Raw genomic sequence first — 70,492 nt, forward strand, 5'->3', positions numbered from 1 at the left:
CCCCGGCGCACCGGGGAGGAGCCTCGGGGCTGCAGCTGGCCGCGGCGCCGGCCCGGGCGGGCGGGCGGAGGTCCTGGGGAGGCGGCCGCGCCCGAGCCCCCGCCGCCGCCGCCGTCCTCGCTGGGGCCTCCCTTGCTCCGCCGCCCGGGGAGGCGGCGCCCTCTCCTCCGAGGCTGCGGCGGCCTCGCGGGGCGCGGCCGAGGGGAGGAGAAAGCCGAAGGCGAGCGGGCGGCCGGGCCCCGCCGTGCCTCGCGGGGCCGCGGCTCCGCCAATCTGCGGGCGCTGACGCGGGGGGCGGCTCCGCGGCTCTCGGATATCTGCCGGCCGGGCGCGGGGCGCGGGAGCTCGGCAGTGCGGGCGCAGCGCTCCCGGGCCGCCGTGCACCTGCGCGGGCCTCGCCGGCCGCCCCGTGCGCCCCCTCGCGCCCCTTCCCCAGGCGGCGGCTCCCGACTGAGCCGAGCCCCGCGCGCAGGAGCCGCGCGTCCTGGCCCGCCCGGCGCCCGGCGGCGCACGCAGCCCTGGCGGAGGACCGCGCGGGGCGTCGGACGCGTCGCGGCCCGGCCGGGAGGGGCAGCTCGGTCCCGGCCCTGCGCGCCCGATGAGCGCGGCCAGGACCCGGGAGACCCGCGCCGGCCGCTGCGAGCGAGGCGCCTCGCCCGACTGCGCCCCCTGCCACCCGCGCCCCCGGCTCGGAGGAGAAGGGCCGCTGGCCACTCCCGAGAGGCCGAGTGGGAGCTGCCCCGAGATGGCCCGCAGAGCCGGCGCTCCGGCGGCGGATGCCTTCCACGTTGCCTGCGCCCGGGGACAGCCCTGGAGCTGGTAGCTGCTCAGGCTCCGGATGGACCTTGACCCACGGGGCGGCGCCGCGTTCGCGCAGAGCCACGGCTGAGGGACGCGGGCGGAGCGCGCTCCCGGGGTGCGCCCCGAGTCCCGGCCCCTGCTCGCCCGCGAGGCCATGAAGATGATTCTGCTGCGCCGGTTCCGCGTGCTCATCCTGATGGTGTTCCTCTTGGCCTGCGCGCTGCACATCGTGCTGGACCTGCTGCCCAAGCTGGAGCGGCGCGGCGCGCGGCCCTCCGGGGAGCCCGGCTGCAGCTGCGCGCAGTCCGCGGCCGGGGCGGCGGCGCCCGGCTGGGCCCCGGGGCGGGTTCGCCCGGGAGAACCCTCGGCCGCGAACGACGCGGGCTGGCCCAACAAGCACACGCTGCGCATCCTGCAGGACTTTAGCTCGGACCCTGCCTCCAACCTCACATCCCACTCTTTGGAGAAACTGCCGCCCGCCGCCGAGCAGGCGGAGCACGCCTCGCGGGGGCAGGAGCCAGGCGCCCCGCGACCTCGCGACCCCGCACACCGGCCGCTGCTGCGAGACCCCGGGCTGCGGCGCGCTCCACCGCCCCCTGGTCCCAGCGGGGAGGGCTCGCTCTTGGCCAGGCTGTTTGAGCACCCGCTCTACCAGGGGGCTATTCCGCCGCTGACCGAAGACGACGTCCTGTTTAATGTGAACAGCGATATCAGGTTCAACCCCAAAGCAGCGGAGAACCCGGACTGGTGAGCAAACCGGGGCTGGGGGTGACGGGGTGGGGCTGGCAGGACCGACCCCCGAGGGAGCTAGCCGCTCACCCTTTCCGGAATAAAGACGTTTGCCATGAAATGCTGGCTGGCTCTTTGGGCATTGTGTACAGAGTCTGGGAGACCCCATGGAAGAGGCCGGTAGGGCGGCTTGTGGGCGGGGCAGCTGCGGCTTTTGCTGAGGCTGCCTTTGTCTCCACTCCAGAGTGACTTCCTCCCCAAAGAGGGCGGCTGGTGATTTGGGAGATTCCCTGGCCCTGGTGTGGCAGGCAGCCTAGTGCTGCCTGTCCAGGGAAAGAGCGCTGGGCAGCACCAAATGAATGAACGAATGCCCGCCTTGGAACACAATCTAGCCAGTGGATGTGAGCCTCCTTTTTCCTGGGGAAATGCCTGGCTGCAGCTCTCTGGTGATGCTGTTCTGGGTGGGCGCCTTGAAAAGGCCTGAATGTACCCAATGAGTCCTTTAAAATCGGTCGCCGGGGACGAGATTTGCAGAGGACGGTGCCCGCGGGCAACAGCACCGGAGGTCAATCCAGAGGCACTCCCAGCCAGGGTGTGGACGAGCTGGGTCCCCACAGTCAGGAAGCTGCCCCCTGGGGGCATCATTTGGACAGCCTGCCTTGAACCTTTCCCCCAAGGCCTTTTTTTTCCCCCCTTCACCACCCAGATCCAATGAAGCAGATGCTACCGCCCAGAGCAGTGAAATATTAACCACCAGCAAGGCCAGAACAAATAGCTACCTGCAAGGGTTACCCAAGCAACAGCGGAGAGGTCAGGCTTCCAAAACAGCTCAGGAAAATCCTCTCTCGCCTGAAATCCGACCGCGGCCCTTGTGCTTTGTGCTTTCATAGCGCGGGCTGTTTGGTGGGCTCTGAGCTTTGCTGGCCAGGTTCAAGGAAATGCTCTGAAACTCGAGTCAGAAGAGTGACTCCAAGTCTCTGGCTCTCCATAAAGAGAGGGTAGCCCAGAGCCAGTGGTTTGAAGGGAGCCTCTGTCCATCCTCCCTGTCAACTGTAGGGCAGAACTGGGCCCCAAAGGCCTTGTCTATCCATGAGTTAGAGCTAAGAAATTCCCTTTCCCTCCAGCCAGGCAGTCTGTACCTGGAGGATTTGTACCCCTTCCAACATGGGTCCCAAACCAGAACACCCAGGAAAGGGGCAGATCCTCCTTTTGAGCTGGGGATACTGTGAGCTGCTGCCCCTGTGCTCTCACCCTACACCCAAAGCTGCTTTCTTAAAATCAAAGTTAGAGCTGGGTGTGGTGGCACGCCCCTGTAATCCCAGGACTCTAAGGGCTGAGACAGGAGGATTCCAAGTTCAAAGTCAGCCTCAACGATTTAGCAAGATCCTTAGGAGCTTAGTGAGACCTGTTTCAAAATAAGAACAGAGGTAAAAGGTGGAGCTCGGAGGAGGCAGGTCCTTGGGTTCAGTATTTAGTACATATGTATAAAAGAGTGAAAGTTAGTACTTTGCATACGTCTGCCCTTGATTCTTGGGACAAAAGAAGACGCCTGGATGGCTTCTGGATGACTGGGTATACCTTTAACTTTCAGAGGGTCTCGTCAGAGAAGTCTTTCCTCTACTCCCAAGAAGGGCCAGCAGCCCTCTGTATCCCCGGCTGACCTCACTCTGGGGCAGCTTTGGCGACCCCAGGACAGACGCGGCGGGCATAGCGCTGACGCCCTGGGTTTAGTCGTGCTGTAGTTATAGCTGTCTGTGGTGTCTCCAAGGGTAAATAAGAATTACAGGCCGTCAGGTGTGTTATTAGTTGGTAGAACCGCAGCCTGGGAGAAAAAAAATGCAGGCATCGCAGGTCCTCCTGGGGGTGGGGGTGGGGTGGGGGTGAGGAAGGCAGCTTTCAGGAAACCATGTTGCACCCAAAGTCACAACCTCACTTGAACCTCTAGTGCATCAGGGTCCCACCGCTCTCCTTTTTCTGCTGACTCTGGACCGTCTTTGTATCTGCAGGCCACGCGAAGGTGCTGAAGGTGGAGGATTGCTGCCCACGGGGGAGGCCGCAGTAGATTCCTATCCCAACTGGCTCAAATTCCACATCGCCATCAACCGGTACGAGCTGTACTCCCGACACAACCCGGCCATCGAAGCCCTGCTGCAGGACCTCAGCTCTCAGAAGATCACCAGTGTGGGTAGGCGCCCTGTGCTAGCTGGGAGGGTTTCGGGGTGTGTAGAGATGGCTCCCTCCTGGAGATTGGGGAGCCCGGGTGTTCCTGGAGCCTTACTTCCTAAAGGGGGACTCGTGGGAAGCGGCTTTCAAGGCTGAGTTCAAGGCCTGAGAAAGGAAAGGGCTGCCGTGGTGGGTCTCGGCGGTGGAATTGCTTCCATTCTGCATGAAGGTGAACAATTGCAAGAAGCACCCTCACAGCCCTCAGAGAGGGTGACCTCCCCTCCGTGGGTGAGAGGACAGAGGAGCTCCTGCCAGCTGCAGCCTCTCATGCACTCGAGCTGTACCATGCGCTGCTCAGCTGAGAGCCAGGGTCAGCCTCTGATGCTTCTGCGCAAACTCTCCCCACAGAGCTCAGCCGGATGCTCCTGGGATTTTACCTCGCGGGGCAGTGGCCAGGGGACCCGCTCCCTCCAGGAAGGGGCCTGGGTATCTGAGCTAGAGCAGTTTGAAGGCAACATCTCCAAACACTTCACAGCTTGCAGAATCCAACCAAAAAAAAAAAAAAAAAAAAAAAGGCCTCCAGTTTCTGATTTCCAGAAAATGTGCGAAGCAATATAGATAGAGAGTGGAGGTTTGGTGCCATTGTTCTCTCTGGCTGTGGGCGATTGTTGGTGACAGTCTCATTAGTCACCAGTGGTACGAGAGGCAGCGGGGGATGGGCCAAGGACCGGGACTTTGCAGGGACCGGCCCTCTGCACATGGCGGGGGTGTAGGGCAGGCCTCCGCACGTGTTTGGGGCCGCGATTCCAGGCCTGTCTTCATGTGTCTGGAAAGCAGTTTTGCTGAAAGGGCTCCCTCCGGGTATGGGCGTCCGTCCAGTTGCTGACACAGGGCAGTTCAGTGTTACCTACTGGCCTGCAGGTGCCTCTTTAGAGGCTCTATGTCATTCTGCTAACTTTTTTCTGGGCTCCTTCCTGACCTCGGAAGTCGGGACTCGTGGCCTACCCCAGCTCTTGATCTGTCACCTAGTGTACAACTGGCCGAAAGAGTCGGTGGGCTTCCTTCCTCCCAAGTGCTACCCAGGGAGAGTTTGAACATTCCCAGCCCCAGCTTCTCCTTGCCCAAGTCCAGGGGTTTCAGCTGAGCTGGGAACTGTCTTTCTGAAAAAAAAAAAAAAAAAAGGAAAAAAAAATGCCTATCTCACAGTCAGCCACTGTGGGACTGTCACTTTCACTCTGAAGAGTAGGAGCAGCTGTTAAAAGAAATATCCGGTATGAGCTGGGCATGGCGGCACATGCCTGTAATCCCAGTATTTGGGAGGCTGAGACAGGCAGCTTGCAGGTGGGTGGGAGGCCAGCCTCAGCAAGTTAGCAGATCCTCAGCAACTTAGCAAGACCGTGTTTCAAAATAAAAAATGAAAAGGGCTAGAGGGTGTAGCTCAGAGGTAGATTGCCCCTGGTTCAACCCCCCAGTACCCCCCCACCCACCCCCACACACACAAAAGGAAGAAGTATCCAGCGTGTTGACCAACTCAACCTTATCATCCATTCACCAGGTATACTGGGAGCTTCTTTTCTGGCTCAGGTCGTTTTTTTTTGGGAGTTGGAAGTTGGGATAAAGCCCCTCCAGGAGTATTGCCACCTCTATGGACCAGACAGCCCAGGAAGTAGGCAGAGCCACATTTGCACCCTGACAGTGAGGAGGGGTGGGCTCCAGATGTGCAAGGCCAGCCTGGGTGGAGGGCCACTTGCTCTCACTCACTTGGCTGGGCCTGGGAGGCAGCCTGGTGCCCCTCTGTACTGAAGGCTTCCTGAGCAGACCTCTTGGGGCCATCCCCTAGACCACAGTGGCTAAGCCAGTTCTAATCCAGTCTTCCCGGCACTGGGGGCCATCAAGGGCAGGCCGGGCTCATCAGTGTACAGATGCCGTAGAGCTGGAAGGTGGATGGACGGGCAGCCCCATCGTCACTGAGGCAGGATGTGGGACACTACTGGCCAGAGGGTTTGTGCCATCTGGTTCCACCAATCACTAGCCAGGGTGGTTTTAGGCAAACAGGTGAGCCCCCACCCCCAGCGTCCCTGGCCCTCCTCTGGAATATAAATGGTCAAAATCTAGACCCCATACCTGCTGTGTGTGAGTTTGAAACAAACAGGCCTCTTGAGAACAAACCCGACTTGATAGGAAGTTCCTGGGTGAGGGTGCAGAAGCTGAGTGCCAGGTGGTCATAGTAACGACTGCTCCAGAGCAGAGACTCACCTGTCCTCTGAGGGACGACGGATAGGTGTATTCTGTCACCGGATCTACCCCATCTAGCTGGGCCTTGCCTTCCTCATCCGAATCCCCAAATGCCACTGCCCAGAGGTTGCAGAGAAGCATCCTGCCCACCTGCCCTGGGCGACACCTGCTCCCGTGCTGAAAGGCCGCAGCTTGGAAACGTGAGTGAGGAATGCCAAGTGGGCACTGACCAGCAGGATGGGTCTTCATGTGCAAAACAGCGTTTCAGGGCAGGCTGAGCCCAGGAGCCCAGGGGCCCAGGGCCAGCAGGCACCTAGTCTCACCCAGGCCTCGCCCGACCTGCTGTCTCAGGCCTGGAGCTTCAACAAAGCAGGCCACAGTAGTCACCCCAGGGAGCCAAGCCAAGTCCTGCTCTGTAGGGAGTGGCCAAGAGAGGGCCACATGCCCCCTCCCAGAGGTGGCTGACTGTGAGTACCCCCACCCATCCCTGCAGAACTGACCCAGCCTCCATTGCCCCGTGGGAGCCACAGGTGTGGATGGACACTCATCTGTTTGAGATCACTGCCCCAGACAGGACCCTGGTCATGGCAGAACCCCAGAGAACACGGAACTGGAGCTCTGCTCGGAGCTTCTGCTGCCCAGGACCTGATGTTATTGTGACCCAGGGCAGCAAAGCCTTAGAGACCAGGCCTGCCTTCCAACCTGCATTCAGTAACACGAGAGACCCAGACGTCCAGGAGGAGCGGCTCACCCATGGCAAAACCTCCTTCAGTGCTTCCGACCCTGGTTGATTACTTTAACCTTTCTTTATTTTAATTTTTATTTATTTATTTTTGGTACTGGGGATTGAATCCAAGGACTTTCTACGTCCCAGCTACACCCTCAGCCCCTTATTTTTTATTTTAAAACAGGGTTTCACTGAGTTGCTGAGATTGGCTTCTAACCTGCAATCCTCCCAGCTCAGCCTTCCAGGTCCTGGGATGACAAGCAAGATTACTTTAATCTTTAGGTGTTTTTTTTTTTTAATCTCACTATTAAATGCAAACCAGAAATACTGTGGTAACAGAGAGAGAAGCCCAGGAGGTTCCGAGCCCTCCCTCAAAATAGTTCCATTAAATCTCCCCGCTCAGAACCGCCCGATCCAATCCACGCGGCTCCGTGTAGCCCACAGCACAGCTGGCCGTGGCCAACAGAGTTATTTATAGCCAGGCTTCTGGCTGCCAGGGAGCGGCTGCTGCCGCCTTTAAAGAGCCTCGGCCTTATTACCCACCTCTGCCCAGCTTGAGGTCACACGCACAGCGCCTTCGGCTTGGGCTGCGATAATTAAATCGCTGTCACGCACAATTATGGATGCAAAGAATAAATGACACAATTAACTACTCAGTACTTGGAATTACTTTAAAAAAAAAAAAAAGTCGTCTGGCAGGTGAGGATGCGGGCATCCTCTGACCTAAGATACCACTTTCACAATGGATTCATCCAGGTCAGGACAAAGCCCGCGGTTGGGAGACGTGGCCTTACAAAGGCACACGACTCCACGGGACAGAAGTCCTCAGCGCTAATTGATCTGCCAAAGCGGAAGAATGAATCTAGCTGGAATCTGGGATAATTGGCTGGCAAGCTTCAAAGAACAAAGGGCCTTTGGCTGGGGCAGCCCTGTGAGGAGCCGCCGGGGGGTTCGGGAGGGCACAGCTGCCTTGTCTAAGTAGACAGAGGTGGGGACACTTCGGAAGGCAGTGTTGATCCCGGAAAGGCTACAGCCCCCTCCTTCCCGCCCAGGTAGAAATTGGTGCTTCAGGTCACAGTCCCAGGGCCAGGCTCCGCTGGCAGAAAGAGGTGGGGATGCCCAAGGAGTGGGACACCCAAGGCCCAAGTGCTCAAGGGGCCTCAGGGAAAGGACAGGGCCCCCTGCAAGGTTGGCAGCGGGGTGTAGGGAGGAGCCACTAAAAGCTCCACCCCTCCCCAGAGCCCTTCCAGCTGGCATAGCAAGAGGTCAGTGCCCTGGCATAGAACCGTGAGTTCGAAAAGAATTTCCCAGGCTGGGGCATTGTGGTGACTGATGCCTGAAATCCCAGCACTTGGGAGGCGGAGACAGAGGATCAAGGCCAGCAAAGACCTGCAGCAGCTTGGCGACACCGTTTAATGAAGGAAGAAAAAGAATTCCCAAGACAAAGAGGGATGCTCCAGGCAGATTTATTTAGGAGAGCAAGAAGTACACATTAGAGTGAGAATGCGGGCCATCTCCCAAGTGAAAGATGCATCTGGGGTCCATGGCTCCTCTTCTGTAGGAGACTTTCGTGCAGGGTAGGGAAGAGGAGGTGAGTGAAGATGACTTCCGACCAATCATCATAGATGATTCAGGGTGTGTTGCTGATCCCCCAGGTCCTGATGGTGCGTTTAAGGACATGTTAGATCTTGTTTTTTTTTTTTTTTTAATTGAAACACAGCTGGGCTTACGATCAGGGTTGACACATAACAGGTGGGGCTCATAGGGTCTGTGGTCAGAACACTCATTTTTGGGGCTCCCTGAAACCTCTTCTTGGCTGCCTCCCAGGCTTAAGCAAAGCACGGAGGTCAGGAGCAAAAGCCAGTACTGGTTGTTATATTTTGTTGGTTTTTTTTTTTTATGCTGGGGATGGAACTTCAAGGCCAGCCTCAGCCACTTAATAAGTGATACGCTGTTTCAAAACAGAAAAACAAAAAGGGCTGGACATAACTCAGAGGCAGAATGCCCCTGGCTTCAATCCCTAGTAACAAAATAATAACAACTCCAGGCTGGATGGAGGCAGGGCCAGGCAGCCCCCAGGTGTGTGTACCCACCAGTGTTAGACAGCGCTATTGGGGTTGAAGCCTCAGGGGCCTTACAGCGGTTTGTGAGCATGAAGACCCAGGCTAGAGCAGCCATCAGTTCATGCTCGGCTTCCTTAGGCCCTTCACATCGGATGTTGGAGCAGGTACCCACATTTTTAGCCTCCGCAAAGCCAGTTGAGGCAGACACACCCCATGCCCTCTTCCATGGGGGTGGGTATCAAGGGCTCTGCGTGAGTCCCTAGAGTCTGAGTCATGGCAGTGACCTTTCGGGCCTGAGGGTCTGTGGGGCAAGACAGGAAAGAGAAGGATGTCATGTCCTCCAAATATGAGCCCTTCCAATGCAGGCACCTGTCCCCATCAGTCTAACAGCATAAGTCTTCACTGTGCCCCTTAAAACACAGCAGTGGGGTGAAAATCAGTTGAACCACCTTCTTGACTATGACCCCAAGGACAGTTGCTGTCCCTCCTCCCAGATGCAGTGGCCAAGACCAGGCAGCCATGTTGGAGGCCTTACTGGCCACTAGGCAGTGGCTCACATGGGGACATGTTCATGGGGCCCACAGAACTTCTAAAAATGGAATTCATTTAAGCCGGGCTCAGGGATCCCTGAGCCTGTAATCCCAGTATTTGAGAGCTAAGACGGGAAGATCACAGGTTTGAGGCCAGCCTCAGTAACTCAGCAAGACCCTGTTTCAGAATAAAAAATAAAGAGCTGAGGATTTATCTCAGAGGTGGAATGCCCCTGGGTTCAATCCCAAGTACCACAATAAAAATAGGACTCATTTTTATAAAAGGTCACGGCCAGCTGGGCATGGTGGTGCAGATTTATAATCCCAGTACTTGGGAGGCTGAGACGGGAGGATCGTGGTTCGTGGACAGCCTCAGCTACTTAGTGAGGCCTTCTGTAACTTAGTGAGACCCTGTTTCAAAATAAAGAATAAGCTGGGCGTGGTGCCACATGCTTATAATCCCAGCATTTGGGAGGCTGAGACAGTAGGATCGTGATTCGTGGACAGCCTCAGCTACTTAGGCCCTTTACAACTCAGTGAGACCCTGTTTCAGAATAAAGAATTGGGTTGGAATAAAGAATAGGGTTGGGGGTGTAGCTCAGAGGTAGAATGCCCTTGGGTTCCAACCCCAGACCTGCAAAAATATAAAAATAAAGAAAAAACAAAAAACATAGGGCTGAGAGTGTAGCTTGTAGGTAGCCTAGATTCCATCACAAAAAAAGGTCATGGTCCTCAAACAGGAAGACAAACAGTGCTGGCCCTTGTTCCACAGAAAATGTATGACTGAGTGCTGGCTACAACCAGCACCCCACCCTGTCCCCTGTGGGCACTCGGGTGTGGCCAGTGGGATGGACCCATGAGGCGCTGGCTGCAGAGTCTGGCCTGCAGTTTCTGCTTCTTGACTTCCTCTCTCCACAGGGGTTGCTGAGGCCGTAACCATACACCTTTCTCCCCCAAGGCTGTGAATCTGTCCCTCAGAGCTGCCTCCTCCCTCCTCCAGGGAATTCCTAGGGGCTGCCAGAGCTCCCTGGCACAGGGGTCAAAGTGCATCAGTAATTCTGTATTGAGAATCACCATCCTTGTATACAGATTTCACCTTCCTAAGAGGTCTCCTAGGGTTTTGCACTCATTCTTGCCATGCTAGACCCTAGGGAAAGACAATGAGCAAAACCCGGTCGCTGTGGCAGGCACAGGATCCAGTGCTGATGGGCTCCGTGCGTCCAAACGGAGTGCGCTCTGCCAGCGTCTGTTAACATGTGAGCTAACCATGCTCTCCAAAATATGCCATCCAGGCATGGTGGCACATGTCTGTAATCCCAGTACTTGGGAGGCTGAGACAGGAGGATCGCAAGTTCAGGGACACCCTTAGTAATTTAGCAAGGCTTTGGGCAATGTAGCGAGACCCTCTTTCAAAAAAAAAAAAAAAAAAAAAAAAAAGGATCCAGGCATGGTGGTGCATCCTTGTAATTCCATTACCTGGGAGGCTGAGATAGGTGGATATAGATTTGAGACCAACCTCAGCAATTTAGCAGGACTTGCAGAAACTTATCAAGACCCTGTTTCAAAAATAAAAACTAAAATAGGGTTGAGGTATAGTTCAGAGGTAGAATGCCCCTGAGTTCAATCCCCAGTACCAGAAAGAGAGAGAGAGAGAGAGAGAGGAGAGAGAGAGAGAGAGAGAGAGAGAAGAAGAAGAAGAAGAAGAAGAAGAAGAAGAAGAAGAAGAAGAAGAAGAAGAAGAGAGAAGAAGAGAGAAGAGAGAAGAGAGAGAGACGAGAGACCAAATAAAAATAAAAAGGACTGGGGGGTGGTATAGCTCAGAGATCGAACTCCTCTGGGGTTCAATCTCTAGTAACACATGCACATGCAGAGGAAATATAATAATACTAATTAACTAATACTCCTTAGGGAAGCCAGTGAAGATGCAGAGGAGCTGCTGTCTTGGGTCTAGAGGTGCGGGATTACCCAGTGTGGGGCTCAGAGCAGAGGGCGCAGGGCTCGGGCATCTTCTCAGGAACACGAGCTACAGGATAGGTGTCACCAAAAGAGCCTAGCCTATAGACTAGCGGAACCCAGTTGTGTCCTGGTTGCGTGACGGTGGCCTACCTCTGGGTGGTGGCCGCAGGCGGAGGTGGTGAGAGGTGGCAGGTGCATATTTGGTGGATTTGGCACCTGGAGCTCTTTCTGAGTACTTTAGGGAAAGTGTTACAGGTTTTGTGCTGGGACAGCCCCGTCTCCACCTGCCCTCTTGGGCTTGGTAGAATCACTACTTAGTTGGGGCCCTCCTGAGGCTAAAAGTGGGCAAGTTCTTGGCTGGCCTCTGTCCACTGGGAAACAAGCCCAACTGGGAAAGGTGTGTCCACCTGCTCTGTACCTAGGACCAGAGCCTGGGTTTCTCACAGACCCATCTCTATCTACAAGAAAAACAAAACCCAAGCTTGTACCTCCTTCTGGTGGCCTGGTTTGTGTCCCTGTCCCACCGCCTGCTGGCTGTCCCCTCCAACCTGACCATTTCTCTGGTGCACGGTAGGGACAGTCTTAGTGTGCAGGCTGGTGGGGAGTCTCCATCTCTTACCACCCTGGATGGACAGCTTAGCCTGTGCTATGACTCAAGATGGTTGTATATCGGGTTTTGCAGGGTCCAAGTTCAGAGCGGAATTCCCCATCTCCACCATAGACAACCTGGTAGACACTGCGGTGCACCCAGACAGGGGAGAGCTGGGGTATCCCGGAGCCGTGGCCAATGAGAGGCTTAATTCCTAGTCACTTATTTGCCCTGTGGAGGAGGAGGTGGTGATACACAGGGCTGGGGAAACCGCAAGGCAGATGGGACTTGCTTCCCGAGGAAGGATGATTAAACTGGCTAGATTTGCATAATATTTGCTATTTTAAAAACCAGGATTACAAGCCCCAGAAAGGGTTGATGTGCTGTCCTCGATTGGCCCAGGAAGGGATAATTAAATCCAGCGACCCCGGTTATTAACTGGAAATGGGAACAGCAAATGGGGCTTAATCGGGCCACTAATTTTCTAATCATTGCTTCTTTTTTTCGTCTTACGGAAAATGTAGTAAATGTTCATTGTAGGGATCTAGAAAGCGCAGATAAGGAAAAACAGAAAATTAAAATCATCTGCAGTTCAACTCCCAAGAGACAAGCAAGGGCTTGGGTGCCCGTCGCCTGTGAGAACCCCTGCCGGGAGTCCATGTTTTTCAGAAGGAAGTGGTTCAGCCGGGTGTGGTGGAGCACACCTGTGATCCCAGTACGTGGGAAGCTGAAGATTGCAGGTTCGAGGCCAGTCTCAGCAACTTAGACCCTACTTCAAAAAGGGCTGGGAGTGTAGCTCAGTGCTAGAACGCCCCTGGGCTCAGTCCCCAGTAATGCAAAATTTTAAAAAGGAAATGAGGACTTCACAGTGGGAAAGTGCTACGTGGGCACTTGCTCGTAATGAACGGTGGGTAGCCATGGGCAGTATGAAGTTTCCCCAGTCTCTGACTGACAGTGCGCCGGCTCTGTCCAATGCAGCCTGGCAGGACACCTGGCTCTCGGTCACATCTGGGACGTTATGGTGTGGTCAGGGCCCAGCGTGGACACAGGAAGCCTCGGCACACACTTCAGGAGCCCTCATACGCGTGGCCCCAGTCAGTGTTCACTGTGTGATACCCCCCCCCCATTCCCAGCCGTTGCTGTGACCACCCCGGGGCTAGAACCCACCTAATCGCTTCTTTCCTTCTGTTCCATCAGCAGAAAGGAAAATCCTACGTCAGGGAAATGAGTCCTTTGGGGAATTTTTCAGCCTTCTGGGGGTGAGGCACTAGAAATGTGCCTTCTAGAAGCTTCTGGGAATTTCTCTACCCCACGGTGTCCTGATGACAGAGATGCCTCCAGCCTATGGGTGTGAAGGGTCTTTTTAGAGTAATTGTGTCCAGGCTCTCTCCAAATACCAGGAGCTTGCCCTGAAGGGGCCATGCCCTGCCCTAGGCTGCAGTGGGTGTGTAACTGTGTGTGCATGTGTGTAGGTCTGTGTAGACATGTGCATGTATATAAGTGTGCAAGTAAGTACATTGCATAGATGCCTGTATGTGCACAGGTGTGTGCATGTGTGTAGGATGCATAGTTGTATACACGTATATGGGGTGTGTGTAGGTGTATACATGTGTGTATGTGTACACATGTGCATGCACATAGGTGTGTGCATCAAGCTGTATGGGTATGTTGTGCATTGTAATTTATGTGTAGTTATGTATTTGTGTATAGGTCTGTGTGTAGGTGTGTGCGTGAGTGTAGGTGTGTTATGAGTATGTATGCAGGTGTGTGCACATCTGTATAGGAGTGTGCACTGTTTAGGTGTGTATAGGTTTGCGTGTATGTGTGTAGGAGTGCATGTAAAGATGTGTGTAGGTTTGCATTGCATGTGTATATGGGTATAGGTACAGGTGTGCATGTGTGTATGTGTGTAGTGTGGGTGCCTATATGTAGATATGTGTGTATAAGGTTGTGTGAAGGTTTGCCTGTGTGTGTGGGGTGTGCATTGTGTACTGGTGTGTGCACATGGCAGGTGTGTGTGTGTGTGCATACACACCTGTGCCAGCAGGACAGTGTGCCTGGCCGCCCCTCCTGGAGGCCAGGCCACTTGTGGCTCCAACCTGCAGGAGTCTGGGCAGCTCCCACCACTGGATCTGGGTGAGTCTTCCCCAGCCAGGGAGCCCCCCCACCTTGCAGGTGGAATGGGGACCACTCAGCTGCACCCAGAGGACCCTGGCTAACCGGTGGACAGAGCCGGGAACTGGCCCACTCACCTGAACGAGGAAGGCCTGAGGCAGCCAGTGACCTTGTCTCTCTCTCCCTGCAGCCATGAAGTCAGGGGGCACGCAGCTCAAGCTCATCATGACGTTCCAGAATTACGGGCAGGCGCTGTTCAAGCCAATGAAGTAAGTGCCCAGTGCGCTGGGCGGGGTGCGAGGGCGGGGAGCGAGCTGGCTCCAGGCCCGGGGGAGGGGGAGACTGCCTCTCCCACAGAAAAGTCTCTGGATGATGGTGATGGGGGCGGAGTGGCAGCCAGGGCAACCTGCACCCTCACTCCGTCTCTCCGGAGGCTCCCACACTAGGCGGACACCCCTGAAGACCTGCTGGCGGGCAGCTTTCCCCATGAGCGCGAGTGTGCTCTGTGAATAAGACCCAGGCTGTGTGCACCAAAGAAGCCCCCTAAGAGGTGCATGTGTGTGTGTGCTGTCCCCAGGCTCAGGGGCCACGGGCGTCCTGCGGGGCTCTGCAGGACGCTGGTTCATCCGTCTCACACTTGGCCTGATGTTCTGTTCTCTCTGCCATCGACCCAACAACAGAGAGGCTGAGTGCCAAGGAAACTTTACCATAAAACGATATGGTGGCCTGAGTTGACTGGGTGCCCCATTGTAGATAAAATAGAAGCCATGTCACCAAAGCCAATGTCAGGGCTCCAGGTGGTACCCGGAGCGCTCCAGTAAATGCAGGATGGCGTCTATGCTTTGTAATGTCCACTCTGGTCATCATGGGGTTTGGATACCCCAAGGGGTTCAGGTTGCTCTGCATCTTTGGTTAGTTGCAAACAAGGCCATTTTCTGCCCTAGTAGGAGAGATTCTACTGTAGAATCTGTTTAAAGCAGTTCACAACAGGTAGGTCACAGGAGTAAGACAGTGGGGCCGGTCAGGGACTGTGGCAAGCTGCAGGATGTGGGTCCCACCAGAAGGGGCCGGCTCTCGCTTCACTCGCAGATCTCACTGGAACTAATTTCTGATTTTCAAGATAAGGTACCTATAGGTAGTGCATCAGTTGTGTAGCTTTTAAGATAAGCCGGGCCTGGTGGCGCACCCTTGTAATCCCAGTACTTGGGAGGCTGAGACAGGAGGATCTGGGCTCACAGCCAGCCTCAGCTATTTGTTATTTACTTTGCTATTTAGGCCTTCCACAACTTAGTGAGACCCTGTTTCAAAATAAAGAACAGAGCCGGGCATGTTGGCGCACGCTTGTAATCCCAGCATTTGGGAGGCTGAGACCAGAGGATCGTGGTTCGCGGACAGCCTCAGTTACTTATTGAGGCCCTTTGCAACTCAGTTAGACCCTGTTTCAAAATAAAGAATCAAAAATAGGGCTGGGGGTATAGCTCAGAAGTAGAATGCCCCTGGGTTCATTCCCAATACTGCCAAAAAAAAAAAAAAAAAAATTACAATGTTCAGCTGGCCTGCTTGGGAGGCGGAGATAGGAGGATCACACAGGTTCGAAGCCAGCCGCGCTGGCTTAAGAGACCCTGTTTCCAAATAAAAAGTATGAAATAGGTCTGGGAGTGTAGCCCAGAGGTAGAAGGGTTTCTAGGAACCCCAGTACCACCAAAATAAACAAACAAACAAACAAACAATAAGAATTAGGGCTGAGGGTATAGCTCGGAGGTAGAATGCCCCTGGGCTTCATCCCCAATACCACATAATAATAATAATAATAATAATAATAATAATAATAATAATAATATAAAAAATAAAGAACAAAATCAAATCGGTCTGGAGATGTAGCTCCGAGGTAATGTGTTCAATCTCCAGTACCTCAACAACAGCAACAAAAAAGATAAAATAACATTGTTTTTCCTATGTAGTCTTCACATTAAAAAAAAAAAAAAGTTGGCAACTAATTCTGAAGCATTAAGATGTTGTGAGGTTTCTGCGAGTCCCATTTCTCCAGAAAGGTAACCTTGATGGACTCCCAGAAGCGAAGGTGTCCCGCCCTGGGCTTCCTGGAGGATCTGCTTCGGCCTGCCTCAGTCGCAGGGCTGCGGGCGCCCCGGCTGAGCACCACCCACTCCCCAGCACACAGGGCAAGGCAGGCGCACGTGTACCGGGGCCCTAGGGTCCACGGCTTCCTTCCCTGATTCTGCGTGTGGAAGTGGAGCTCAGGACTTCCAGAGCAGGGAGCGTGGGCTGGCCTGAGAGGGAGCGCACCACTGAACTCTGATCCTTAATAACTCGGCAGTGTGGACAGCTAGCTGGCCTGCTCTGCCCCAAGCCCTGTGAGCAAGGCAGGAGATACGCGTGTGGTCTGGGGCCTGGTGGGACCTCCTGGGGCCTCCTGAGTGGAGTATGGTCCAGTTCTGCGGGGACACTGCCTTCTGGGGCTTCTTCTAGCCTCTACCTCTCATTTAGGAGGACGAGCCCTGAGAGAGCATCTCTCCAAGACAGTTATTTTATTTTATTTTTGGTGGTACTGGGGATGGAACCCTTCTACCTCCGGGCTACACTCCCAGACCTATTTTTATATTTTTTATTTGGAAACAGTGTCTCTTAAGCCAGCGAGGCTGGCTTCGAACCTGCGCGATCCTCCTGTCTCCGCCTCCCAAGCGCAGGGATTACAAGCGTGCGCCACCACGCCTGGCCAAGACTGTTATTTTAAGTTCCCCATCCCCATGCTGCTGCTGTGTGGAGCTGCTGAGGGAGCCCGGTGACAAACAGACCTAGAGCCCAGCACCGTGGCACATACCTGTGATCCCAGCTCTTGGGAGGCTGACACAGGAGGACTGCAGGTTGAAAACCAGCCTCAGAGGTAGGATGCCCCTGGGTTCCATCCCTAGTACCACAAAAAGAAATTATTAAAAAAAAAAAAAAAAAGGACTTTCTCCCGTGGGCTCTTCTTTGCTTCTCAAGTTCTCAGGAGAGCATTAGGAATTAATTAGCTGGGCACAGGATTTTTCCTCTAGGTAGTAAATGGAAAGGGGCCGTGCTGGGGGACCCCACCATGTGATCGGGGTGGTATGAGAAGGATCATCTGAAGGATCAATGGTTACACAACACACCTCAGTCCCGAGCTCCTAGATAGTCTTGCTTTAGGGTTAGGTTGAAGTGAGCATTTAATAAACTTAAAAAAAAAAAAAAAGCTTTCTGTGCTATACCACACAGTCCATACAATAAACCCACTTGAAGTGTGCAGGTCAGTAGCCTTTGGTATACGACAGAGTTGTTCACTTTGCCATGATCAGAAACCCCTTAAAATTCTGCCCCCAGCACCTGATGGCCACTAGTCTCCTTTCTGCCTCTCTCTGGATTGACTTTTTCTGGATCCTCATAGCCAGGGGACGGTACACGTGTGGCGCTTTGTGACCGGCTCATCGCATGTGACATAGTGTTTTCATGGTTCAGCCATGCTGTAGTGTGTATCAGCACAGCGTCCCTTTTTCTCGCTGAGTAATATTTCACTTTGCACGGATAGACCACGTTTTCTTAACCATTCATCCACTGACGGGCATTTGGATTGTTGTCACTTTCTGTCTATAGTGAATAATGTTGCTCTGCACGTTCACGTTCAAGCTTTGCATGGACATAACCTTTCAGGTTTCTTGGATATGTAGCTAGGAGCAGCCGTGGAGTCACGTGATAACTGTGTTTAACCACTCGAGTCTGATTTCTACTGTGGCTGTGCCATTTTAACAGCAAGACCCGAGGCTCTGCTTTGCTACATCTTTGCTGGCATGTGTCACTGTCTGCTTGATTTTAGCCACCCTGGCGTGTGTGAAGTGGTATCTCGTGGCAGTTTTAACTTGCACCACATGGAGATGTCTACTTGGAACTGGTGCCCTTTTTCAGTTGGGTTATTTCTTGTTTTTGTTTTTGTTTTTTTGGTGGTACTGGGAGTGGAACCCAGGGGCTTTCTACCTCCAGGCTATACTCCCAGACCTATTTTTATACTTTATTTGGAAACAGGGTATCACTGAGTTGCTGAGAGCCTCACGAAGTAGCTGAGGCTGGCTTCAAACCTGTGTGATCCTTCTGTCTCAGCCTCCCAAGCGCTGGGATTATAAGCGTGCGCCATCACGCCCGGCTCTATTTTTCGTTTTGTTATCAAGTGGTGAGTTACTTTATATACTCTGCAGACAACTCTGAACACATGCATGTATCTGGAAGCACTGCTCAGGTCCTTAGGTGTCAAATTTATTTGTTTTTGTTGCGGCCTGTTCTCTGGGAGCAGCATTTGAGTTTTACGCACAAGACGTAGATGTCAGGAGGATCATGGCGCAGGCCTGGGCAGAGGCTGCAGGACAGCTGGCCTTGGAAACACTAGTTCACCCACAGCTCAACAGCCTGTTCCTGCTGTCCAGCCTCCAGTCAATACTTCCCTCACTGGGGCTCGGTTTACCTATCTGTCCACAAGGCCCCATTAAAAGAGGTGTCAAGTCCCCTGCCAGGTCTCACCCTATGGAAGTGACTTAGGAGACTGGGAATGCACAGAGGATCTGAGCGGATCTGCAGGGTGGGGAATCGGGGAGGCACACTGACAGTATCTTTGCAACAAATCTCTACCTGCTTCGTAGATGGGAACTTCCAAGAGCCTGTGTGATTGAGCATGCCTGTCATTCCAGGACTAGGGAGGCTAGACAGGAGGATCACAGCATTCGAGGACAGCCTCAGCAACTTAGCGAGACCCCGTTTCAAAATTTAAGAATAAAAACACCTTGAGTTCAATCCCTAGTACAAAGAAGGAGGAGGAGGAGGAGGAGGAGGAGGAGGAGGAGGAGGAGGAGGAAAGAGAAGAGAGGAGAGGAGAGGAGAGGAGAAGAGAAGAGAAGAGAAGAGAAGAGAAGAGAAGAGAAGAGAATAGAAGAAGAAAAGAACCTTCCAGGCGTGCCTGCAGCTGCCTATGAAACAACATGACCACCTCCCGGCAGAAATATTCAGCCTGACCCCATGCCGGGTACCGGGAATGCAGACACGACGCAGACACAGGCTTACAGGGAAGCCACAGGGCTCTGACCCCTGGACGTGGGTCCACACCAGCTGCTCCCCACACATTCTTGCTGAGCAGTGGGGGGCAGAGCAAAGCCTGTGCAGCCCGCCCATGCGCCCGCAGCTGCTGCTCCTGGACCTGTGTGGAGGGAACCAGAGCCTGGATGAGGGCTGGCTGGCGGGCCCACTGCACCGCGGAGGAGCGGGGTCTCCAGGGCAGGCTGGGAAGGAAGGATAGCCCGGTGGCTCTGTGGAAAGCAGGCCCCAGCTGAGCCCCAGGAGTCAGTGTGGAGGTCAAGTGAAGGGCAGTTCCCTCTAGACCACGGAAACAGCCAGGCAGAAGCCCAGAACTTTGAGTAACGCCTTCCAGACCAGAGCTGGGGCTTGGGCTGCGTCGTCTATTCTGCAGATGGCTATCTACCCTGAAATCAGCTGTAAGGAGATGGGCATGAGCCTCAGCTCCTGCACCTCTAGATACACTTCAGGCACTCTCTGACCGCCCATGGCTGTGGCCCCACACCGAAGCGCCGGTGCAGAACAAGCCCACTGTCACAGAGCGGTTTGTGTGTGGACTGTGAGCGCAGCAGCCAGAGAGGAGGCAGAGGCCAGACCCTGAGGGCACTTGGGGCCCTACCCCTTGGTCTTTTCCCCAGGGGGAGTGGCCAGCAGGGCCAGGGAGGCCTCCTGCTGCAGTGTAGGACTGCAAAGTGGGCAGGGAAGGGGAGGGATATCAGAGGCACCTGGGAAAGCGCTTCACTGGCATCGTGTCTCAGGACATGGGGCATCGAGAAGGGGACGCTCGCACCCTGGGTGGCTGACAGCTCTCAGAGCCCACTTGGGACGTCTAGGCAGATGCATATGGTCCTAGAGCATAGAGGAACTCTGCTGGGTCAAGCCTTGGATCCGCCGGTCACTGCTTTGCAACCCTTTCGAGCTTGCTGCCTTCTCTGGGCCTGGTTTACTTTACAAGGCTGGCATGTGAGGCAGGTCTGGGGGTCTCCCTGGAACCTGCTCAGAGCTGACACACCATCCATGCTCATGAAGTTCGGGGTTGGAGTGGATGCTTCAGCGAGAAAAGCATCCCGCTACTGAGAGTCACATTCGCTGAGTCCTGCCTGGGATCCAGCCCTGTTTGCAAAAGAGGGAAGAGAAGAACACGCCAGCCAGGCTCAGGGGAGTTGGCAGGTCGCTTCGAGGCTGGTGCTTGGAGTGCTGTGGTCCAAGCCCTGGCACGGAGCCCCTGCGAGCTAAGGGCTGAGGTCACGGGGAATGAGTCCAGGCCGCTCAGGCTCCTGAGTCCAGGCGGATGAGGCACTCAGAGGCAGCTCAAGGCCTCCAAGAGGAGGCTGCCACATGCAGCCTCAGGATGGAGCCAGCTTGGGCAGAGGGAGGGCTGCCATCTCAGATTCTGTGGCTGGCTGCAGGGCATGCGGTGTGGTTGGTGCATTTTTATTCCTCCGTGATCCCCGCGCAGACCACAGAGCAAGCATGGGCCAGAGAATCTGTTCTCGGTTCCTAAATCTATGGCAGCTAAGCCCCCGCACCTCTGTATACGCCCTGGCCCAGCCGCCTGCTGCACCCTTGGTCCAGCACGGTCAGGCTGGCCGCAGAGGAGCAGGGCGGTGGCTTCTCCTCACCAGACTCTCTGCCCCTTCTCTTTGACATTGCAGCATGGCTGTGGAGGGGCCGTCCCTGTGAAGCTGCCACACTAGGCTGTGGTCCTGGGTCTGCCTCTGCTGGCAAAGCAAGGCGCATCCTCCCCACACACACTCCAGGATGCTGTGGGCTCTGCCTCTGGCTGGGGACAGAGCCAGGTGGCTGTGGGTGTTGTGTGGCTATACGCAGTTGTGTAGCTCTATGATGTTGTACAACTACAGGGTATTGTGTGGCTCTAGGATGTTGAGTGGCTGTGGGCAATGTGACTATAAGCAGTCGTGTGGCCCTGTGCAGTTGCATAGCTGTGTGCAGTTGCGTGGTTTGTGCAGTTGTGTGGCCGTGGGCTGTTGTGTGGCTGTGGGCTGTTGTGTGGCCATGGGTTGTTGTGTGGTTGTGGGCTATTGTGTAGCCATGGGCTGTTGTGTGGCCGTGGGCTGTTGTGTGGTTGAAGGCTGTTGTGTTGCAGTGGAATATTGTGTGGTTGTGGGCTGTTGTGTGGTTGTGGGCTTTTGCGTGGCCATGGGCTGTTGCGTGACCCTGTGCAGTTGTGTGGTCGTGGGCTGTTGCGTGGCTGTGGGCTGTTGTATGGCCCTGTGCAGTTGTGTGGCTGTGTGCAGTTGTGTGGCCATGGGCTGTTGTGTGGTCGTGTGCAGTTGTGTGGCCATGGGCTGTTGCGTGACCCTGTGCAGTTGTGTGGTTGTGGGCTATTGTGTGGTTGTGGGCAGTTGTGTGGTCATGGGCTGTTGCGTGGCCATGGGCTGTTGTTTGGCCCTGTGCAACTGTGTGGCTGTGTACAGTTGTGTGGCCATGGGCTGTTGTGTGGTCCTGTGCAGTTGCGTGGCCATGGGCTGTTGCGTGGCTGTGTGCAGTTGTGTGGCCCTGTGCAGTTGTGTGGTCGTGGGCTGTTGTGTGGTTGTGGGCTGTTGCGTGGCTGTGTGCAGTTGCGTGGCTGCATGCAGTTGCGTGGCTGCGTGCAGTTGTGTGGCCATGGGCTGTTGTGTGGTCCTGTGCAGTTGTATGGTCATGGGCTGTTGTGTGGCCATGGGCTGTAGTATGGCCCTGTGCAGTTGCGTGGCTGTGTGCAGTTGTGTGGCCGTGGGCTGTTGCATGGCTGTGTGCAGTTGTGTGGCCGTGGGCTGTTGCGTGGCTGTGTGCAGTTGCGTGCACGTGGGCTGTTGCGTGGCTGTGTGCAGTTGTGTGGTCGTGGGCTGTTGCATGGCCGTGGGCTGTTGTGTGGCTGTGTGCAGTTGTGTGGTTGTGGGCTGTTGCGTGGCTGTGTGCAGTTGTGTGGCCCTGTGCAGTTGTGTGTTTGTGGGCTGTTGTGTGGCAGTGGGCTGTTGCGTGGCCGTGGGCTGTTGTGTGGCTGCGTGCAGTTGCGTGGTCATGGGCTGTTGTGTGGCCGCATGCAGTTGCGTGGCCGTGGGCTGTTGCGTGGCTATGCACTGTTGTGTGGTGTAGGCAATGGCAGAGCTCCCCGGTACGCACCATGTCATCTGACCTTGGCAGCCATAATGTGAAGACGTGGTTCTTTCTGTTAGGAAGTAGAGGCTCAGAGCTGAGGGTGCTCCGTGAGCAGGCGGCAGGCCCAGGCCTGTGTCCAGCGCCCTGGCTCAGCCCTCTGGGCAGCACCACCCTGAGGAGAGGCTGGCTTGGGAGCCAGATCCTCCACACTGGACCAGGAGTCTTTTCTGCAGAGCCTTGACCCCTCTGCTCCTGCCAGGTGGGGCGCCTTGGCGGTGCCGCCTCCTGGTAAACCCTGCTGTTAGGCTGGGCCTGGTCCCCAGGGCAGATTCCCGCCCACTGCGTCCACCTCCCTGGATTTCCGATCCTTGCTGGACTGGGGCTTGGCTGAGCTCTGGGCTCTGACTCAGTCATGGCCCCAAGGGTCGCTGGGAGTCCTCTCCTCTTTCCTTTTGCAAATAGAAACATGTATGTGTGTGTATCTGTCTCCAGAGAAGCCCTCTGAGAACAGCTGTCCAGAGGCTCAGGAATTCCTCGCAGCCAAGACGCATAAACACAGGCAGCTGCAGAGAAACCTGCGGGCTACTGCCGTATTTCATTTCATTTCATTTCTCTTATTTTCTCTCCTCTTTTCCTTTTCTTTCCTTCCTTGCTTCCTCTTTCTTTTCTTTCCTTTCTTTTTTTCTGGTACTAGGAATTGAACCCAGGGGCATTCTACCTCCGAGCAACACTCCCCTAGCTCATTTTAAAAAATATTTTGAAACAGAGTCTAGCTAAGTTGCTGAGAGTCTCATTAAGCTGCTGAAGCTGGCCTCCAACATGATCCTCCTGTTTCAGCCTCCCAGATACTAGGATTAAGGAATGCACCACCATGCCCGGCTCTACCACAGTATAACCAAGCCCTCCTCCTGGGCACCTCAGGGCCTGGTCTCCAGGCAGTAGATGGTGCACAGTGCACGGGCATGAGAGTCAGGGGAGCCAGGCCTGCTCTGAACAGCCGCTTCCTCCCGACTGACCCCTCACAGCCTGGGCTGTAGCAAGGTGTTTCCCCAGCAAGCCAGAGACCCAGGGGCTGGCTGTCCTCTGTGGACTTGGCAGATGCAGCTCAAACTTGGGGGGCCTGGTACCATGGGCCTTCTACCCACCGACTGTGCAGGTAGCGGTTGTGGCCAGGACCACAGCCTTGTGCCTGTGATGACTCCTGTATAACTCGGGGCTGCTGTCCAGTTGGGGTATCATTTGGGTCAGAGGCTCAGACAGGCCCCTCTCGGGGTCATCGTCCCTGTGTCCAGTCTCTTCTCTAAGGCTGGGATTACAGCGGCCCACATGCTGGTTCTCTGAAACCTCGAGCCCCTCCGTGGTATCCCTTTCTCCGTGAAAGCTCGTCTGTCTACTGAGTAGTGAGTAGTGAGGGGTACGGTGTGTTGGGCCAGAAGCACCGATGCTTCCAGGCATGTGCTACTTTGGAGCCATGGGCGGGCACATCTGAACTGACGCCCGTTCGCTCATCCTGGGTCATGTTTGTCCCTGGGGCGGTTGTGGCCATAGGCGGCTTTGGGAGGGACCTACTTTCCTGATGCCAACCCCTCTTGGCTGAGCTGCTACCCCCTGTTCCCTCGCGGCCCCACAGTAGGGTGGGTTCTTGGAAGGATGCACTTGTCAAGTATTAATAAGGGAGAGTTTTAGCAGGCATGGTGATGCCTGCCTCTACTTGGGAGGCTGAGACAGGAAGATTGCAGGTTGAAGGCCAGTCTCAGCAACTTAGACCTTGTTTCAAATTAAAAAGGGCTGGGGTGGGGCTCAGAGGTAGAATGCCCCTGGGTGCAAGCCCCAGTACCAAAAGCAAAAAAACAAAGAAGGAGCAAAACAAAGAGGAGAAGCCTGTGCAGCAGAGGCCCAGGGTCTCTGCACTGTGACACGCAGTGCAGCCTCCCCGAGTCCCGGCCCCTCTGACACTCCTCAGTGGCTGCTCTGCTCCTAGAAACAAGCTAGAGACAAGGGACTCCAGACGCCAAGCCTGGTCCCCAGGGAAAGATGGTGAGGCTAAGCAGAGGGGCCAGTGGATGCTAGGCACACTGTATACTCCAGCCCCAACCCTTACTGAGCAGAGCCTCACTAAGTTGCTGAGAGCCTCACTAAGTAGCCGAGGCTGGCTTCAACCCTGTGTGATCCTCCTGTCTCAGCCTCCCAAGTGTGGGGATTACAAGTGTGCGCCACCACGCCCGGCTAAGGTTTTTTGTTTTGTTTTGTTTTGTTTTGTTCCACGCGTGGCCCAGCCCAGAGCTTATTGGGTCGCTCCTCCATGCCAACACCCATTGATTAATTTGATTGGGAAACTGGGTGGCAGGTGACGGATTAGAGACCTGCAGGCCATTCTGGCAAGTCACAGGGCGTGACTTGCTCAGAACCTCCAAGGTCATTAGTAATTTGGCAGGGTGTACAGTGATGGTCCCCGCCACAGTGGTGGGCACACAGCTCCTGTCTCTGGGCAGTGTGGGTGGACATGGTGCCGGCAGCCTGACTGCCCGAGTAAAAAATAAAATATACTCAGCAATTTATAAGGCCCTGTTTCAAAAGGGCTGGAGATGTAGCTCAGAGGAAGAATGCCCCTGGGTTCAGTCCCCAGGACCAAAACAATAGCAACAACAACAACAACAATAAAAATAATAGATGCCCAAGACAGCAGCAGCCAGCCAGGACCTTTGCAAGGTCCCTGAGGGAAGTCTTTCCCTTGGGAATGTTGTGAGTCTGAGAATGCCCCCCCCCCCGCCGCATCCAAGGCATCTGGAGGCATCTGCACCCTGGCTGTGTCGGCCATTCGGGGGGTCTCCATGTAAGGTTTGGGACCCACAGAAAAAGCATCTCTGGCTTAAAGGACTGTCGGGTGTTCAGCTTCCGTGTGCACAGCCTGGGTGACCCACAGATACCTCTGAGGTGGATCCCACCCAGGCAGGGGCTGAGGACAGGGACTCTGGGCTTGCCTGGGCTCCCCTCCACCCCTGTCCATGGAAGGCTTGGGCTGGCTGAGTGCTGGGCACACGCCTGTTCCTGAACAGGTAGCTCCCCTTAGGAGTGGTGGGGCGCCTTCAGTGTGCGCACAGTCATGTGTTGGCTATCCCTGGGCACCCCCAGGACAGGGCTGAGCATAGCCCACAGCATGGAAGAGGGAGGACAGGCATCCACCATCCAGGGTCCTACACACCCCCCCTAGTGCTCTCAGCAATTCATGGCAGCACGAGCATCTTCTCCCCAAGGGGCCCGGTGCTGCCCTCACCCCACTAAGAGGTGACTCTTCTTGCCAACCTTTTGGGGACCGGGGGTAATGCTTAGGGTGAAATGATACAACTCTTCTTATGCACTGGCCCTGGGGTTTGAACCCAGGGACACTCTGAGCTACCACCCAGTCCTTTCAGGTTTTTAAATTTTGAAATAGGTTCTCGCTAAGTTGCTGAGGGTCTGGCTAAGTCACTGGGGGTGGTCTTGAACCCGTGATCCTCCTGTCTCAGCCTGGTGTGGACAAGCTCCTCAAACATAAGGCACCTCTGCAGAGATCCAGGGCATGGCTGTGAATAGCCACATAGAGCAGCAGGGGCCACGGTCTGCCCTCCCTACCCTCCTGGCAGGGGCCTGGAATGGATGAAAGGCAGAGACCCAGGAGAAGGAGAGCCCACATCTGACGCGGACCCCTGCTCCAAATGTGCCCCCGTCGAGGTACATTTGCAGCGATGTGCAGGAGATGAAGAGAGCAATACGCCTGGCAGCGAACTAGCCAGCCCCCTCCCCCAGCCACAGACTTCCACCATGAAGTCTGGTACCCAGATGGGCAGCCCAGGTAGCCCAGCCCAGATCCTGTGACGCTGAGCGCGATCAAAGCGCAGGGCCATCAAAAGAGGCTGGAGAAGCCGGGCGTGGTGGTGCACACTTGTAATCCCAGCATTCGGGAGGCTGAGACCAGAGGATCGCAGTTCATGGACAGCCTCAGCTACTTAGTGAGGCCCTCTGCAACTCAGTGAGACCTGGTTTCAAAATAAAGAATAAAAAATAAGGCAGGGGGTGTAGGTCAGAGGCCAAATGCCACTGGGTTCCATCCCCAGACCCACTAAAATATAATATAATATAATAATATAATATAATAAAGAGGCCGGAGACCAGAGCCTGAGGGTGAGCACTGGACTTTGTGGATGTGTCTCCTGGGGAGCGGGTGGGGCCCAGGACAGGCCATCCCAGAGGGTGGTGCATGGATTTTGACGTGAGTCTGCCTGTCTCACCTGTTCTGAGCACACAGGATTGGCTATGATCAGTCCCCAGGAGAGAATGCTCAGGCTGAGAGGAGGTTGGCATGGTGGTATGCAGAGACTGGTGAGACCCCTCGGCCAGGGATGTGTGGGCTGGAAGGGGGAGAGAGAGGGAGGAAGAAAAGGCCTCAGGAACTGAGCAGCCCTGGTAGAGGAGGTCTGAGTCAGTCTTGGGGTAGGTAACTGGAGACCTGTGGGTGGTCTTGGGGTAAGCAGAGAGTCTTTGTGTAAGTCTTAAACAAAAAACCTTGGCGCACGCTTGTAATCCCAGCAGTTGGGAGGCTGAGACTGGAGGATCGTGGTTTGTGCACAGCCTCAGCTACTTAGTGAGGCCCTCAACAACTTAGTGAGACCCTGTTTCAAAATAAAGACTAAAAAATAGGGCGGGGGTGTAGCTTGGAGGTCAAATGCCCCTGGGTTCCATCTTCAGACCCACAAATAAAACCAAAAACCTTTCAGCAGGGTGTGGTGGCGCACACTTGTAATCCCCGCGCTTGGGAGATAGAGACAGGAGGATCTCACAGGTTCGAAGCCAGCCGCGCTGGCTTAAGAGACCCTGTTTCCAAAAATAAAAAAGTATAAAATAGGTCTGGGAATGTAACCCGGAGGTAGAAGGGCTTCCAGGAACCCCAGTACCACCAAAAAACAAAAACAAAAACAAAAAAACCTTTCAGTGGGTTTTGGGGTAAACAGGAAACCTGTGAGTATTCTTGGGGTTACTAGAGATCTGGGAGTGGTCTCTAGTAGAACTGGGAATATTCTTAGGGTAACTGGAAACATGGGGTATTCTTAGGGTGACTGGAGACCTGGGCATGGTCTTGGGGTAACCAGCAGACCTGGGAGTGTTCTTGGGGTAACTGGAGACATGGGGTATTTGGGGGGGGTGACTGGAGACCTGGGAGCACTCTTGGGGTGACCAGGAGGGCTGGGAATGGTCTTAAGGTAAACAGGAGACCTGGGAGTATTCTTGGGGTGTTTGGAGACCTGGGAGTATTCTTGGGATGAGCAGGAAACCTGGGAGTAGTCTTGGGATAACCAAGAGACCTGGGGGTGTTTTGGGGATGAGCAGGAGACCTGGGCATATTCTTGGGGTGACTGGAGACCTTCGAGTGAGTCCTGCAGGCTGAGCAGCAGTCCTCCTAGGGATGGTCAAGGTGGGAGTCTTCGCAGCACACTCGCCCCACTGACTTAGGAAAAAGAAGGGGTTTGAGGCCCAGCGAGCCAGCAGTTAGAAATTTCCAAGGATTTGCTTTCCTGCTGATAAATAATTCATGTCCTCCCTGCAGAGTGTCCCCCCAGGTCCCACAGGCAAACAGATTGCCCAATCGCTGGCCGTGGGTGTGGAGCCTGACCAGAAGTGGACAAGGACTCTTTTGTGTCCACACTCGGCTGGGGCTGACCTCAGGCCCGCTCCCCAGCCTGGTGCTGGCTGTGGCAAGGCTTCCTGGCTTGGTGGGGCTCCTCCCCGGTGGGGAAGACAGGCCAGGACCTCAGCCCCATCTTGACACATTGGGACAGTGTGGAGCGCTTCTCGCTGGGGGCACGGAGCTCCAGCACCCAAGGGACCTCCTGACCTGTGTGAAAGGTGACTGGGCGCTGTAGGGGAGACCAGGTCTGTCCTCTCTGTCCCCAGCCCCCCAGCCTGGCATGTTCATTCGGCTTACCCGCCGAATGCCTGCCACACACACACAGGATTCCAGAGCGAGGGGACCTGTGCAGTCCCATCTCAAGTGGACCTTAAATTCCAGTGGGGCACAGTCAATAAACATGCAGACAGATAAATGGGAAAAGGTCAGAAGAACAGATCCCATGGGGAGAATTCAAGAGAGGCAAGGGGCATTCTACCAATATTCATCTGTTTTAGTCTGCTTTTTGGGGGGAGGGTGATGCTGGGGATTGAACCCAGGGGTGTTCTACCTCTGAGCTACACCCCCAGTCCCCCCTTTTTTGCAGGTCTGGGGATAAACCCAGGGGCATTCAACCTCCGAGCTACACCCCCTGCCCTATTTTTTTACTCTTTATTTTGAAACAGGGTCCCACTAAGTTGCAGAGGGCCTCACTAAGTAGCTGAGGCTGTCTACGAACTGCGATCCTCCCGTCTCAGCCTCCCGAATGCTGGGATTACAAGCGTGCGCCACCACGCCCGGCTCCCTTTTTAAGTTTTATTTTGAAGCAGGGTCTTGGTGAGTTGGTGAGGTTGGCCTTGAATCTGTGATCCTCCTGTTTCAGGCTCCCAAGTACTGGGATTACAGGCGTGTGCCACCATACCCAGATCCTGTGGGTGTTTTCGAAACACCAAGGCTCTTGGAGGGAAAACCTTTGATGACAGTAACCTCAGGGCTGCGTATTTAACCCCTGACTTAATCGTTAACCCTTGACTTAGTCTTAAGTGGCATCTTGTCCCCTGATTTCCTTTAACTTAAATGATGAACCGCAGGGGCGGCTGGAGAGAGTGCCCCCTTGGCCATGACCCTGGAGGAGGGCTTTCAAGAACAGAGTAGATCGTACACTTCCAAGCAAATCTTCCCTTTTATGTTTGAAATCAAGTCTACACCATCGCAGTTATTTTTAAATGGAACAACTTCAGGCTTTTATTTCTTTGAATCCTTTTTTTAGTTGATTTTCATTAACTTGATCATGAGAGAGTGGAAAATCTCTTCTGAGTTAATTTCCATTCAGCCAAACACACCAGAGATTTTTAGCCGGGAACAGCGGCGCATGCCTGTAATCCCAGGACCTGGAAGACTGAGATGGGAGGATCACGGGTTCTGGGCCAGCCCCAGCAACTTAGCCAGACCCTGTTTCATGATAAAAAATAAAAATAAAAAATAAATAAATAAAATAAAAAGGGCTGGAGGTAGAGGCCCCCTCCCCCTGGATACAATCCTAGTACCCCCCAAAAAAAATCACTAGGAGACAGTACCCTGTGCAGGGTCTTAACATGCCTTCTACCAACACCCCTCCCCAGCCCTTTGTTCTGAATAAGCTGTTCCCTAGAAAAACTCAGAAATCTCCAAGTCCTTATGGCCATCCAGACTCTGGCAGAGCGACCTGTCTTGGGTGTGTGAGGGCTCAGGGGCCCTGCATGCAGGGTTGGGGATATCCTGAGAATGCATGCTGCTACAGGAGACTGGCCCCAGGGACCAGTGTCACCAGCCAGGCCTGCATCCTGTCCACTCACCTGAGACACTGACACCTCCGCGGGAGCCCGCAAGGTTGGCAGGGTGTCACATACAAGTGTGGCCGGCTCTCAGAAGGGCAGCAGTTTCCACAGAGCTGGTACAAGCCATGGAGTAAATGTATCCCAAGCACAAGCGGCCGGTACGGACGACCCACTTGTGGGCTGCCTCCTGTGGTATCTCTGCTTCTGCTGTGCGTCTGTGCTGACCAACCGCTGCTGCTCAAGCCTTTCTTTCTTTCTTTCTTTCTTTCTTTCTTTCTTTCTTTCTTTCTTTCTACTGGGGATTAAACTTGAGAGGCATTCTACCTCTGAGCTGCACCCCCAGCCCTTTTTTAGTTTTTGTTTTGAAATCATATCTTGCTAGGTTGCTGAGAGTCACACTAAGTTGCTGAGGCTGGTCTTGAACCTGTGACCCTCCCATCTCAGCTTTCCAAGTACCAGGATTACAGGCATGTAGCACCAGGCATGGCTGCACTCAGGCATTTCTGCCGTGGGCATGTGTGCACCCCCCACCCCCTATTTCTTAATAGGTCCTGATGTGGAATAACTGTGCTGCTCGGGTCCCCTGTCAGGGACACCTCACCCCTAAACTTGGCCCTGGAAGCTTCCTTTGACCTGCCAGTTGTCTCAGAAGGGCATCGAAGCTGGAGTAGGACACCAAACCCCAGAACATGCAGGCTGCACCCCAACTTCTGACACAGCTGCCTGGCCCCTTCAAGGAGTTTCCAGAGACAGATCTGCTGGAACAATAGCGAGTGGCTGTTCTCACCAAAGAGGGGCCCCTCATCTCCTAACTGTCGTGCCAGAAACGCAGGTTGTGGTGGCTCACGCTTCTAATCCCAGCACTTGGGAGGCTGAGACAGGAGGATCGCAGGTTTGTAGCCAGCCTCAGCTGCTTAGTGAGGCCCTTTGCAACTCAGTGAGACCCTGTTTCAAAAAAAATAAAGAATAAAAAATAGGGCTGGGAGTATAGCTCAGAGGTAGAATGCCCCTGGGTTCCATCCCAAGTATCGCAAAAATTGTATATATATATATATATATCTCCTCAAGGAAAAACACAGGTCACCTCCAGAGGGAGAGACACATTTAGGGGTACATGGCTCCTCATTTACAGGAAGCTTTCATGAGGCGTGGGTGGGGAGAAGGAGGTGTATGCAGATTATATCAGTCCAGTAGTCACAAGATGATTCAGGGTGTTTATCTCATCTCCCAGGTCTCGATAGGGCCTTCTAGGACACTGCATACCCTTCCTGGGGTCTCCTTCTGGGGTCTGCAGTCAGAACACTCCCCTCTCAGGGCCCCGAAGCCCCCCCTTTGGCTGTCTTCCGAGGTAAAGTGAGGCACCATGTGTATTAGATGTCTCTTCATAGCCACCAGTAGCTCGAAACGCACAGGAGATGGGCCCGCTTCCCGCAGCTCAGTGGATGGCGAGCACCTCCTTCCGCAAGCCCACGGCACTGCCTCCCTCCCCAGTGAGGACACCTCCGTCACGAGTACAGCCGTGTGTAAATAATTCAGACACGTCGCTGCTCTCCTTGTCCCTCCTGGGCTCCCCACCATCCATCCCAAGTGCGCTCTGAGCTACAGGTGGGAAGAGGTCCCCGAGAAGAGCAGGCGCGGCTGGCGCGGACCCGGGCCACCACCCTGCAGGGTCTACTCCTATCCACAGCCAGATACCATGGGTGACAGAGGTCAGTGCAAGGGGCCGGGGGCAGGAATTAAGACAGGGAATTAAGGAAGGCCTAGAATCGGAGAAGCCAGAGTTAGCACACGGTATCCAGGGCACTCAACTAAAGGTCACGCCGAGCTCCTGCCAAGGAGAAGCCCCCTCAGCCTCCCAGAACAGTCACCGCCGAAAGCCTGATATTAAACAGCTTAATATATCCCTGTAATGACAAGGAGGCTGTTCTCCGCTGTGTGAGCGAGGAGAAGATTATCCGAGACAGTGAAGCTAATTGTTGCCTCCACGCCCTCCTTGGGTGAGTCAGGACTCCACCGTGTGTTTAGGGGGGGAAAGGCTGCATCTGTCTTCTCTGGGGGCTTGCCTCCCTGGGATTGGCCTCGGTGTGGGGCGCCCCACAATGTCAGCCCACATCCCTGGGAGTCTAGGTGTCTGTGGAAACGTGCCGAGGTTAAGGGTTCTGGGGTGAGGAGAGTCCCTGGGTTATCTGGGACAGTAAATGTAACCAAATGCCCTTGTAAGGGGAGCTTGGGGAGGCAGCCCCACAGAGGAGAGGCCGGGTGAGGACAGGGGCGGGGCCTGGGGTGATGCGGCCATGAGTCAGGGGGCACCGGGAGCCTCTGGTAGGGAGTATACTTTGAGGATGGGCAGCTGGAGCCCTGGCCTAACTTTTGGGGTTCCCAAGAAAGCACAGGATTTAAGTTGGAGACACCGGGCTCTGTCTTTTTTTTTTTTTTTTTTATACTAGAGATTGAACCCGGGGGCATTTTACCTCCAACTGCACCCCTCTTAGTTATTTTTCAGAATAAAAAATGAAATAGGACTGGGGGTGTAGCTCAGCGATAGAATGCTCCTGGATTCAATCTCCAATACCAAGAAAGAAAGAAAGAAAGAAAGAAAGAAAGAAAGAAAGAAAGAAAGAAAGAAAGAAAGAAGAAAGAAAGGACAGAGAAAAGGAGAGGAGGAGGAGAGGGAGAGAGGGAGGGAGGGAGGGAGGGAAGGAAGGAAGGAAGGAAGGAAGGAAGGAAGGAGAGAGCTGGGCCCAAACAGGCTGGGAAAGCTGCTTGTAATTAATTAATTTGTATTTAGCACCTTGTGTTCCCAGCCACATTCCGCATACCTGGATTCTCCCCAAACTCAGGTTGCAGAAGATAGTACCTTGGTTGCCAGGCTCTTACCTGTGGCCTGTAGGAGCCCAGAGAACGTGTGTGGGTTTGTGTGATGACATACAAAGTTGGTATTCAGGAGTCTATGTGTCAGTTTTAGGATAAATGTCCCTCTCTTGGTGGACCCTGGAGAAGTTTCTTTTATTTCACCGCGTACAAAGTCACTTTATTTACTTTACTTACTCTCAGTGGTACTGAGGATTGAACTCTGGGATTTTCTCCCTCCAAACTATATCCCCGGGCCCTTTTTATTTGAGGCGAGGGCCTCACTGAATTCCTGAGGGTCTCACTAAGTTGCTGAGGCTGACCTGGAACCTTCCATCCTCCTGTCTCAGCCTCCCAAGTACTGGGGTGACTGGCGTGCACCACCACTGTGCCTGGTGTATTTATTTTTGCTAACTTTCTTCTTTAAACTTAACGTTTTCCTCACTCTAGCCCTGCCCCTCACCCCAAGAGGCCACACTAAACTTCCACCACACCCCAGTGAGGCTGGAGGCCCCTTCTCCTGCTCAGTGGGCCCAGGAGATAGCCACGTCTACAGGCAAGAGGTCAGGCTGCTGAAGTCGGTGAGCTGGGGGCTGGGTAGTGTGGACGGTAACTTCAGCCCTGGGACCAGTGTCCTGGGACCTGACCCTCCTGTTCCAGGAAACATGTGTCTCCCCTTCCGTGTTCTCCCTCCTTGTCCAGGCAGTTTCATGGTCTGGGTACCCAGCCAAGCAAATATCAGATAACATCTTTTCTCTGCCCTGGTAGAGGAGCCCACGCCCTTCACCTGCCCTCCACACCTGAGTGCACCTTCCCTCTGACACGGGGGAGGGGAGGCTGCAGGCTGGCAGGCTGGTGGGGCTGGTCCCTGCCTGGAGCCACAGGCTCAGTACTTTTTCCAAGGTGCACCCCATTGTGGGGCTGTTGACAGCGTCTGGTCTGTGGTCAGGAAGGAGGCCGAGAGCTGTCAGCTCCACCAGACCCTCCTGCCCTCGCAGGTGTGAGAGGAAGTAGCCCAGTCTCCCTGCTGGCTCCTGGCAGCCCCGGAGGAAGCTCCATTTGTTCTCTGCTAGAAGCCTGTGTCACCTCCCGCGGCAGCAGGCACAGCTCACATCTCTGCCCTCCTCTGGGCCCTTGTTAGTCACTAGAGACCCCAGTAGGAATCAGGCCGCTGGCCACGCTGAGGTTTGTTGGTTCTCAATAGTGTGTAGACACTTGAAAGGCCCAATCAACCCCTCTAAAAGTTCCCTTTTCTTCTTCATGGCTGGCTGTCTCAGCAAATAGCCTTCACTCCCTCCTTTATTTTATTATTTTCTTGTGGTGTGGTGCTGGGCATTGAACCCAGGCATGCTCTACCACTGAGCTATACCCCCAGCCCTTTTTATTTTCTATTTTGAGATAGGGTCTCAAGTTGCTGAGGCTGGCCTCGAACCTACGATCCTCCTGCCTCAACCTCTCAAGGAGTGGGATACCAAACAGGAGCCACCACACTCGGCTCACCCCCCCTTCCTTATTTTGATGTATACCTTTAAGAACCGGAGGGGAGCTGCCTCATCCTCAGTACCTCCTGAGCACCCAGGCTTCTTTCTGAGGCCTCCAACTTGGTGTGGGGGGTGCCCTCCAGTCTCTCCACACCACCTCCATGCAGGCTGTGCATGGAGGCCTTATCAGTACAGATTAAACTGGGTGCCTGCCTGAAGGAGCTGGCACCTATGGGAGCAGCCCAGGCAACCCTGGCTGCAGCCACTGGGCTCGGCAGAGGCACCTGGCAGGCACAGGGTTACTAGCTAACCTTGAGCGAAGTGCGAGCCTCAGGCAGGGTCAGAGGCTGAGCACTTCTCAGCGCAAATAGAGGGAAAGGGGTCCTCCCGGCCCCCTGGGGGAGGCTCTGTCACCTGCGGCTCCTCTCCTGGTTGAACAGGGATCAGCCTGCAGTGACCATAGCAATGCCACACACCGTTGTCAAGAACGGGAGCTGTCGACAGGGTAGACAGACAGCAGCCTTGCGGTGGTGCCTGCCCCTCAAGATCAGGACTGCTGGTCCTGGGCAGCGGCTCTCTCGTGCTGAGTGGCCTGTTACGTCGCTCAGTTTGAGGATGTCACGGCAGCCGTCACTGGCCTGGAGTAGCAGCCCACTGTCACTTGGGGGGTACGGGGAGAGACCAGGGTGTGTTCCCTGCCTGGACTGATTGGTTCCTAGTGCCTGGCCCCTCCTGGACTGGGGGGAGCACCGCTGACCAGGCCCCTCAGCCCTCACCCGGGGTATTGGATGCCCCTCCGTGTGCACATTCTCTGTGTCTCTGAACTGCTAGGACTTTCTGATTCAGACTGAATCAAATCCGAGAACTGCACAGATGTGTCTCTGAGCTGGGATGAACGTGAATCATTAGCAGGCTCTATGTCCCTACTGGGTTTCTGTAGAATGTGCAGAGCCCCCAGCCCTGAGTGAGTCCCTGCACCCATGGGCTCCAGCTCCTGCTCAGCCCTGACCTTTGGAGGTCATGGTAGACGTTGGACTTGTTGCTTTGATACTGGCAATTGAACCCAGGGTGGGCTGTCTACTTCCAAGTTACACTCCCGGCCTTTTTTTTTTAATTTTGAAACAAGGTCTCTCTCAGTTGCTGACAGCTTCTCACTACATTCTCTCAATGGCTGAAGTTCTCTCACTAAATTGGTGAGGCTGGCCTCGAACCTGTGATCCTCCTGTCTCCGCCTACCAAGTATGGGTATTACAGGCATCATCTGTAACCATCATGATGCACCATCATGATGCACCATCGCATCAGACACCAGGCTGTTCGACCCATCCTGGCTCCTGCGTAGGCTGGAGGATATTTCCCTGTGGAGTATATGGGGTCCTGGGGGACCAGAAACTCAGGGTTCCCAGAGGGTGCCAGGATGCCTACAAGAGCAGGGGCCCTTTAGAGGGCATGAGAGCTCAGCTCAGTGAGCGTCCTGGGCTCCAGTCCCCAGGACCCTGACCCAACTGGTCTGGGTTCAGTTCAGCAATCACCATTTATAGCAGAATTCCCCACCCCAGGAGGGATTTGGCGACAAGCGACCCTAGGCCCCAACTGTGAACCGCTGATTCGCAGGGTGCGGCCTCCTCCCCAAGTGGGAGGCCAGAGCATCAGCTGGGGCTGTCCCCTGCCCCTTGTCCCCTCTTCTCCACCTGATGACCCCTTGGGTAGCCTCTTGTTCCTTCTTTGTGCACAAAGGGAAACCGAGGCCCATGACCACCGGCCGGCACTTTCCTGCCCTCCATCATGGCTTAGGTACGAGGACGTGGCCGAGGAGTTGGTGGTGGAGTTCCGTGGCGGGGTGCCTGGTGTCTGGAGGCCCGTGGGGGATGCCTGGGAGCTGGGTTGAACTTGGGGTGCATCTGGGGGGGATGCGAGAGCGGTAGGCCCAGGAGCACTGCGGAGCCTCCCTGGGAGGGGAGTGTGGACAGAGTACCCCTCGCCACTTCTCTGAAGTCCTGGGTGTTTCTGGGAAGGGGCTGCCACAGCGTGAGCGTGCCCTGTGGGCTGCGTGCGAGGTGGCTGCTTCCAGGAACAGCCAGAATGCAGGGACACGGAACCCGGAACCACTGTGCTGAGCCAGGCCTTGAGGAACCTGCCTGGACCTCCCCGGAGCTGCAAGGTGGAGAGCCGCCAGGGTCCCAGCTGCTCAGGTGTCCTGCTCAGGAGACGGGGGCAGGGAGAAAGGCCCTGTGTCGTGGAGGTGGGGAGGGGGGGACAGAAGGGCAGCAGTTGCGGCTCCGTGTGCCTCCCACCTGGGCATCCACTCCTGCATCCTAGGTTCACGAGACGCCGGGCTCCAAATGAGCCCGGCCAGGTACAGGACGCGGAGAACAGGACACTCCTGCCCCGGGGCCTTTCTCGAGTCCTGTAAGCAACAATGGCTGCCCTGTGCGCCCCGGCCAGGAGCTTCTGGGGAAGAGGCCAGCCAGGGCCCAGAGGGGCTAAGACGGGTCGGGTAAGGAAGTAGGGCAGGGGGCACAGTGTGGACGAAGGCGATGGGTCCGCCTGGGTCCCGGCGCATCTGTACCGAAGGGGCAGAGGGAGCAAGAGGAGGGCGGGCCGACACAATGACCGACGCAATGACACAAAGAGGAGGGCCGGCCGACGCAATGGTTTCCTCCTGAGGCAGTGGCTCCAAGCTCGAGGGTAGGGTGGCCCAGCATCCTGTGGCTTTTCAGGGTTCATTTGCTGGAAGCCATCTGCCTCCCCTGCCCTCAGGCTGTTCCTCTGCTGGCAGCAGCGAGGGCCCCAGCGCCCTGGGCCCTGTTCCCAGTGGTGCTGACAGGTTCCTGGAGGCCGCAGGTGCCTGGCCCAGAGCAGGGTCAGGCTGCTCCTGGATTGTCTCCCGGGCGGGCTGGGGAGTGGGGGAGGAGCCGCCATGCGGACTGTGCCCGGTTGGCCGCCTTCGTGCCGGTTACTCAAATAGGCAAGTTACTCATCTGCTGCTGGAACTTTGAGCCTCGTTTTGCAGCCGGGAAATCAAACTGTCTTTTCACAGCCGCCGAATGTTCTTTCTCAGTCCCTCGGCGCAGCTGTGCCTGGAAAAAGAAATCAGCGGGGCTGGGTCCTAATCCCTTCTCCCCAGGATCCTTCCAACAGCTCTGTTCTGTGGGGTGTGCGCGTGTGTGCGCATATGTGTATATTACATGCGCGTGCACGTGCTCCTGTGTGCTGCGTAGGCATGCGTGTGTGTGCCTGCAGGGGTGGTGGAAACTTAGCGGCACCGGGTCCTGGCCCAGCCCCGTGGGGCCCTCGGGGGCGTCACTGACCCTCAGTTGCCCAGCTCAGCTTCCACAAGGCCCTGCTGCTCTTTGATATTAAGGGCCAGCTCCAAAGAGGTCAGCAACCAGAGAACATGGAGGAGGGACAGACAGGGATATCAGAGACGCCATGGAGGCCTCAGGCCCATCCACAGAGCTGCGCTGCTGTGTGCCATAGCACTGACCAGGTGTGCCTTTTTTAAACTTCAGTTGAGCCAGACATGATGGTGCGTGCCTGTAATCCCAGTATTTGAGAGGCTGGGACAGGAGGATTGCTGATTTGAGGCCAGCCTCAGCAACTTATTAAGACCCTCTGCAACTTACTGAGACCCCACTTCAAAAATAATAATAGTACCTGGGCATGGTGGTGCACGCTTATAATCCCCACATTCAGGAGGCTGACACAGGAGGATCACGGTTTGTGAACAGCCTCAGCTACTTAGTGAGGCCCTCTGCAACTCAGTGACACTCTGTTTCAAAAGTAAAGAATAAGAAATAGGGCTGGGAGTGTAGCTCAGATGTTCCTGCATTCCTTCCCCAGTACCACAAATAATAATAAAGCAAAACAAACAAGAAAAGTTGCTTAACTCCAGAAGAACCATGTTTGGGGAAATGGCCTTTGCTGGAAGAAGCCAGCGCTTTGAAGTTGAGCTCAGGGTCCACTGCTCAGCCTTGCGAGTGCCCAGCTCCAGGAGTATCAGTGCCAGCCTGAGGCTGTATCCCGCAGACTGCCATGCCCCACTGACCCACAGCCTGTAAAGAGAGAAATTCACGAGCCATGTTTAAGAACCAGGAGACTCAGCAGGGTACGGTGGTGCACGCCTGTCATCTGCGTACTTGGGAGGCTGAGACAAGGGGATCGCAGGCCCAAGGCCAGCCTCAGCCACTCAGCAAAGCCTTGCTTCAGAATTTAAAAAATAATATCAGGCATGATGATTGATGCATGCCTGCAATCCTAGTAGTTGGGAGACTGAGAAAGGAGGATAACAGGTTGAAGGCCAGCCTCTGCAACTTGGCAAAGATCCTCAGCAACTTATTGAGACCCTCTTTCAATGCTGGGCGTGGTGGCGCACGCTAGTAACCCCCACGCTTGGGAGGCGGAGACAGGAGGATCGTGCAGGCTTGAAGCCAGCCTCGCTGGCTTAAGAGACCCTGTTTCCAAATATTAAAAAATATATAAAATAGGAGTACCACACACACAAAAAGTACGAGGATTGCAGGTGCTGCATCATACCTGACATTACTTTTTTGTTTTGTTTTTGTTTTTGTTTTTTGGTGGTGCTGGGGTTCCTGGAAGCCCTTCTACCTCCAGGCTACACTCCCAGACCTATTTTATATATTTTTTATTTGGAAACAGGGTCTCTTAAGCCAGCGCGGCTGGCTTCAAACCAGCGCGATCCTCCCGTCTCCGCCTCCCAAGCGCGGGGATTACAAGTGCGCCACCACGCCCGGCCCTGACATTACTTTTTATATTTTGAAACAAGGCTTTGCTGAGTGGCTGAGGCTGGCCTTGGACCTGCGATCCTCTTGTCTCAGCCTCCCAAGTACGCAGGTGACAGGCGCGCACCACCATATCCAGCTGAGACTCCTGGTTTTTAAACACGGCTCGTGAATTTCTCTTTACACGCTGGTGGGGTCAGTATCCACCTCGCCATGGTGGATCTCTGTCACTCTGGCAAGATGTGTATGGCAGCAACCTCGGCCCGTGCGGGGTTTGGGGAGCCCAAAGGGGTCTCACCGACCTCAGCTGGACTTCTGGAAGAAAGGACTTGGGCTCAGGGAGCCACGGGAGGAGACCATGACGGGGGCAGAGTGGAGTCTCCACTTGGGGACCATCGCGCCCGGGCCAATGGTGCGGGTCTGTTTGGAAGCCAGAGCCGGCGTGCGGCCCAGACCCTTGTTTCCAGCACCCAGAGCGGCGGCCGGCGTGGGCCCTGGGAAATCCTTACTGGGCGGAGGGCTGAGTACCCTCACTCGTCCGGCCCGAGGCTTGCTTCTTGAGCTGACGGTGGAAGCAGGGACCCAGGTGGACTTGATTCTATACCAGAAAGATGGCTGCTCTCAGACATGACTTTGAGCCAGGATAGGTTAACACTTTCAAATTTATTAAGTGTATTTTTCTTTTTATTGATTGATTGATTGATTGATACTAGGAATTCATCCAGGGGCATTCTGCTCCCAGCCCTTGAAAGTCTCGCCAAGTTGCCAAGGCTGGCCTCGATTCTGTGATCCTCCTGCCTCTGTCTCCCAGGTCCTGGGTGACAGGCGTGTACCACCACGCCTGGCTCACTTCCGAGTTCTTACAGTCAAACGCTTTGTTGGCAGGGACTGGGAAGAGCGGGTGGCTCCTCCCAGCCTTCTCCAGGGCTTTGCTAAACATCCCAGGGCCAGAGTCAGTGGAGCCCTTTGGAGTTTGCAGAATGGCACTGACCTCTCAAAGTGGTCCTGAATCCTGTGTCCTGTCCCTGGCTGGGTAGAGGGACGAGGCGGTGCAGCATCGCTCCCACCTGCCAGCCGTGGTGGGAGGGGCTGATATCAGAGTCAAAGCAGGTCTGGAGCCCTTGAGGAAATGTGTAGAAGCCCAGAAAGGAAGGGCAACACCCATGCGCACACAGTAGGCCCACAGCAGAGTCAGGCCCGGTTCAGGCTGCACCTGCCCTGTGCCATGGGCCCAATGGGCATGAGGGCCCCCAGCCAACATAAGGGGAGCTTTCTTTATGGTACTGGGAATGGGATCCAGGGGTATGCCACTGCTGAGCTATACCTCCAGCCCTGTTTTATTTTTATTTTGCAACAGGGTCTCACTAAGTGCTGAGACTGACCTCGAACCTGGGATCCTCCTTTCTCAGCCTCCCAAGCAGTGGAATTACAGGCGGGCACTGTCACACCTGGCTCATCAGGAGCCTGTGAACGTGCTGTCTGAGGCTGGGCAGGCCCACACAGGGTCCCTCTCTGTGCAGCAGGCCTCCCTGCTCTACTGGACCATCACAGCTAGGGTCCCCACCGTCCTGAGGACACAGGGTGGCCCCAAGCAGAGGTGGAGCTTTGCTCAGTAAAAATGGTTTTTATGGATGGAAACTTCCCAAGGGATGAGAGTTCCCACCGCTAGAGCAAGTACAGCCGCGGGAAGCCCCAGCAGGGCCAGTGCGTGCCAGTGACCCTGGCTGTCAGGACATGTGGGCTGCAATCGTGGTCCTGGGCTCCTGGGTGGAGCAGACTCCCAGCAGGGCATGGTGATGCACGCTTGTAACCCCAGTACTCGGGAGGCTGAGACAGGAGGATTGCAGATTCACAGCCACCCTCAGCAACCTAGTGAGGCCCTTTGCAACCCAGTGAGACCCTGTTCCAAAATAAAGAATAAAATATAGGGTTGGGGTGTAGCTTGGAGGTAGAATGCCCCTGGGTTCTATTCCCAGTACCCAAAGAAAAGTAGATTTTGTCCTGCCTGGGAGCCAGCCCCGCTGCTTGCCCCCTGGGTAACCCTGGGCCTCTACCCACCTCATGCTGCTCCAAGAAGGATCTGGCAGAGCTGGGACAGGAAGCCCAGCTCAAGGCTCTCCCAGCCCAGAGACTGCTGTGCGCCAGAGCTCTAGTAGCAGCCTGGGGTGTGAGTGAGTAAAACCTCGGGCAGCAGTGGGTAGATGCCCCTGGCTCTGCACAGGGGGAGGCAGGGACTGCCCTTCTGTCCCCAGCACCAGGGTGATGTGACAGGCACTATGAATAGACACAAATACATCAGGGCAGGACCCACCAGCCAGAGCCTGGGCTCTCCTGCCAACACTGACGGGCCCCTGTGGAAGCCCCTTCCCTGTCTGGCCTCGACGTCTCCATCTGTAAAATGGGCAGACGTGGTCCTCAAATTTCCTTTGGCACAGACATGGCCCAGCAGCAGTGGAGGACAGCCAGCTGCCCAAACAAGCTGCTCCCTGGCTCTTACCCTGGCAGGTTAAGAGCCTGTCCCATAACATGGCAGGGGACCTGGCTACCTGTGGCTAGGACGTAGGAGGCCACCCACAGCCCAACCACCTGCCCACCTCCAGGGAAGCCAAGCCTGGAGCCAGAGGGCAGGCTCTGGTTGTAAAGTCTCGTGTCCCATCTTGCTTCTCCCTGAAATTCAGGAATGAGGCTACACACAGCCTGTCCTCAGCCCAAGGGCACCCGGTACCATTAAACTCCCCTGATGACATGCTGTGCACAAAGCAAGTTCAGGCAGGGCTGGAAACAATGGGCCGGACACACCAGCTGCAGACCTTGTCAGAGTGTTGGTAATGGGTGTATGTACTACTGAGACCTAGAGGAGGTTTTCAGGGGCCTTTCCAGTTTCTCCCACTGAGGACCCCTGGGTGCTGGGAGGTCCCAGGTCTGGTGTCCCTTACGACATACACATGGAAATGCTGCCTTAGCCCTAGAGATGAGAAAGGAAAGTTATTCCAGAGATGGAATATCATGGGCAGAGATAGGAACGGAGGACCAGGGACATGTATGGGAAATGGCAGGGGGTGGTGACTCAGCTTGGGAGCTGGGTAAAAAGGAGGCAGGGAAACAGGCCCGGGTTAAGTGCCACCTGCCCCTGTGGGACAGTAAGCTTCAGAAAAGGGGCTTGAGATGATCTCCTAAGCTCCAGGAAGTTGACAGGCAGCTGAGGGCAGGCACACAAGACAGACATCCCTCTTGACCCCCGTCTTGACCCAGGCCCTGGAGAGGTGTATGTCCAGCTTAGGGATCATCCCTCTGCAGCCCGCAGCTGTCCACCATACCCAGGCCAGTCAGCCGAGCCTGGTCGCAGAGGCAGGTACGGTCTTTGCAAACCTCAGCTTAGCCAGAGACCCTGTTTGTCTACGGGGCTGAGATGCTGATGGGCCTCATGCCCAGCTCCCTAGGGGGCCTGGGCTGTCAAGTGCCAGGTGGGTTTCCATGGTGCAAACGCTCCATCCACAGCTGGTTTCCAGCTGCCTCATGGAGCCACTGACTGTGGGCTGGAAAGAGACACTCTGCCGTACGGATGGCTCCGCAGTATTCCCGCAGCAGGTACCAGGATGCAAAACCATGGATGTATTCGATCGGGAGTTCATAGAGTTTAATTTTTAACGATGAAACTATGACAAGCTGTCAGCAACATTCCCAGACGTCAGTCGGCTTGAAAAGCTGGAGGAGTTGCATCCCCACACCACAACACACACCCTTCCCCGGGACTTCTCTGTGACGAGCCTTTTCTGATTTTGCCCCATTTTCTCCAGGCAAACAAGGGAGCAGGAGACGCCCCCTGACTTTTTTTACTTCTCTGACTACGAGAGGCACAATGCGGAGATCGCGGCCTTCCACCTGGACAGGTGAGCCTTCCTTCACCTCCACAGAGCCGCTGCTGCAGCACGAGGCCCGTGCGCATGCGTGGAGCATCGTTCCGCGCATCCTTGGTGCGCACACGCCGGGAGACGCGGGTCTGGGCTCTTTGGTCCCCAGAGCACCTCGACATCATCACGTTACCAAGCGCGCTGCCTGTGCAGGCTCAGCTCAGAGCTCTGGGACCCCATCCGCTCTTCTAGTACTCACAGCAGTTTGTGCTTAGGTTCCTCTTGAATTTCAATTGTACAGGCCAGAAAACGCGAACTCTGAGAGAATTGCTATCCTGGAGTCCCAGGCCCTGAGCCAGGGATGAACCCTGCCCTCGGAGCATCCATAAGCCACGTATGCACCAGCAGGGAGCGTTCAGGACCTGTGGTGGGTTATGGGTAGCTGATAATAAAAAAAAAAACAGCGCAGAAGCCAGTTGAGGTGGTACATGCCTGTAATTCCAGTGCTTGGGAGGCTGAAACAAGAAGATTGCAGTTCGAGGGCAGCCTCAACAATTTAGCTAGACCCTGTTTCAAAATATATTTTTAAAAAAATAAGAAGGACTGGGATTCATCTTGGACAAAGAATGCCTTTGAGATCAATCCCCAGTGCAAAAATAAAAGAACAGAAGGAAGGAGAGAGAAAAAGGGAAAGAAGAAAAACTATTAGGTATATCGAGTTTTTTTCTTTCCTTTTTTTTTTTTTTTTTTTTTTTGGTACTAGAGATGGAAACCAGAGGCATTTTGCCTCCAAGCTACACCCCTAGGCCTTTTCTTTTTATTTGTTGTTGTTATTGTTGTTGTTGTTTTTTGGTGGTACTGGGGTTCCTGGAAGCCCTTCTACCTCCGGGTTACACTCCCAGACCTATTTTTTTTATTTGGAAACAGGGTCTCGTAAGCCAGCAAGGCTGGCTCCGAACCAGTGTGATCCTCCTGTCTCAGCCTCCCAAGCGCTGGGATTACACCACGCCCGGCTGCCTTTTCTTTTTAAACAGGCTCTCACTAGGTTCCGCCGAAGTCTTGCTAAATTGCTATAGCCCGCCTCAAATCTGTGATCCTCCTATCTGAGTCCCCCAAGTACTGGGATTACAGGCATTCACCACCATGCTCGGCTACATGTTGTGAGTCACCAAGAATTAAGGGTGGGAACTTCTCTGGGGAACCAAAGAAGGCTTCTTAGGGGAAGAGGCCTCCTTGGGGAGAGCGAGGGGAGGACCCAGCCACCAGCCTTCCAAGGGACAGCTCCGACATGGTGGGAAGCAGTTTGTTCTTGGGTTTCCCTTGGCCTCTTGCTGCCATGGGGTCTGGGGAGCCCTGCAAGATATTCTCAATATCTTTGCCCTGAAGGAGTCCAGAGAATTGAGACCCACCCCCCAAGGCAGCATCAGAGGCAGGGGTCCCATCCTCAGCCCTCTGGAAGCTCCCCGGCCTCTCAGCATCTCAGCTCAGCGCGGGTCCCCAGGCAGGCTAGAATGCAGAGTCCAGCCCCGTCTTAGAACCACAGACCAAGATCTACATGTTAACAGAGCCCCGGGTAATTTGTGTGAGACCACAGACCTTGTGTGGTGACTATGGAAGTAGCCCGAAGTCTGATTTTCAGCTCCCTAGAATAGCCCAACCTGAGAAGAGGGCCTTCCCATGGGAAGGACAGTGGTGTCCCGAGTCAGGGCCGTCACTCCCCAGGAGACATGGGCTCCAGGGTCGCCACCTTGTAGATCAAGGCGGTGAACCCCAGGGCACGCCTGCCTGCGGGAGCAGCTGCTGGGTGCTCCCTGACGCTGGTCTGGCGGGGCCAGGGACCCTGGGTAGTGGGTGCACCGTCCACTCCTCCAAGCCTGCCCACCTCTCCGCAGAGGACAACTGTGCCGCTCACCACGACATCACTTGTGCGTCAGCAGGAAAAGCTCACAGCCAGCCTCGCCACTTAATTAAGCAAGTGGCAGTGTGCGCGGTGCAAGCTCAGAGCGCGCTCCATTAAGAGCGGTTAATTTAATTTAATTTCCTTTTAAATTTAGCCCTGGAATGAGGGCACGTCTTTGTTATCCAGGCGCCCGGCAGGGCTGACGCCAGTACATGAGACACGGAGGACTTGGTCTCTCCGGGGTACATTTTAGCCCCATCCTGATGTTGCCAGGCCCACATGCAGACCAAATAGCCGCCTTCACGGGTCCCCCGAGCGGATGATGCCGTCCCCCAGAAGGGGCTGGGACAAAATCTAGATATATGAAACAATGCAAATTTATCACCGTATCATTGTTTATTCGCTTCAAGAGGATGGATTTGCCGGGCGTGGTGGTGCACACCTGTAATCCCAGTACTTGGGAAGCTGAGCCAGGAGGATCCCAGGTTCAAGGGCAGCCTAAGCAATATAGATTCTCAGCAGTCTAGTGAGACCCTGTTTCAAAATTATAGGGATATAGCTCAGAGGCAAAATGCCCTTAGATTCCATCTCCAGTATCACAGAAAAAGAGGGGGGGGGAAAGAAGGTGGGGAAGGAAATTTTCTGGGGGCACCGAGTCATTTTTTTCTGTCATGGGAACTATGGGAGTGAAGGCAGAGGCAACATAGCTCGCTTTCCCGCTGCTGCCGCCTGCTAAGAATTATTAGCCACCAATAATATTAGCTCCTTTCTCTACCCTTCTCTTTCTAGGATCCTGGACTTCCGCCGAGTGCCCCCCGTGGCTGGCAGGATGGTCAACATGACCAAGGAGATTCGGGACGTCACCCGAGATAAGAAACTGTGGAGAACCTTCTTCATCTCTCCAGGTAATCCTCAAAGGAGGGTGATCCTCCTGTCTCGGCCTCCCAAGTACTAGGATTGCAGGCATGTCCTGCCATGCCCATCTCCCATTGCTTGTTTATTTCTTTCTTATTTTTCACACATGCCTCTAAAAGTGGATGAACCCACGGGCATTCTACCTCTGAGATACACCCCAACCCTATCTTACTTTATTATTTTGAAACAGTGTCTTGCTAAGTTGCTGAGTGTCTCACTAAATTGCTGAGACTGTCCTCAAACCCGCAACCCTCCTGTCTCAACCGCTGTGCCCATCTCCTACTGTTTATTTTTAAAGGCTCACTTTCAAACACTCCCAGCCTGTCCAGGAGGCCTTATCCAGGATGCCCAGCCATGGGAGATCTCTCCTTTCCCAAACTCTTCCTAGATTTGAAAAGACCCAGCAGGACCCTCACCTGACCAGGGCTGGCAGCCCCTGTCCTTGATATAGCACCTAGCTCTGAGCAGCAGCTCCACTCGCCTGTGGCACCCCATTTCTTGGGGAAAATGGGTGTCCCTGAGGTGCTCAAGTGTACACGACCTTTCAGACTTTATCTTGTGAATCCCAGGTGTATGCTGAACACAGGCCACGTTCTTACTCATCTGTTTTCGGGTAGCGTTCATCCTGCATCTATCTGGCTCCACTAACCTGCCTGCACTCTTTGGCCTTAGCCTGAGCTGCCACCTGCCTGAGCTCTGGGGAGCCCCCTCCTCTTCTGCTCCATTCTCAAAGGCTCCCAGTGGTCCCAGAGATGTAGGGCAAATGGGATGAAGTGGTAGGGGCCCGGATGGTACAAACCACACCACAGGAACCTGCAGCCGCAGACCTGGCTTTGTAATTCACACAGGTAGAGCCAACCAAGTCCTTGGTTAGTTGGGTCTTTTTTTTGGGGGGTGGTACTGGGGGTAGAACCCAGGGGCTTTCTACCTCCAGGCTAAACTCCCAGACTTATTTTATATTTTATATTTTATTTGGAAACAGGGTCTCACTAAGTTGCTGAGAGCCTCACTAAGTAGCTGAGGCTGACTTCGAACCAGTGTGATCCTCCTGTCTCAGCCTCCCAAGCGCAGGGATTACAAATGTGCACCACCACACCTGGCTAGTTGGATCTTAAGATTGCTAGCTCATGCCAGGCATGGTGGTAACACCTGGGAGGCTGAGACAGGAGGATTGCAGGTTTGAGACCAGCCTCAGCTAAGAACTCAGCAATATCCTCAGCAACTTAGTGAGACTCTGTTTCAAAATAAACTATAAAACAGGGCTAGAAAGCTAGGTGTGGTGGCACATGCTTGTAACCCCAGCATTTTGGAGGCTAAAATAGGAGGATCATGGTTTGCAGACAGCCTCAGCTACTTAGCAAGGCTTTCTGCAACTCAGTGAGACCCTGTTTCAAAATAAAGAATAAAAATAGGGCCAGGTGTGTAGCTCAGAGGTAGAACGTCCCTGGGTTCCATCTCTAGTACTGCAAAAAAAAAAAAAAAAAAGAAAAGAAAAGAAAAACAGGGCTAGGAGCATAGCTCAGTGGTAGAACCCCCTGGGTTCAATCCTGAGGACCACACACACACAACACACGAAGATTACTGGCTCATAAAAAGCTTGACCTAAAAGCTTGTTTCCGGTAGATGTTTCAGATCAATAGACTCTGCACTTTTCCTTAATTGCATTCATAAATTCGTGAGCAGCAAGGGCCGTGAATCTATACTTTAATTAAGCCGGTCTCCTCCTCCGGTGCTCATCTGGATCCTGGAATGGTCTCTTCCTCTCTGAGCCAGTTAATGAGAGAAAAATAGGACAGAAGTCCCAAAAGAGGCAGAGAAGAATGCTCCGTGTTCCCCGGCCCATCGTAACAGAAATCGAGGGGCCCAGTGTATTGGGAGGGTCTTTGCGGTCAGCTGTGCCTCAGCAAGTAGGTGACACTCGCGGTAAATAACTGAGACCCAGTTTCAAAACAAGAAATAAAAAGGGCTGGGGGTGTAGCTCTGAGCTGGAATGCCCCTGGGTTTAATTCTCAGTTCCCAAACAAAATAGCCCCCAAACCAAGACACAGTAGTGGAGTGGAAGGCAGGAGCCTGAGCGTAGCTGAGTGGCCCAGATAGGTGCTCACGGGGTGTGTGCGGCTAGATGGCAGGGCAGCAGTGGGGCAAGGGATGGTGGATGCTGGTGATGCTGGGATGTCCGTGCTGAAGGAGGAAGCACCAGGGCCCATCTTGGTCAAGTCCCTGTGGCTGAAGGGCAAGGGCCCAGATTCTGGGTCCCAGATCAAGATGGGCTCCGCCTTTTGAAAGAAATGCCCTTCCCCATAGTGCCACCTTCCATGAAGGGCTAAGAATCTTTATCTTAGAGTGATGAACTTCAGAGCTTCCAATAATAATGTAATCAGCATCTGCCACCCAGCTTAGCAGTGGCTGGCATCCACTTAGACCTGATACTCATTCTGGACTCTCAATTCAGGAGGAAAGATAAGGACGGTCACAGGGCTAAGCGGTGAGGGATAAAAATGCCTTACTACCCTGAGAACTTGCCCTGGATGAGGCCATGTAGGCCAGATAATGTCACTTGCCCCCCCCCTGCACCTGCACCTGTGGGCTGAGCCTGCAGGCCCAGTGCCCAGGCAATAGGCAGGGGACCCACGCTCTACCACAGTGACCCCCGCTCAGGTCCCCAAGCCCTCAGATAGCAGACTACTTTGCTGGTTGAGTGCACGGGGCAGGATAAAGTCCACCACGTGGGGACAGGGCAGGACTGTGGTTTCTACTTCTGTGACCCATGCCATTTGATGTCTCTAGAAGGGCAGGCAGGAGAGCTCAGGTGACAGGCAGCCGCAGGAGTGCCAGCTGGCAGAGGGATCTTTTGGCTATTCCTGCAATTCCCAGCACAGGCCTGTGGATCAGACTGTATCTTTGTCCCTGCTTAGTTTTATTGAGGTACCATTGACATAAGGTAATAGGCACATGGTATTTAAGATTGAGCTGCCCCCCAGCCCTGTAACAGGAACACTAATGCCTGCATTATAACAAAGACTCATTAAGATCTAGCAAGCAGCCAGGCGTGGTGGCGCACGCTTGTAATCCCCGAGCTTGGGAGGCGGAGACAGGAGGATCGCGCAGGTTCGAAGCCAGCCTCAGCTACTTAGTGAGACCCTGTTTCCGAATAAAATATAAAATAGGGCTGGGAGTGTAGCCCGGAGGTAGAAGGGCTTCCAGGAACCCCAGTACCACAAAAAAAAAAAAAAAAAGATCTAGCTAGCAAGCCTGCACCATAGCACACACCTGTGCTGTGACCCTAATACTCAGGAGGCTGAGACAGGAGGACCGCAAGTTCAAGACCAGCCTCAGCAACTTAACGAGACCTTGTTTCAAAATGAAAAGGGCTGGGGGTGTAGCTCAGTGCTAGAATATGCCTGGGTTGAATCCCCGATACCACACACACACACACACACACACACACACACACACACACAAAGACACAATTTCCTGAGTTCGATTGCGATGCATGCATACACCGTGACACCCTCTGCTGTCAGCTCAGGGACTCCGACGTCCCAGCCTCCTCGTCCCCCAAACTGTCCTGCCAGGCTTCAGCTCCCCCCGGTCTCTTTGCACCTGGAGGAACTCAGTGTGCCCTCTTCGGTTCCGTTCAGTTGCCCCATGGCACGATGTCAAAGTCTGCCGTGTTATTGCATCTCCTAGTCCATCTGCCTCAGGATGGAGAGCCGTGCTGCTGGGTGGATGTTCTGTGATCTCTTTGTCTCTTGCCGGTGACCGGCATCATGGGGATACGGGTGAGCAACTTGGCCCAGATGAAGCAGAGAAGCTGGGGTTGAAAACAGATTGAAAGGCTCCACAGTGCTTCTCCTTCCTCTGGCCCAAGGCGCCTCCCAGGGTGCCCCGAGGGTGTGGGGACACAGGCCTCCCGAGATGGCAGCCAGAGCCAGGTGCCCAAGGAGCGCCCCACTGGAGCACCCCTTCCAGAATCTTTGCACCGGTAGTTATAGATCACTTTTTAATAACAAAGGATCATAGAGCCCTTCTTCTGTTTGTTTTTACAAACAAAAGACTGCGCCACTTCTTAGCCTAAGCAAAAAAATTAAGACACTTCAAGGGGATGCAGGGGTACACGCTTAGAATCTCAGTACTTGGGAGGCCAGGACGGGAGGTTTGCAGGTTTAAGGCCAGTCTCGGCAATTTAGCAAGACCCTCAGTAATTTAGCGAAACCCTCAACCTAATGAGACCCTGTTTCAAAATAAATAATAAATAAACAAAAATAAGTAAATAAATAAAAAGGGCTGGGAGTTTCGCTTGGAGGTAGAATGCCCCCGGGTTCAATCCCTCAGTGCCAAAAAATAAAGGAAGGAAGGAAAAAAGAAAAGAGAGAAAAAAAAGAGACCCCCCCCAAAACCGGTACTTCCACCTCCCATTTTGTTGACACTTGGGATCTCCAACCCCCAGCAGGGAGCTGCTGGTTACACGCATTCTTGGATGCCACTGGTGACCTCTGTCGGTCATGCCACCACTGAACTAAACATCTCACTAGAGCTGCCACCACCCACACAGCCTCATGGCTCCATCTGGTCCTGGCTCCCGGCTCTCCCCGTGACAGTTCCCAACAGCCATGGATCGGCCATTCGCCCTGTGCCATCCCAAGAAGGTGCCTTGCCATCCAAGGCCCCCGTGCCTCACACGCTTGGTGGACCCACCGTGGCGATCTGCCCAGCCAGACTCCAAGGTCACTTCCGGACGCAGCCCCGTGAGCCGACCTGCCCTGTTCTGGCCACGCTGCCATTGCCGGATTTTTCCTCAGAGCCTTTGGGCGCATTTGGTTTCCTCCAGAGCCGCAGGGTCTCCAGAGCCAGCTTCAGTCTAATTATGGAAGATGAAATCCGTTCGGATTCATCGGTATCATTTTTGCTTTGCTTGCGCTTCCAGACCCGTTGATCCCAAAATAACCATGGCTGCTTCTCTAGAACTGACAGCAGTGGGAAGCTTTGATCCATAGCAGGCACCCCAAAGCCTCCCGGCGGCTGTGCTCTGGGACCGATGAAGAAAGAGAAAACCCCACCCAGCCAGCTGGAGAGACAGGGCAACAGTGGGCCTTGGCTCCCAGGCCACAGCAGGAAGCAGGTGGGCCACAGCCCTTCTCTGAGCCCCAGCAGGGTGAACACCATGGAAATCACATTCAGAGAGAGCAGTTAAGTGGCCCACACCGCCCGGCTGTGAGAGGCAGGGGGCCGGGTCAGAGCCCAAGTCCTCAACGCCCCAGTCCCTCAAGGACCACTCTGCTCTGCGTTCTCTGGAAATGTCCACCGACATACATCCTGATCACCTGCCCAGCCCGTGTGCTTCTACCAGGTGGACGCTTCGGTGTGGCTTCCCACAAGGCAGGACTCTGGTCCTGGACAGCTCCCGCAGCCCCAGTCTCAGTCCCCACACCACATAGAGTGTGATTAAATTAGCTGTTTTGCTGCCACACTGGCCTGGGTTTGGTCAGGTGGCCATCGGTGCTGGCCACACCTTGCGTCCAGTTTAAATGTGCATAAAAAAAGAGCAGGGCTTCTAACATGGGGCCAGTGTGCCACCACTGAGACAGCATGGCCACCATATCCACAGCCTCCCTGCAGTGTGGAGGCCGCCTTCTGGGGTGAGCTGGATTGTTAGATGTCCTGTCTGGCAACAGCCCCTTGCTGAGCCAACCCCGGAGCATCCAGACAGGGCCATTCCAGGTTCCAGGCCATGTGGGACAGAGACAGGGTCACTCCAGACCCAGGCCACACAGGACAGGGTCTCTGGTATCCTCAAAGAGAACATGCACTCACTGCCCTGGCTGGAAACCAGGCCCTGGAGCCTGCTGGACACTGCAAGGTATTAGATCTGGAGGTCAGAGACCCTGGCCATGCCACCTCTATTAATACTGCTAAAAACAAATAAGGAGCCAGGTCTGGTGGTACAGACCTGTAATCCCAGTACTAGGGAGGCTGAGTCGGGAGGATCGCAGGGTCACGGCCAGCTTCAGCTACTTACTGAGACCTCTGCAACTTTAGTGAGACCCTGTTTCCAAATAAAGAATTAAAAAATAGGGCTGGGGATATAGCTCGGAAGTAGAATACTCCTAAAAAACAAAACAAACAAACAAAAAAAACAAGGATGTCCCTTTCTCCCCAAAAGCCTACCCCTGTCCAAAGCAGCGGCTTCATGTGATTCTCACCCAGTACAGCTCGCTCTCAACCCCAGCTTGGGGCACAGGGAGCTGAGCACAGAGAGGCGCTGGCTGCCTCACTCCAGGCTGGAAAGGGACCCTGGGCTCTAGATCTGATAAGAATGGAACTGTGGCCTTTGAAGCCCTTTCCCTTTTAACAAGATACCATCTAAAAGCCACCGAGGAGGCCTGGTTGGATTTCATGGCTGCAGCCAATGAGAGAGGCGATAAAGGGTTTCCTTGTGAAAGGGGAGCCTGGCCTCAGCCGCAGCCACTGAAGCCTGTCAGCCACCAGAGCCCTGGCAGCTGAGCTCCCTTTGTCCTGCCCAGGTAATTATCCTGCGCTGGCAGCTGTGGAGAGAGGTGGTGGGGAGCCCAGTGTGAAATGAGGGTGATCGGGGTGAGATGCCGGCCCTGGCCCCCATGGGAACACGGCAGACCCCAGCCGCTGGTGGGCGGCAAGGGGCCTTCAGGTTTTACCCAGTTCTTATTTTGTTGAGATATAATTCATGTGCCTTAAATTCACTGTTTAAAAGTGTTTGGTTTGGTGGTTTAGTACGTGCAGTTACAGCACCCATACCACTGTCCAAACCTGGAAGGTTTTCCTGTCCTAGAGAGAAACCCTGAGGCTATCATCAGCTGCCAGAGATGCCCCAAGCCCTGGGGACCTTGACTCCACATTCCATCCTGTGGCTCTGCCTGCTCCTGGCCAGCCCTACCGGCATGGCCTCTCTCCCTGAGCGGAGTGCCACAGCTTCCAGGCCCATCCCCACGGCAGCCCATCTGCACTTTGTCCCCTCTGGACAAAGGGTTGAAGAGCATTGTGTTGTATGAAAACCCAGCATTTTGTTTGTGTACGCATCAGCTGGCACACACTTGGTCTTCCTATTGGGACTGATGTTATCATGGTCTGGGTAGAAACATGTTCTCGTTTCCTTTAGGTAAATGCTTAAGAGTAGGATTGCTGGCTCAGTATTTAATCACTAGAGGAACAGCCAGGCGTTTCCAATACCTGCCCCATGTCATTCTCCACCAGCAGGGCACCACAGCTCCAGGTTCCACATCCTCACCAGCACATGTCATTCATTATCCTGTCTTGACCAGAGGCTGGGTGCCATGGTATACACCTATAATTTCAGCAACTTAGAAGACTGAGGCAGGAGGATCAATGGTTCAAGGCCAGTCTGGGGGACAGTGAAGCCCTATCTCAAAAGAAAAAGGGCTAGAGGTGTAGTAGCTCAGTGGTAGAGTGCCCCTAGATTCAATCCCCTATATCAGGGGGGGAAAAAAACCTAGTGTGTGTGCGATGGTATCTCCCTCTGGATTCGATTTGCATTCCTCCAGTAACCACTGGTATTGGGCATCAGCTCGGTGACTAGTTGTGTGTTCAAGTCCTTCATCCCTGCACTGACTGGGTTGTCTTTTTATTATTGAATTGTAAGAGTTCTTTACATATGCTGAATCCTACGTTGCTGTTCAGTCAGCATTCTCACTGCTGTGATCCAAAATACCTGATGACCACAACTTAGAGGAAGGTTGATTTGCTCACAGTTCTGAAGCTTTCAGAGGCTTCAGTCCATGTTAGACCAGGTCACATCCATGGAGTTCAGGGCATGGTGACAAGAAGCAGAAAGAGAGAGAGAGAGAAAGCAGGAGGGGTGGGGGGCATATATAATAGCCAAGGCCACACCCCTGTGACCTACCACCTCTGGCTCTACCCTAACTGCCTATCTTACCACCCAGTAAATGCATTAATCCATCAATGGAGTTATCCACTAACGAGATTAGAACTCTCATGATTTCGTTATTTCACCTCTGAACATTTGGCACTGACAATACACGAGCTCTTCCAGGGGATATTCTATATTCAAACCATAACAGTTCTCATCAGATATGACTGTAATCTATTCTGTAGACCGGCTCTCCTTTTTCTTCATAGTAGGAATCACTTTGGGGCTATTGAACACTGATTCTAGAATATTCACAGACTGCAGCCTCTGGTTCCCGAGGATGAGAAGGAAGCCGGGCCGGGTCCTGCCTCCAACCCCAGTGTGCTCTGGCCTTGGTGTCCAACATGAAGGGCTCTTTCCTGTGACATGGGGTTTGGAGGTGGTCACCGAGACCTTTAGAGGGTGATGGGGAGAGGTGTCAGGCCAGGCCAGAGGGTGATGAGTGGGGACGGCCTGGCTCAGATAGAGTCCTTGCTGGGGGCTGCATTGGGAGCTCAGAGGGGCTGCAGGTGATACGTCTGTCTCTCTTATCAGCCAACAACATCTGCTTCTACGGGGAATGCTCCTACTACTGCTCCACAGAGCACGCCCTGTGCGGGAGGCCAGACCAGATAGAGGGATCGCTAGCAGCCTTCCTGCCAGACCTGTCCCTGGCCAAGAGGAAGACATGGCGGAACCCCTGGCGACGTTCCTACCACAAGCGCAAGAAGGCAGAGTGAGTGCAGCGGCCAGACCCTCGGACTGGGCAGGAGGAGGAGGTTCTGCCTATTTTATAGCTGAGAAAACCAAGCTGGGAGGGTTTCAGATAGTCCCTGGCCATGGGACAGAAAGCGGTGGCAGGAACAGGTGCAAATTCAGCTGTGCTGTGCCAGTGTGTGAGAAGCCCACTGTGTGATTAAATGACTAGGCAATCCGGGCTCCCTGCCCTGCGAGGAGCAGCCCTCAGGGTTTAAGCTCAGTGCCCAGCCCGTCTCTCTGTTCCCTTGTGTGGAAAAAACATCTCCTGCTCTTTCAGCCCAGACAGTCACGTGAGGGCGATGCCCAAGCACTATTCCCCAGCACTATTTCCTAACAGCAATCCTCCAAAACCACGGCACCCATACTTGATAGGAGCCTCCGTGGTCTGGGAGAGGTGGAGGGACTTGATCATCATCCCCCAGCCCCATACTTCTTTTTTTTTTTTTTTTTTATGGTACTGGGGATGGAACCCTTCTATTTCCGGGCTACACTCTCAGACCTGTTTTTTATATATATATATTTTTTGTTTGGAAACAAGGTCTCTTAAGCCAGCAAGTCTGGCTTCAAACCTGCGTGATCCTCCTGTTTCTGCCTCCCAAGTGCAGGGATTACCAGCATGCGCCACCACACCCGGCTCCCCCACACTTCTTTTAATGCAACCTCCTAGCCTGCAGCCAGGTGTGTCCTTCTGCAGATATTTGGCCTGCACCCGAGCTCACCTTGCAGAGTGAAGCCACGGGCTCTGTGCTCTCCTGAGCAGAGCAGCCCCCAGCATTTTCCCCGGGCCCGTCAGTACCCAGGAGCCCACTGTCTCCCGCTGGCCCCTCTGCAGGTGGGAAGTGGACCCTGACTACTGCGAGGAGGTGAAGCAGACACCGCCCTACGACAGCGGCCACCGCATCCTGGACATCATGGACATGACCATTTTTGATTTCCTCATGGGTAAGTCTGGCCCGGCATGCCAGCTGCTAGGAACCTGTGACAACCAGGCAATGCCCAGAGCACACGGTGGGGACTCTGGCTAGTGCCTTGGGGCCTAAGAAGGATCCCAATTACAGATCTGCTTGGTCATGACCCAGAGGCTGAGCCTGGGGTGGAAGGGAAGGTGCCTCCCCAGGGGCAGAGGTCTCTGAACACGTATGCTCGTCCCCTACAGGGAACATGGACCGCCACCACTATGAGACTTTTGAGAAGTTTGGAAACGAGACATTCATCATCCATCTGGACAACGGAAGAGGGTGGGTCCCTGCCTGCCCACCAACCCCCATAGGGTGGCCGCCTCCCCCATGCACAGCCTGGCTGAGCAGGAGGCAGCAGGCCTCGGTGGACAGGGTGGCCCCAAAGGCCCATCTCTGAGATGCAGGTTGCCCACCCCAGGCTTGCAATCGGGGCACAACGGGGTACCCATTTCAAAGATTAAAGGGAGGTGGCCCCTAGGGTACTGAGTTTATGATAGCAACCCTGTGAAACGCCCTCCTGCTGCCCTGGGGAAACTGGGGCCCAGAGAGGCTGCTGACCTAGAAGGGCAGGACAGATGGACAGGCGGGGCTCTCCCCAGAAGAGGCTGGCACCCAGCCAGCAAGGCAGGGAGCAAGTCACAAAGACCAGAGAACACCCATCACCAAAGTCAGAAACCCTTAGTCACATGGGCCCCAAAAGACACTTCACAGCAAAACCTGGAGCCGACCTCAGGCCAGCACCAGGACCCCCTCTAGCGCCGGGGCTGACATGCTACGTGGCCTCTGCAGCCCACTGAGGCCCCTTGGCCGTCTGCTTGTCGTCCTGCAGGTTTGGAAAATACGCCCATGATGAGCTATCCATTCTGGTGCCTTTACAGCAGTGCTGCAGGTAAGGCCCTCCTCCCTGCAGGCCGCCCACCTGTGCAGGTGGGGAGCCTCCCCTTACAGGCCTGCACACCTGTGCGCATAGAACCCTCCCCTTGCAGATGGGCTGAGTTGGGGACAGTCTGGGTGAGCAGGCAGCCTTGCCTTGTGTCTGTTCTGGGGACACAGATGCCTCCTGCACCACCAGCAAGGTGGTACCTCATCCGCTGTGCCAGTGTCACAGGGCCAACCTGCCAAACAGCTCATTAGCCAGCAAGACGCCTGATCTCGGGCCGCTCTGTGTCAGTCTCCTCTGCGGCCGAGATGCCACCCGCCCCTGAGCCCATGCCCGTGGCCACCCTGCCTCTCCCCAGGATCAGGAAGTCCACCTACCTGCGTCTGCAGCTGCTGGCCAAGGACGAGTACAAGCTGAGCCTGCTGATGGCCGAGTCTCTGCAGAGGGACAAGGTCGCTCCCGTCCTGTTCCAGCTACACCTGGAGGCCCTGGACCGGCGGCTGCGCATCGTGCTGCAGGCCGTGCGCGACTGCGTGGAGAAGGACGGGCTCCGCAGCGTGGTGGAGGACGACATGGACGGCGAGCACAGAGCCTCCACGAAGAGGTAGTGACCCGCCCGCTGCCTGGGGAGGACAAGGGTACAGCCACCCCCGCAGCACGGTGAATTCAGTGAATTCAGAGACCGGATGGGTGTTGCCCCGTGCCATATCACGCTGGGACCCGCAGCCCTGGAAGGACGCGGCCCTTCTGAGTGGAGCCCACAGGACACTTCTCCCCGAGTCTCCGAGACCAGAACGGGCCGGGCAGAGGCGCTGTCCCACTCACGGACGGACGTGGCCGGCGGCAGAGTTGTTCCATCCTTTCATAGGGAAAGGAAGCCTTTACTTACTGATTTTTGTATTTATAGAAGATGTACATGTGCAGAAAGGGGAGGTGTCTGTCAGTGCAAAGCCTCTCGGACTCACAGGAGGTCCGACCTCCCCACCGGCCGTGTGCAGCTCCTGATCTGCAGAGTCACATGCTACGTACTCGTGTGCCCTGGACCTACCTACATTTTTTGTTCAACACACACAGGCTGGATAGTCCCCTTGGGGGTGGACACAGTGACCTATGTCACGGCCTGCACACAGACAAACGGACGCCTGCACATGGGTCTCTAGGTGTCTGCTATCCAGCAGCAGGGAGGCAGGAGGCTTCTCGCCGTCGCAGCGGGCGCCGCCCACCCTCCGGCTTTGCTTTGGACAGTGGGCGTAGACACCACCCGGGGTCCTTGGCCACCGTACCAGTAGGCTGACCTCCGCAGCATTTTCGTGGAATAGTTTGCAATGTGGTAAAAGTGCAATAAAGATAATGGCAAGCGTGTGTTTTCCACCTCACTGGGGCGGGGCTGCCATGCTTGTGCTCACTGGGCCCGGAAAGCGGGGCCTGGAGCCACACGTGGCTGAGGCCCAGCCTTCACGGTGCCCACATGGCCCGGAGCCCACAGCCTGCTGGAGCCGCAGAGGAGACTGCCTGACAAACCCCAGGATAGATAAACAGGCCCGGGATGAGGCCAGTGCTCCCCGAAGGCAGCTGTGGGTGTGGGCAGAGAGAAGGGCAGTTTGGAAAGCTCTCCCAGGCCTGGGTAGTGATCCCCAAAGCCACAGGAGGCCCCAGAGGTGACACTCTGCCCACACAGCCTGGTGGCGGGGTCGGGGGCACGCCCGGTCAGCAGCTACTCTAGGGAGAGCAGGGAGATGCCAGCACCTTCCCACTGCGGCCACAGGGCCTGAGCCTGCCAGGGTTGCCCCAGGCTCCCTTAACAAGCTGGTGCCACACTGGGCAGAGGAAGGGCCGCCCAAAGGAGCAGGCCCCTCGAAGAAGACGTAGATAGCCGGCTTGCCACAGACCTCGCAGCTCTTGAGTCTGGAGAATTCCGGAGCAGAAGACAAGCTGGTCGCAGCTCTGGGTTCTCCTCCTCGGGTTCTAGATGTGTCCTCGCCAATCCCGTTGGCCTGTACGCCACCACAGCCCGGGGAGCTGAGCTGCCTGAGGAGGCCTTTGTGCACACCAGACCCCCGTGCACACCAGCGGAGCCGTTAGCTAAGTCAGTGCTGGCCTCTAAAGCCACATTCCAAGGTTGGCTTTGTTTTTCTCACTTTATGAGTGGGAAAGTGAGGCTCAGAGAGAGAAAGTCAGGCTGCCAGCCAGTATAAGTTCCTAAAATAGCAAAGCCAGTGCTGGAAGCCCCAGGAGTCCCAGAAGGGTAACAGAAGCCCCAGGGACCCCAAGTTCCCAGGGCAGCCTTCTGCACAACCAAACCAGCAGACTGTTTCTGACAGATCCTCAGAGAAAATAAATGGGGTGATAAAGCGACCCCCCGAAGCCTGCCTCCCCACCTGCCCATCTCAGCACGAGGCCCAGCATGCACCCACAGCTGGGACAGCCATGCCACCCTGGCCCCCTGCCTGCCAGTCCACTTCCTGGCCAGGAGCAGAGTACTGTGTCTCTAGAGCACAGCTGAGCCCCTCAGCTCCTGCTGGGGACCTGGCATGCTGCCTGGGGAGGAGAGGGCATAGGCGTCAGCTGCAGGCCAGGGTCCTGATGTCACCTGCTCAGAGTCAGTCCAGGAGTCCCAAGACACCAGGCTGGGAGGGGCCTCACAAGGGACCCCTCCGTCCACAGCCTCCATCCATCAGCTGAACCTGTGAGGTGCCGGGTCACAAGGCCGGGTTCCCACGGCGGGGCTGATGGAGACGCAGCTCATCATTAATCGAAAGCAAGAGCAGCGAAGATGGGCATGAAGGAAGGAAGGTACCTTGCCTGTCCCTGTTTAAGGGCTGGAGTCCAGCCTCCTGTGCCTGTGTTTGGTAACAGGGCTTTGAGGAGGTGATTTGGGCTCAAAGGGGTCACTGGGTGACTTGTGCAATCTGACTGGGTCCTTATAAGAAGAGGCGCTCAGGACAGATGCATTCGCGCTGAGGATTTGGGAGAAGGCAGGTTCTGCAGCCTCGGAGGGCAGCCTCGGGAGGAGGAGCCAGCCTGCAGCTCCTTATCTGAGAGCCCAGCCTCCAGGGACGGAGTCCTGAGGTCCAAGCCTCCTGTCACACAGCTGACTGATGCTGATGCCTCTCAGAAGAGAACCCTGAGTCTTGTAGAGAGCCAAATATGATGCAGAGGAGAAACAGCCCAGGAAGGGCAGGGAAGGCTGCCTCCAGCACAGAGCCTGGAGCCTCAGAAGCAAAGATATTGATGTTATTTATTTATTTATTTAGTACTAGGGGTTGAACCTAGGGGCATTCTATCTTTATGCCCTACCCCCAGCCCATTTTGCATTTTATTTTTATTTTTATTTGTGTGTGTGTGTGTGTGTGTGTGTGTGTGTGTGTGTGTGGTGCTAGGGATTGAACCCAGGGCATTTAACCTCTGAACTACATCCCCAGCCCGATTTTTTAATTCTTTCTTTTGAAAGGGTCTCACTAAGTTGCAGAGGGCCTCACTAAGTAGCTAAGGCTGGCTGCAAACCTGGATCCTCCTGTCTCCGCCTCCCAAGTGCTGGCATTATAAGTATACACCGCCATGCCCGGCTATTTTATTTTTATTTTTTTTAACAGGGTCTTGCTAAGTTGCTGAGGGTCTCACTAAGTTGCCGAGGTGGGCTGAGAACCTGCAATCCTCCTGTTTAAGCCTCCTAAGTGCTGGGATCACAGGTGTGTGCCATCACACCTTGCCAATTCTGGCATCTTTAACAGTGATAGAATTGAATTCTCATTTAAGTGATCTTCTCCAGAGTGGGCTGACAGAGGAGTGGGGAGACCTGCTGCTGCTAGTCAGGTGCCAGGGGTGGGCTGGCACACCAGAGAGGGACGGGCAGGTGGCTTCCACAGTTTGACGGGAGCCGCAGGGGTGGGGCGCTCCTCACCCTGAAGGGGCATCTAGGAGAGGTCAGTGAGGGGCAGGGAAGGGCGAGGCCTGCGGTGTCTGTTGTGCCGCTGCAAGGTAGCTCGGGGGCACTGGGTGGCAGGAACACAGGCCAGGCTTCTCGTCCACCACCGGCTACACTGGCTCAGATCAGCCTCGGGGGCCAGTCAAGCAATGGCCCGAAAGGAGGAGAGCAGGGGCAAGGCCGGCCTAGCAGCAGCCAGGTGTCCAGAGCAGATGGGCAGGAACCCCCGGCCTCCTGGAGTGTCCCTTCAGAGAGCAGGAAGGACAGCTCAGCGGCACCCGAGACCAGCAGAGAGATGGGGCATTTGGATGCCAGAGAGCAGGCGGGGCTCGTGGATGCCAGTGTGATGTGGGAGAGACCGGAAAGGAAGAAGAAGCTGGAAGGAACAAGAGGTGACATCAAGGAAGCCTCCCAGAGAAAGACGGAGAGACCAGAAGGGTAAACTGAGGCTGCCACGCTAAGCAGCCGCGGGGGAGACGGATGGAAGGAAATGAGCAGAAATAAAGAGGAAAAAGCAAAACTTGATCTGAACTGAAAGATGCAAATGTCCAAATTGCACGGCCGGAGTTAGTTCCAGCAAAACTAAAGGAATAAAGCGCAGAAAGAAAAGCTAGTCACAGGAGGCGTGGCCCCCGCCCCAGCCTTGTGGGGAGACGAGGCCACGGCCTTCAGCGCCCCGGGGAGGTGGGGCTACTGCCCAGCAACGGGCAGCCCTCGGCCTCCTCGATGAGCCTAGAACTGCTGGGCGGCAGCGCCGTGGCTCCCGGGGGCCAGCACTCAGACCCGGCCCCCAGCAACACCAGGGCAGCCATGAGGACCGACCCCACACACTCAGCAAATGGACCCCGAGAACAGGGGAGGCTGGCACTGGAGGACAGGGCCTCCAGAAACAGCACCGGACTCAGACTCAGGAGAAAGGAGAGGAGACAGGGCAGAGAGGAGAGCGGCCAGGGTGGTGAGGATGAGGACCCCCCCACCCCTGGGACCCCTGCCACCCTGGCTCAGTGGGCAGGTCGGGGACAGAGGACCGTGCTAAATGAGAGGAAATCCAGGCTAGGAGAAAGCGGGCCCCCTGAACCCTGGGGGAAGAGGGCTCCCAAGAAGGGCAGCAGGAACAAGGACCCCCGTGGCTTGGCTGCGACCAGGGGCTTGGGCGGGAGCTTCCAAGTGTGGGAGGTTGATAGTGGCGTGAAGCTTAGAGATAAAATGGTATATGGCACACACACACCTGTGATCCCAGCACTTGGGAGGCTGAGACAGGAGGATCACAAGTTCTTGGCCAGCCTCAGCATCTTAGTAAAAACCAGTTAAAAAAAAAAATAGGCCGAGCGTGGTGGCGCACGCTTGTAATCCCTGCGCTTGGGAGGCTGAGACAGGAGGATCGCGCTGGTTCGAAGCCAGCCTCAGCTACTTAGTGAGGCTCTCAGCAACTTAGTGAGACCCTGTTTCCAAATAAAATATAAAAATAGGTCTGGGAGTATAGCCCGGAGGTAGAAAGCCTCTGGGTTCCACCCCCAGTACCATTAAAAAAATAAATAAATAAAATATAAATAAATAAAAAAGGCTGTGGGTATAGCTCAGAGATATAATACCCCTGGATTCAATCCCCAGTACTGAAATAAATAAATAAATAATATAATATAATATAATAAGAAATAAGGGCTGGGGGTGCTGGGTGTGGTGACACAAGCCTGTAATCCAAGTACTTGGGAGGCTGAGAGAGGAGGGTCTCAAGATCAAGGCCAGCTTCAGTAATTTAGTGAGCCCTTTTAGCAACTTTTAGACTGCCCCTGGGTTTAATCCCCCCGAATCTACACACGCACACACACACACGCATACACGCACACACAGGCATGCACACACAGGCACACACGCACGCACACAGGCGCGCACACACACGCACATAGGCACACACATGCGCACACACGTGCACACTCGTGTACACACACATGCACACATATGCACACAGGCGTACACACACGCACATAGGCACGCACACGCACACGCACGCACACAGGTGCACGCACACAGGCGCACACGCACACACGCACATAGGCACGCACACGCACGCACACAGGCGCACACACAGGCACACACACACACGCACGCACACACACGCATACAGGCACACACAGGCGCACACACAGGCACACGCAGACACACACAGGCACGCACAGGCACACACAGAGGCACACACGCACACACAGGCGCACACACACGCACACAGGCGCACACGCACACAGGCACACACACACACACAGGCACACACAGGTGAAGTGCTTCCCTAGTGTCAATACAGAACATATGGTACCCGGACCTCTCATCAGCCCAGAATCTCACTCCTCTCACCTTCACCTGACCTTCAAAATCAACCCCCCAGGAGCAGGTCCTGGTGGTGCACGCTTGTAATCCCAGCATGCGGGAGGCTGAGACAGGAGGATCGCGGTTCAAGGACAGCCTCAGCTACTTAGTGAGGCCCTCTGCAACTCAGTGAGACCTGTTTCAAAATAAAGAATAAAAAATAGGGCAGGGGGTGTAGCTTGGAGGTAGAATGCCCCTGGGTTCCATCCCCAGTAACACACACACACACGCACACATACGCACACACACCACAGCTTTGGACAGCACTCCGGTGCCCATCCCCAGGAAGCAGCGCCAGGAGAATCAAGGTGCAGAGGGCGAGTCCAAGGCGAGCCGGCATCTGGAGCCCAGCCACTCCCCTCCACACCACCAGCTCCTCGCCAGCATAGAGCTGCCTCCCTGCCGCAGGTCAGACAGCCCCTACCAGAGGGGCCCACGAGAACTGAGCGGGCAAAAGCCAAGCATGGTGCCACATGCCTATAATCCTGATACTTGGGAAGCTGAGATAGGAGGATTGCAGGCTTGAGGCCAGCCTCGGCGACTTAGGGAGACCCTGTTTCAAAGTAAAAAGTAGCCAGGCGTGGTGGCGCATGCTTGTAATCCCCGCACTTGGGAGGCGGAGACAGGAGGATCACACAGGTCTGCTGGCTGGCTTAAGAGACCCTGTTTCCAAATAAAAATATAAAATAGGTCTGGGAGTGTAGCTCAGAGGTAGAAGGGCTTCCAGGAACCCCAGTACCACCACCCCCAAAAAAAAGTAAAAAGTAAAAAGAGCTGGGGGTGTAGTTCAGAGATAGAGCACCCCTAGGCTCAGTCTCCATTACGAAGAAGTAAGGAAGGACAAAAGGACGAAGGAAGAAAAGAAGGAAGGACACAACCTGGTCCAGTGGCTCACACCTATAATCCCAGTACTTAGGAGGCTGAGACAGGAGGATCGCGGTTCAAGGACAGCCTCAGCTACTTAGTGAGGCCTCTGCAACTCAGTGAAACCCTGTTTCGAAATAAAGAATAAAAAATAGGGCTGGGTGTGTAGCTGAGAGATATAACGCCCCTGGGTTCCATCCCCAGCACCACAAAAAAATTAAAAATTAAAAATAAAATAGGGATGGGGGTATAGCTCAGAGGTGTAGCTCAGAATGTCCCTGGGTTTAGCTGAGTGTGGTTGCGCACGCTTGTAATCCCAGCGCTTGGGAGGCTGAGACAGGAGGATTACACAGGTTCGAAGCCAGCCTCAGCTACTTAGTGAGGTTCTCAATAACTTAGTGAGACCCTGTTTCCAAATAAAATATAAAATAGGTCTGGGGGTATAGTCCGGAGGTAGAAAGCCTCTGGGTTCCACCCTCAGTACCAACAACAACAACATAAAAAAAAAGTCCCTGGGTTTAACCCCTAGTACAAGAAACAAGGAAGGAAGGAGAGAGGATGGAGGGGAGAAGACCTGAGTGGGTCAGAGTTTAAGCAGAGTTTCACATAAACAAATAAACAAACCTGGGTGGTAGGGGGAGGAAACAGAACAAAGACCCCTCCCCAGTGAGCCTGGGGTTTCATCCGGGGGAGTCCAGAGCAAGCAGAGGGGCAGGCGGCTCAGGGGCCCCTGCCTGTGCTGGCCCTGGCCCTCCCAGCTGAAGCAGGAGCACCTTCTCTACAAACTGAAATAAATAAACAAGCAAATAAATACATGAACGGAGACTTGTGTATGCTCTCTGCTCTTTGGGCCATCAGGAAACGTAGAGGGAGGGACTTGTTCCCCCCACCACACACTCACGCACACACACACTCCAGAAGGTGGGGTGGACAAAGGATGAAGGAAGGACCAACCGCCCTCAAGATGGGGGACAGGTGACAGCAGACTGTGGCCCTCTAGGTGGGTCACCAGCACCACCTGGGAGAGAGGACCTTCCTGCAGCCAGGACTGTCCTGCAGAAAGAGGGAGTCAGGCTTGCAGGCACCGCCCTGTCCGGTTCCCTGGCGCCATCTAGAGGATATCTAGAGAAAGGACGTGCCGTCCTGCCCGGCTCTGGCCAGCCTTGTGTCCAGGGATCAGGTGGCCCCACTGGCCTCTCCACCAACCGAGCCTAGGCGGAGGAGGCCTCGATCCGGCCTGCACTGTTGCCAGGACCTCGCGAAGTCCTGGCACTTGACACCTGTGTATGAAGGAGTTTCCCAACATGTGTGTCCTAATGAATATGGAAGAGGAGTTCTGTACACCTGCCGCTGCGGGTGGAGATGAATTGTGTCGCGCATGGAAATGCAAAAATGTCCAGTAATTGAACCATGAGGGGCCTGATCTCCAGGGGATAAATCCATCGATGGAGTAATCATTCGAATGGGTTCGCTGAGTGGTAACTTGGGCCAGGGGGGCATGGCTGGAGGAGGGGCCATGGCCTTGGGGACCATCTCTGTCCCTGGTTGCTTCGAGCCACTCTCTCTGCCTTCTGGCTGCTATCAGATAAGCGGCTGGCCTCTGCCACAGGCCATGCCGCCAGGATGTACGCCTTGGAGCTGGCTGACTTCAGACCATGCGCCAAATGGTGCCTCTGAAACCGTGCGCCTCATAAACTTTTCCTTCTCTGTGCTGTTCATGTCTGGTATTTTGGCCACAGGGACAGAAAAGCTAAAACACCCGCAGAGCAATAAAGAGTTATAAGTACTATTCTTTTTGTTGTTGTTGTTTGTTTTTTGAGGTACTGGGGATGGAACCCAGGGGCATTCCACCTCTGAGATACACTCCCAGGCCTACATTTTATTTATTTATTTATTTATTTATTTATTTATTTATTTAATTTATTGGTACTGGAGTGGAGCCTAGAGGCTTTCTACCTCCAGGTTATACTCCCAGCCCTATTTTATATTTTATTTGGAAACAGTCTCACTAAGTTGCTGAGAGCCTAAGTAGCTGAGGCTGTCCTCGAACCACGATCCACCTGTCTCAGCCTCTCAAATGCTGAGATTACAAGCACAAGTACTAGTCTTAGACCAAAAAAAAAAAAAAACTAGAACTAAGGATTCAGCTGGAGGGCAATGAAAATTATTGAAACGCTCTTTACCTTCTTGGAAGCTCCTAGAAGCCACTGCCCCCGTGGCCCCACAAGGCCTTTGCACGACTAGCGTTGAGCTCCGGAGCTCTCTGCCCTGCACCAGCCCCTTCACTTTGTTTATTCTCGTTTCAAGCACTGTTTAAACTGCCGAGACTGGCCAGTGCCCGCTTCCCCTGCTCCGCATGCTGAGCTCCCAGCTTCACTGCGCATGCGCACTGTGGTTACACACTGCAGCTGAGACTCCTCGGCCGATGCCCACGTCCCCACTGGGCGGGAGGCTCCGCGGCCCGGCGCTGCTCAGGCTCAACGGCGCTTCCGGCCAGCCGCAGCATGGCCTGCCCGGCATAGGGCCTCCCCAAATATGGCCGCATCTGCTACACAGCCTGCTCCTTCCAGACCTTCCAGCTCCTCGTTTTTCTGTTTTGTTTTGTTTCTCTTCTCTCAGGCCCCAACATGCCATTCCAGCCTGCTCCCTGACTCTACTTTTACTTTTCTTTATATACTTGGGATTGAATTCAGGAGCATTCTACTCTGGGGGCTATACCCCCAGCCCTTTTTTATTTTAGATTTTGAAACAAGGTCCCACTAAGCTGTGGAGAGCATTACTAAGTTGTAAGTTGCTGAGGCCAGTCTCAAACCTGAGATTCTTCTGTCTCAGACTCCCAACTACTAGGATTACAAGTATGCACCACCACACTGGCTCTAGCACTACTTTTTTATTTATTTATTTATTTTATTTTATTTTATTGGTGGTACTAGGGTTCCTGGAAACCCTTTGTCGGTCTCTTAAGTCAGCATGGCTGGCTTCAAACCTGTGCGATCCTCCTGTCTCCGCCTCCCAAGTGCGGGGATTACAAGCGTACGCCACCATGCCCGGCCTCTACTTTTTTTTTATTATTTATTTATTTATTTATTTATTTGCGATTTTGGGGATGGAAGCCAGGGGCATTCGACCTCCAATCTATACTCCCTGCCCTATTTTTTTTATTCTTTACTTTTTTTTCCTGAATATTTCTCTGTGTGTGGTGCTGGGGATCAAACCCAGGGCCTCGTGCATGCTGGACAAGCACCCTACCACTGAGCTACATCCCCAGTCCTTATTCTTTGTTTTGAAACAGGGTCTCACTAAGTTGTGGAAGGCCTCACTAAGTAGCTGAGGCTGTCCGCGAACCACATCCTCCAGGTCTCAGCCTCCCGAATGCTGGGATTATAAGCGTGCACCACCACGCCCGGCCCCAGTCCTTATTCTTTATTTTGAAACAGGGTCTCACTAAGTTGCGGAAGGCCTCACTAAGTAGCTTAGGCTGTCTGTGAACCGCGATTCTCTGGTCTCAACCTCCCAAATGCTGAGATTACAAGCTTGTGACGGGCTGCTTTTTAAATTTTTTTAAAAAATTCTGAAACAGGGTCTTGCTAAGTTACCAACTTCTAACACCTGTGATTCCTCCTATCTCACCCTCCCAAGTGCTGGCGTTCCAAACGTTCACCACTAACCCAGCTAGAATCCTTGGTTCTGAGGAATTGTCAGACACCAACCCAGAGAGCTGCAGACCCTGTCCTGAGCAGGTGATGCCCCCACCAGCCACTGTCACCGTATGTAAATGTAAAGCATTCCTCAAAATATATCCTGTGTCCTCAGCGAGGCCACTGGGCCAGGCCTGGACACCCCTTTGGCCCCAACATTTTTGCTGGACATGTGTCACTGGTGTGTCTATTCACAGTGACAACCTGCTTCACGCATTGCTGAGCTCCTGCCAAGTGAAGAGCTGTCCCTGATGTCAGGTTCAGGACAGGGAAAAAATAGTCTCTGTCCCTTGCAAGACACTGTCCTGAGGAGAAGCCCAGTGGGAACTGAGCACGTATCTAGCAGAGCTGCCCTTAATGGCCACAGACTCAGAGCGAGGGAGGTGTCAGGAACGCCCCAGGGGTGCGACAGGTAGGGTAACAGGAGCTCTAAGAGATTGAGGCTGAGGAGCAGGAGGGGGATGGGGCTGGGCTGGACGTGAGGCCCTGAAGCTCACTGCTCAAACCTCATGCGATGACCTGGGTGTAAGATGACCAGCAAAACCCAAGAGACAGGAGACCCCAGAGGTCCGTCCATTTAGGGAAAGTTTATTGCAGACAAGGTTAGCTGCCAGGCTGTCTCTTGCAGGAGAGCAGCCGTGCTAGGGGAAGCAAGAAACTTTTTATATCAGAGAGAGCAAAAGAGGGGGTAGTGCTTGGTCCTGGGAACAGCCGGACTCTGTTGCTCACAGGTGGTGAGGGCTGGCCTTGGTGGTCAGGGTTGGAAGATTGCCCCCTTGTGACTGTTTTCTTATTTTTGGTAACTGCTCCTTTGACTGGGTCAGACTGCTCTGCATTATGGTGACAAAACAGAGCTTGTGAGACCCTCGTAGCTGTAGTTGTGAACCCACCAGGGCCCATGTACCCTCTGACCTACCACTGGGACCATCAAAAAAGCCCACACCTGAGATTTCAGTACTGGGGAGGCTGAGATAGGAAGATTGCAAGTTCAAAGCCATCCTTAGCAACTTAGTGAGATCCTGTTTCAAAATAAAAAAGGAACCTGTGATCCTCCTGTCTCAGCCTCCCAAGTACTGGAATTATAAGTGTGTGCCACCACGCCTGGCTACAAACATTTTATTGTAAAATAAATGATAAAATCCACAGGAAAAAAATAAAAAGGGTTGGGGTGTATCCTGTAGATAGAATGATCCTGGTTTCAATCCCCAGTACTCCCAAAAAATTTTAAATACTGATGTAGCTAGGTATCATGGCACACGCCTATAATCCTAGTACTTGGGAGGCTGAGACAGAAAGATTGCAGGTTCCCGGCCAGCCTCAGCAACTCCGTAAGCCCCTACTTCACAATAAAAAAAAATAAAGCCGGGCGTGGTGGCGCACGCTTGTAATCCCCGCGCTTGGGAGGCTGAGACAGGAGGATCGCACAGGTTCAAAGCCAGCCTCAGCTACTTAGTGAGGCTCTCAGCAACTTAGTGAGACCCTGTTTCCCAATAAAGTATAAAATAAGTCTGGGAGTATAGCCCGGAGGTAGAAAGCCCCTGGGTTCCACCCCCAATACCACCAAAAATAATTAAATTAAATTTAAATTTAAATTAAAAAATAAAAAGGGTTGGGGGTATAGCTTAAAGGTAGAACACTCCTGGGTTCAATCCTCAGTACCAGAAAAGAAGGGGGCGAGGGAGGGGAAACGTTCCATCCTGCAGCCCAGGCTGCAGAGGGCATCCCTTCCCTGGGTGCCCTGCCCCACAGCCCATTCCCAGCAGGAAGGGGGAGGAGGCTGAGCCTGAGCGTGGTCTTGCCAACCACGGGCACTGGGGTCCTGGAAGGAGGCACTTTCCCCGAAGAGGGCCGCTTTTCTGCTCTTTGTGCCTCTCTCCTGCTCAGGACTCCGGGAGATGACCTTACTCCAGGGGCACGGCCAGCTCCCCCTTAGCCCTGGCTTCCAGGACCCCACGCGCTCCATGTCCCTGGGCATCCACAGCCTAGGATCCCTCCTGCCTCCATGGCAGGCATCCACAAGAAACACACACTATCTGCCCCAGAAACCTGGGACACGGCTACACAGCACCTCTCTACCAGTTTCTCAGCCGAGTCAGGGTCTTCCCACTGCGTGGGGCCAGTGCCCCCTGTGTGGGGGAGAAGGCCACACACCCCAACACTCACTCCTGAGACGCTTCCGGAACCTCGCTCTGCCCACCCCCTCTCCAGTCCACGGGGGGGGGGGGGCTTCTAAAACGCTGGCTGCAGAGAACCTGGGTGAAGGGGCAGCAGCCACAGACAGTAGGGCCACACCAGGAAGGATGCTCAGCTTGCCCGTAAGGCTCATCAGGTTTTGGAATTCAGAGAGGGGTTACATCTGGCAGGTTTGTTGTTTTGTGATTTTTGTTTTGTTTTGTTTTTTGGTACTAGAGATTAAAACCAGGGATTTTTCTACCTCTGAGTAGCACCCCCAACCCTTTTTATTTTGAAACCGGTCTCACCGAGTTGCTGAGGGCCTCTCTAAGTTGCTGAAGCTGATCCCCCTGTCTCAGCCTGCCAAGGACTCGATTACAGGTGGGCACCGTTGCACCCGGTGTGGTGCACTTCCTTTTTATGCTATAGGGTAACACATAGTTACTTTAAACATTTGGGGCTCTGTGGCACAGATCCCTACTGGTCCACAGGTGGGCTCAGCGATGTGTGAGCAGGTTGGCGCCTGCAGCAGGAGCCAGGCTCTCAGGCCGCCACTCTGAGATGCACCTGCTTTCTCTGAATTTGGCTGCTTGCCCAAAGCCCGGAGCCTGTGTGTTGAGAGAAGCCAAGACTTCGCAGCCCAGCCTGGACATCTTACAGGAGGAGCCATGCCGCTCTGCAGCTGCTCCACATCCTGAGCAGAGGCCAGAGGTCTCACCAGCCTCTGATGTCCGCCCATCTTGCTTAGTATCTCTTGTTTATGATTTGTGTTTTCTTTGGTTTTGATACTGGGGATTGAACTCAGGAGCATTCTGCCTACAAGCTATACTCCCAGCTTTTTTAATTTTTTTTTTTTTTTTTTTTTTTTTTTTTTTTGATGGTACTGGGGTTCCTAGAAGCCCTTCTACCTCCGGGCTACACTCCCACGGGCTACACTCCCAGACCTATTTTTTTTTTTTTTTTTTTTTTTTTTTTTTTTACTTTTTATGTGGAAACAGGGTCTCTTAAGCCAGCAAGGCTGGCTCCAAACCAGCACGATCCTCCTGTCTCTGCCTTCCAAGCGCGGGGATTACAGGCGTGCGCCACCACGCCCGGCCCTAATTTTTTTTTTTTTTTAAACATGGTCTCACGAAGTTTCTGAGGAATCTTGCTGGGTTGCTGAGGCTGGCTTTGAACCTAAATCCTCCTGCTTCAACCTTAAAAGTACTGGGATTCCAGGTACGTGCCAATGTGCCTGGCTGCACCTTTTGTTTTTGTTTTCAGTACACATTCTGCTTTAATTTACCTCTTTAAACCTTCTCCACACATATTATTTATTTATTTATTTATTTACTTACTTACTTACTTATTTTGGTACTGGGGTTGGAACCCAGGAGTATTCTGCCTCTGACTATACTCTCAGCCCTTTTATTTAAGTAGTTGTTTTGTTTGTTTGCTTGGCATCTGGTTTTATTTTGTTTGAAACAGGGTCTTGCTAAGTTGCTGAGACTGGCCTTGAACCTACGATGTTCCTGTCTCAGCCTCCTGAGTACTGGGATCGCAGGTGAGCGCTTACCACACTTGGCTCCACACTTTTATCTTCAAGCAATTTTTATTTTGGTGAAATATACACAATATTTTTTCTCTTTGGTCATCAGTAAGTACTGTTCAAGGGCATTAATATATGCACCAAG

At 54.4% G+C, this 70,492-nt stretch overlaps 1 protein-coding gene across 1 annotated transcript; it reads left to right on the forward strand.

Moving 5' to 3' along the window:
- Positions 1 to 955: 955 nt before the first annotated feature.
- Positions 956 to 56,407, forward strand: FAM20C (FAM20C golgi associated secretory pathway kinase; the record flags this gene model as incomplete). The annotated part of the gene is made up of 10 exons (XM_080704120.1): positions 956 to 1,548; positions 3,537 to 3,715; positions 14,099 to 14,177; positions 42,430 to 42,522; positions 45,173 to 45,288; positions 53,757 to 53,937; positions 54,793 to 54,902; positions 55,117 to 55,198; positions 55,749 to 55,808; positions 56,158 to 56,407. The coding sequence occupies 10 exons, from the start codon at positions 956 to 958 to the stop codon at positions 56,405 to 56,407; spliced, it is 1,743 nt and encodes a 580-aa protein (XP_080560246.1).
- Positions 56,408 to 70,492: the final 14,085 nt, after the last annotated feature.

This window comes from Muscardinus avellanarius (genome assembly GCF_963383645.1).
Source record: "Muscardinus avellanarius genome assembly, chromosome: 10".
NCBI classification, from domain to species: Eukaryota; Metazoa; Chordata; class Mammalia; order Rodentia; family Gliridae; genus Muscardinus; species Muscardinus avellanarius.